Source organism: Bufo gargarizans, chromosome 6 (assembly GCF_014858855.1).
Source record: "Bufo gargarizans isolate SCDJY-AF-19 chromosome 6, ASM1485885v1, whole genome shotgun sequence".
In the NCBI taxonomy this organism is placed as follows: domain Eukaryota; kingdom Metazoa; phylum Chordata; class Amphibia; order Anura; family Bufonidae; genus Bufo; species Bufo gargarizans.
The window spans coordinates 189,963,958-190,036,046 of record NC_058085.1 but is presented as its reverse complement, the minus strand read 5'-3'; the positions used below and the strand labels follow the sequence as shown (position 1 = coordinate 190,036,046).

Here is a 72,089-nt window from a genome sequence, read left to right as displayed (position 1 = left end):
TGTGATAATGCCGGTGTGAAACCCCTCTCTGCACCCATCCAACAAGAAGGTGACAAAGGAACGATCCGGATGGCCCTGCAGGAGAGCAGCCAGTAAATCCAAGTTGAGGTCGGCTAGTCAGGAGTCCCTGGCTGACTTCCTGGGACAGGAAGGGCGAGGGTGGGCCCGAAAACAAAGGGAGCAAATGTGCAGTGCTCGGCAAGCATTGAAGGCGCAGCCCTTGGCATTGAAATTGTTGCATACCTGGCTACTGCCGAGATATACAATTGGCCTGCCCAGTTTGTCTGTTGAAGAGGAAGTCCTGGAGGACCCGGAAGGACCTGGATTGGCCGCTGACTGTGGATCTTGTACCGGATTGGGACACCATTCCGTAGAATGAAAGATGGACTGGCAGATAGCGCACAAAGGAGCCTTCAGACCCGCGAAGTGCCGGCAGAATAACTCCATGTCCAAGTCTGCCCAATTGGACATGAACTGAAACTGATGCAGGGCTGCGGCGGCTTTGGCAGAGAACGAACGATGATAATCGTAAAATGCCGAGCCGCCGTATTTATGCCCTAAATCCGCAATCCGGTACAAGTAGGTATCCAATTCCTCCCTGCGGTTAGGCTGGGCGGAGCACACCACGTCCCTGTAGAGGCTGAAGGCCAGGACGAACTCGGAAACGGACAATTTCCTGTTTAGACGAGCATCCTTGGCCTTCAAAACCACGGAAACCTCTCCGCAATTGATCACCCGGTTTTCGGAAATATCCTGGGAGGCAATCAAAATGGATGCCAAATTGACGTCCTTGCCTGCCAGGATATCCTTCTTAATGTGTTCTGGCACAAAATGGGAAGGAGCAATTTGGGGGGTGGCAGAAGGCCTACCTGCAACGTCCGGGGGAATGGCAGAGATGACTGCCGAACCCGGATATTGCGGTGAAGCCGCTGGCCTGGTTTCTAAAACCGCGACCCTGGATTGAATGTCCGCGACTGAGCTAACGAGTCCGGTGATGGATGACTGGATCTGCGCTAGTGCCAGCCGGATGGAGTCGTTATCGGACTGCTCAGCTGACGAACCCGGAGTAGTCATCAGCAGGCGATATAGTTCAGCCTTGCGGGCAGTTGCGGGATGCCGAATCCCCCTGCGTCTGAGCTCGGCGATCAACTTCGGCACCGTCCAACTCCTTAGAGACGTGCAGCTATTATGCTCCGAAATGGCCGATCCTGGCAAGGAGAGGTTGTCATCCAACTCGGACATATGAGACATGTCGACCTGGGAAACAAAAGCGAACTTATGCCTACCTGAATAACGGAGAGAGACACAGACGATGCGAAGAAGGCGGTCGAGAGAAGGTGTGAGACTGAACGTGTGTGACAGAGGCCAACGTGAGAACCTACCTGACTGGATTAGGACGGATTGGAAACACGGCTCCAAAAAACCCCCGAACGTTTAAATGGAACTGATGAAAAAGAACCGACTTGAGTATTAAACTGACGGTTGACCCCGTCCCAGTGACCGTTTCTGAACCGACTTACCTGATATTGCCTTGAAATTCCTAGATGACACGAAAGACAGGAAGGAAAACAACAACTGCCCCAATCTAAGGGAAGGAACAACTGACATCAGAACATGTGTGACAACTTTTAGAAACAAAGACAGAACCTGGGCGATCCAGGAACACTGACGACCTGGGCGATCCAGGAACACTGACAACCTGGGCGATCCAGGAACACTGACAACCTGGGCGATCCAGGAACACTGACAACCTGGGCGATCCAGGAACACTGACAACCTGGGCGATCCAGGAACACTGACAACCTGGGCGATCCAGGAACACTGACAACCTGGGCGATCCAGGAACACTGACAACCTGGGCGATCCAGGGACACTGACAACCTGGGCGATCCAGGAACACTGACAACCTGGGCGATCCAGGAACACTGACAACCTGGGCGATCCAGGAACATTGACAACCTGGGCGATCCAGGAACACTGACAACCTGGGCGATCCAGGAACACTGACAACCTGGGCGATCCAGGAACACTGACAACCTGGGCGATCCAGGAACACTGACAACCTGGGCGATCCAGGAACACTGACAACCTGGGCGATCCAGGAACATTGACAACCTGGGCGATCCAGGAACATTGACAACCTGGGCGATCCAGGAACATTGACAACCTGGGCGAACCAGGAACACTGGCAACCTGGGTGACCCGGGGGCCCTGAGCCCCCGGGAGGGCCAGGGGACCCTGGCCATACAAAACCCGGAGACAGGAGCAGGACTGAACTAGGACACAAGACCCCTGCTTCCTGAAACAGTAAGGTGTAGACCGCAGATTCTAATTTGACGATGCAAGGCAGATAAAATAAAGAAAACTACGCCCCCTCCTGAAAAAGTGGGGAGGGCTGCCTGCATCCCCAAACCAGAACCCAACTATACCTCAAGGCCCTTGAAATAGCCTTCCCCACAGATGACCCCCAAAAGCGGATGTCATAATGACCAGCGGCAGCAGATTGCTGTCCCATGTATGTAGTGTATCATATAGGGAGACATGGTGACCAACTGCAGCGGATTGTCCTGACACTTGTATACGGTGTATTATATTGTGATGTCATGGTGATCAGCTGCAGCTGATTGTCCTGTCCCCCATATACAGTTTGACCTGAGAATCCTGGCGCTGAAATGCCACCTGTGCGCTGGACACTCATGCAGAGCCGGAATGTAACCGGCAGTTTACTAAACCGGGATGCCGCTCCCCCAGCCCTGACGCCCGCACCCGTGCGAGCGCATCACGCTGGGGGAGAGCGGCAACCAAGACAGCACCACCAGGGGGCGAGAGAACGGTCGGGAGAGAGACGCAGCTAGGACGGAGCCAGCTGCGCCTCCATTACCTGTGCGTTGCGAAGGACGCCGGCGGCACGTGAGCGCGAACCCGGAAGTGCGTATCGGCCGGAAGAGGAGGGAGCTCGAATCGCAAGTAATGCGTGAGGCTCGGGCGCTGGGTTGAGCGGCTGGTAGGGGTTTAAGTACCAGACGCCCCTCCCACAAACGCAGGCTGTTAACAGCCTTACTATTTATATGACATCCATACATGAAGTCATTTTTATTAGTCGGTGGTGACAGCGACATTACTTGCGCTATACCTCCTGTTTAATGTGTGCGCATCCTAAATATCAGTGACATTCATTCAGTGTAATTTTTTATTAAGCGGTGGTGACAGTGACATTACTTGCGCTATACCTCCTGTTTAACTCCTTAAGGACACAGCCTTATTTCACCTTAGGGAGCAGGCCATTTTTTGCAAATCAGACCAGTGTCACTTTAAGTAGTGATAACTATAAAACGCTTTTACTTATCCAGGCCATTCTGAGATTGTTTTTTTGTCACATATTGTACTTCATGACAGTGGTAAAATAAAGTCAACTAAATTCATTTTTATTTATAAAAAAATACCAAATCTACCAAAAATTTAGAAAAAATTGCAATTTTCCAAGTTTCAATTTCTCTACTTCTATAATAGATAGTAATACCTCCAAAAATAGTTATTACTTTACATTCCCCATATGTCTACTTCATGTTTGGATCATTTTGGGATCAGAAATTTTCTAAATTTCAGGTCTGAAGTCACTTTGTGAGGCTTACATAATAGAAACCACCCAATGACCCCATTCTAGAAACTTACACCGCTCAAGGTATTCAAAACTGATTTTACAAACGTTGTTAACCCTTTAGGTGTTGCACAAGAGTTATTGGCAAATGGGGATGAAATTTGTTAATTACATTTTTTGGGCAAATTTTCAATTTTTAGCCATTTTTCACAGTAACAAAGCAAGGGTTAACAGCCAAACAAAATGCTATATTTATTGCCCCGATGCTGTTGTTTGCAGAAACACCCCATATGTGGCCGTAAACTAATTTGAAGCCCCCCTGATGCACTTCTAGAGTAGAAACTCCATAAAAGTGACCCCATCTAAGAAACTACACCCCTCAAGGTATTCAAGGGTTATTGGCAAATGGAGATGGAAAATTTGCCCAAAAAATTTAATTCTCAAATTTCATTTTAATCTATTTTTTCAAGTAACAAAGCAAGGGTTAACAGCCAAACAAAATTCTAACTTTATTGCCCCGATTCTGTAGTTTGCAGAAACACCCCATATGTGGCCATAAACTACGGTACAGGCACACAGTAGGGCGTAGAGGGAAAGGTGCGCCGTGTGGTTTTTGGAAGGCAGATTTTGCTGGACTGGTTTATTTACACCATGTCCCATTTGAAGCCCCGCTGATGCACCCCTAGAGTAGAAACTCCATAAAAGTGACCCCATTTTGGAAACTATGGGATAAGGTGGTAGTTTTTTTGGGACTATTTTTAGGGTACATATGATTTATGGTTTATCTATATTACATTTTTGTGAGGCAAGGTTACCAGAAATAGAAATTCTGAAAATTCATCTCCATTTGCGAATAACTCTTGTGGAACACCTAAAGGGTTAACAATGTTTGTAAAATCAGTTTTGGATACCTTGAGGGGTGTAGTTTCTTATTTTTTTCTCTACGGGTGCATCAGGGAGGCTTCAAATGGGACATGGTGCCCCAAAAAAGGCCTTCAAAATCTGCCTTCCAGAAACCATACGGCGTTCCTTTCCTTCTGCACCCTGCCGTTTAGTCATACAGCAGTTTACGACCACATATGGGGTGTTTCTGTAAACTGCAGTATGAGGGTAATAAATATTCCATTTTGTTTGGCAGTTAACCCTTACTTTGTTATTGTAAAAAAAAGTTGAAATTTGCCCAAAAATAGCTTTTTTTTTACCGTGTTCATCTGAGGGGTTAGGGGGGTATTTTTATAGAGCAGATTCTTATGGACGCAGCAATACCTAATATGTCTACTTTTTAATTATTTATTTATGTTTTACACTATATTATCTTTTTATAAACAAAAAAAAAACATTTTAGTATCTCCATAGCCAATTATCTTAGGTAGGGGCTCATTTTTTGTGGGATGAGAGGACAGTTTTATTGGCATTATTTTGGGGGGCATATGACTTTTTGATCGCTTGCTATTACAATTTATGTGATGTAAGGTGACAAAAAACTACCTTTTTTTTTTGCACCGTTTTATTATTAAAAAAAATTGACCGTGTTCATCTGAGGGGTTGGGGGGGGATATTTCTATAGAGCAGATTATTAAGGACGCGGCGATACCTAATATGTCTACTTTTTAAATTTATTTAATTTTACTAAATAATATAAAAAATATATATATTTTAGTTTTAGTGTCTCAAGTCTGAGAACCAGTTTTTTATCCGATTGTCAGTGGCTAAATTGAGATATAGATTTAGTACTCCATGGAAGTGTGGTACTCCCTGAAGCAACCAATAATGTAGAGGCCAGGATGATCGGGGAACGTCTCACACTAAGTAGTGGTGTCCTTCCGTATCCCCCTCCTGTGACACACTCTGCACCTTTTTGGGGTTCGTCCCTTCTTTCCAGTATGGGGGACCACACCTGGAAAGTGTTGGCAAGGGACAATCCGGGCTCCTACAGTTCCCGAGGTACTCCGGCCTGCTCTTTCCCGGTCAGAAAAGATCAGGGCCTTAAGGACTGCCTCATAGAACGAAAGAAATGTCCCTGTGCTGCCAGCGCTCTGGGACAGCACAAAAGAGTTGTACAAGGCAACCTGTACCAAGTAGACCGCAACTTTTTTGTACCATGCCCGGGTTTTGCGCATGGCGTTTTATGGCTTGAGGACTTGATCAGAGAGATCAACTCCTCCCATATACCGATTATTGTCGACGATACAATCGGGTTTGAGGACCGTTGCCATGGTACCTCGCACAGGGACGGGGTGATGCTGTTACCATGAATTGTGGACAGTACAAGGACATCCCTCTTGTCCTTATATCTGACCAGGAACAGGTTTCCAGTGGTAAGGGCATGGGTATCACCCCTGGGGATAGGTACCTGGAGGGGGTAGGTAGGGAAGCCACGTTGATTTTTCCGCATGGTCCCACAAGCGGATGTGGATCTGGCGGCGAGGAACTGGAACAAGGGGATACTAGTATAAAAATTATCCAAGTACAGGTGGTAACCCTTATCTAGCAGTGGCCCCACACAAGTTTCCTGCTAACACCCAGAGTGTGGGGACATTCTGGGGGTTGAATATGGGAAAGTGTACCCTGAGGTACTCTCACAAAGTTTGTACAGCTTCATGCCATACCTCGCCCGCTTAGAGGGAAGATATTGGCGGAAAAGGAGTCTTCCCTTGAACGCAATGAGAAACTCATTAACCGCGACCTGCCTTCTAGGTACATAGGCCTGTACAAATTTGGCCCCAAAGTGATCGATGACCGGCATAATTTTGTACAGGCGGTCATAGGCAGGATCACCTTGGGGGGGACATGCTGCATTATCTGAAATTATCTGAATAATGCAGGCATTTCCGGATGGCCTCAAACCGGGAGCATGGCCGTGTCATGGCCGTACTGTAAAGTGGGGCCTGGTAGAGGACGTCCCCACTCCAGTAATGCCTGACACTAGGTTTCTTGACTAGGCCCATATGCAGCACGAGGCCCCAAAATGTCCTCATCTCGGTTGCACTGACCGGAGTCCAGCTACCAGGCCTAGCCAAAAAGAAGCCAGTTTGTTGAGCAACAAACTGTTGGGCGTACAGGTTTGTTTGCTCCACCATTAGATTTACAAAGTGGTCACTGAAAAAAAGACTAAAATAGTCATATTCAGTGGAGCCCACTGTGGAAATCTGTATTCCTGATTGGCCTACAAACTCAGGAATCACTGGCTTAAAACGCTATGGGGTATACCAGACAAGTTCACCGGCAGGGAGCTCTGGTGGATTTAACTAGTGGGTCAGAAAACTAGTATGAGCCCCAGAGCTGCTCGGTGGTCCCCTTGCTCCGCCTGACGGTGTCTCTGCCGCCTTGGGGGCTCATCATCATCGCTAAATGATGAGGAGGACGCGGATGACAAAAGGAAAGTGGGGTCATCCTCTTCCTCCTCACGTATGCCTCCTGGGCCGAGAACATCCGGCTGGCCATAGGGGAGTGTGTGTCTGCGTGTGTGTGTGCGTGCGTGTTAAACTTTATTTGGTGTGTGTGGGGGCACGGGTGTTTGCGAACTCACCCTAAACCTAACAGACCAAAAAAAAAAGACTAACTCAAAAAAGGGAATTTTTTTTTACAATTCTAAATCGCTGATCAACCGTCCGAAGTTAATCAGCGATGGGGTGTGCGATGCGCTAACAGTGGCCGGACGCTAAGAGTGACGGCCACAGTCAGCGTACGCACAAAATAAATAAAGAAAAACTGCTTGCGCCCCAAAAAAGTTGTGGGTGGGGGGGCAAGCTGCAGCTGGGGGGTGTAGGGTCACACAGCTGTGCTGTGGACCCCAGACACCTGATTTAGGGTGATGCAATCAGAATTTTTTTTTTTCTTTCTTCCACTAACTTTCCCTAAATAACCGGGGTGGTGCTGGGGGTGCTGGGGCACAGATCCTGGCTGGAGATCGTGCAGCTCTGGATCCGAAGTGCAGCGCCTCTCTCCTCGGCTCCCGGACACAAAAGGAGGAGGAGAGGAGCGCTGCGATATTTTGAATGACCCGCCGCCCAGCCGACCAATGAGAGCGATCCTGAGAGGTGATGTCACATCACCTCTCAGGATCGCAGGATGGTGATTGGTAGTGTATTATCACACCACCGATCACCATTCTGTTCCGGGTTATCGGATCCCCAGAGACCCGAATAACCCGGAAACGCTGCAAACCGCAGGTCTGAATTGACCTGCGGTTTGCTGCGATCGCCTACAAACCATAGGACCCCCCCTACATAGGACCCCCCCCTCGCATTTAGCCAAGGTGCTGAGTGGCGGTGATTGGAAATACATAGGACGTAGTGGTACACCCTGTGTCCTTAAGGATCGGGAAATCAGGGCGTACCGGTACGCTCTATGTCCTGAACAGGTTATTGTGTGCGCATCCTAAATATTAGTGACATTCATTCAGTGTAATTTTTTATTAGGCCATGGTGACAGCTACATTACTTGCGCTATACCTCCTGTTTAACGTATGCGCATCCTAAAAATATCTGTGACATTCTGTGTACTTTATTTGCGCATACACTTACAAAACCTGCGCTGCTGTACGTGTGACATACTTGCGAGCATATATACCATTTAATATGCGCAATGTGGCCCTCGGTGCGGTGAAACTGTGCCTGCTGCCAGAGCACAAGAAACACACTCATCTATTCCGAGCTTCATGTCCTAGTTTGCAGGGCGGCGCAGGACACCACTCTCGAAGTCACACCAGTGCGATCAGGTGGTCGGTTGGATTGCAGCAGATAATGCTTCTAGTCGGTTAAGCACCAACCTGTCTTCCACAAGAGTCCGGTCAACAGAAATCTCACCCGGATACTCCTTCCACCCACCGTGGAGAGTCTTGGCAAACAAGTAATCCCACACTCGGATATTCCGAGGAGCTGCCTCCTCTTCCCCTGTGTAACGTGCTGGCCAATCCCTTGTCCAAGACACAGGCCCGGATGCCTCCCTCCATGCACCTGGACCTTCGCAAGCACGATCAGCTAGCACATCTACTTCGGTGTCCTAGCGCAGCGTACAGATGTCTATACCCCAGGCCTTTGAGCAAAAGCGCAAATACCCAGCCACCCACCCACAGACCATAGCACTAAATGCGCACCTTTCCAAATTGCTGGCCCTGGAAATATTGCCATTTAGGCTTGTGGATACTGAGGCTTACCGTTGCCGGATGGCGGCAGCTTTCCTGCCAATATTTTTCACTGTGTTCAGTCCCAGCCTTATACCAGCATGTGTCCTGACTAACGCAGTTATTGCGGACACTACATTTCCCTGACGGCACACTGGGTGAATGTTGTGGAGGCTTGGAGCAAGTTGTACTGTGGGATGGCACAGGTGCTACCAACGCCAAAGATTGAGGGCCCTACTTCCATCAGGGTTTCCTCCGCCACCTATGTTAGTGGCTGCAACCCCCCTTCTCCTCCTCCATCCTCCACTTCCACCTCTGAAATCTGTGGCTCTCACCACTCAACCTAGCCTAGCCCACATGTTCAACTTAATGGTTCTCAAAACCTACCCTAATTTGCCTGAACTACTGGTGAAGGTGCACCGTGTGTGTACCCATTTCTGCAAGTCATCAACAGCTTCCGACAGTCTGGCAATGCTGCAGCAGCACTTGCAATTGCCAGCTCACCGACTGCTGTGCAATGTGAGCACGCGTTCGACGTTCCACATGTTTGCCAGGCTTTGTGAGCAGCAGAGGGCAGTAGTGGAATACCAGCTGCAACATAGTCATTGCCTTTCCAGTCAGCTTCCGCTCTTCACAAGCGATGAGTGGGCATTGATGTCTGACCTCTGTGAGGTTTTATGCAACTTTGAGTAATCAACAGAGATGGTGAGCGGCGATAACGCTATTATCAGCGCCACCATCCCACTTCTGTGTCTACTTAAACGCTCGCTGCTCACAATAAAGGTGGACGCTTTGCATGTAGAAGAGGTGGAAATGGGAGAAGACAGTACACAGGCTGATAGCCAGACCACCCACAGTTCTTCTTCTCAGCGCAAATTGAATGATGAGGAGGAGCAGGAGACGGTTGCCTCCGATACAGAGGGTAATATCCATAGCAGGTTTATTCCATCTGTTCAGCGTGGATTGGCCGACGAGGAGGAAGAGGATGAGGAGATTTAGAGTCATGCTCCTGATGAGGACAGCAAAGTCTTGTCTGTTGGGACTGTGGCACACATGGCTGACTTTATGTTATGCTGCCTTTCCCATGACCGTTGCGTTATACCCATATTGGCCAACACTGATTACTGGTTGTTCACCATTTTCGACCACTGCTACAAAGAGAACTTCTCATCTCTCATTCTTGTGGTGGAGAGGATGAGCAAAATGGTGCAATACCAGAAGATCCTTGTGGAAAAATTTCCAGCTGACAACGCTGGCTGCAGAGTACGTAGATCCTTGGCCGACTGAGGAAGGGAGACGAGGGTAACACACAGCAGTTCCAAAAGAGGCAGGGCAACACTCTCCAAGGCCTGGGACAGTTTTATGACACCCCGCCAGCACCCCACCCTGATGCGTGGCCTAGTGTCACAAGAAGAGAAAAATTTTGAAAGATGGTGAAGGAGTACGTAGCAGACCGTGTCAGCATCCTCAGTGATCCCTGTGTGCCTTACAAGTATTGGGTGTCCAAGCTGGACACGTGGCACGAACTGGTGCTCTACTCCTTGTGGGTATTGGCCTGCCCTGCCACCAGCGTTTAGTCAGAGCGTGTATTAAGTGCTGCTGGGGGCATAATAACTGATAAGTGCATCCGCCTGTCAACTGAAAATGCTGACCGGTTGACTCTTATAAAAATAAACAAGGCCTGGATTGCCCCTGACTTTTCTACTCCACCAGAGGAAAGCGGCTAAATATAAAGGCACTCTAAATGTGGCTTTTATGGTGTATTGAATACACTGTATTCCCATGCACCCCTTCCACCACTTAAAAGGGTATGTGGTTCAATCTCCCTTTTCTCGTCCTCCTCGTCCTCCATATCAACATGCTTATTAGGCTGCCCTCGCTCCTAATGTTTAAGAGGGTCAGCTCAGCAGTGGGCCCTCACTCATAATGTTTTAGAAGTTCACCAGCAGGCCCTCAACCATAATGTTTTAAAGGGTCAGCTCAGCAGCAGGCCCTCACCCATAATGTTTTTGAGGGTCAGCTCAGCAGCACGCCCTCAACCATAATGTTTTAGAGGGCCAGCCCTGCAGCAGGCCCTTGCCCACAATTTCTTTTAGATGGTCAGCTCGGCAGCAGTCCCTCGCCCATAAAATTGTTTAGATGGTCAGCTCAGCAGCAGGCCCTCGCCCACAAAATGTTTTAGATGGTCAGCTCGGCAGCAGGCCCTTGCCCTCAAATTTTTTTTACATGGTCAGCTCAGCAGCAGGCCCTTGCTCCTAATGTTTTAGAGGGTCACCAGCAGGCCATCAATCCTAATTTTTCAAGGTTGTGTATGATGCCCTCCTTTATGTGTAATAAAGGGTGTATTGGAGTGCCGGTTCCTTGTAATTTTTGGCAGCCCTTTCCCTTAGTGCATAGGCTTTATGAGTGTAGGAGTCCCACTACCTGAACAATTGTACCACAATGTGAATGAGGCCCCCTTTATGTGATATATACAATTATATATACAAGTACATATACAGGAAAGAATGTTTCATAACAAGTTTTCCTCTAAAATCGATTTTATCTTCGGTTTGGTGCGTATTATTGTCAGTCTGTAAAAGTGGCATACTTCTCAGACAACATCGTCCCAGCAGCGACCTGGGAGTCCAAGATGCATCCCGACATCCTCCCCATGCTGTTCCTGAACCATTTCAGTGGCGTTTCCATCAATTTCTGACCTTTTCCTATGAACCAGACACCCTCCCCTTTTCAGACCAGGGTGTGCACCCGAGCATCCCGAGGTGTCCTACTCGAGCACCCGAGCTCTTTGGTGCTTGACCAACACTAATCCTTACCAAAAAAGTCTCATAGTCACATAACTGGTTGCAGATTCCCTTGTGTCTTTCTGGCTATTTGCTTCTCTACGTGTGAAAGGGAATAAGCAGGCTTCTACCGGCCTAGCCTAAAACAAAAATGTTATATGTGTGATTGTGGTTCTACATGTCAATTTTTAAACATTTTTAAACTATCTTATGTTTGGCTTTGGAAATATAGAAAATTTGTTACAAAATACAAACTGTGAATTGGGTACAACAATTCCATTTCTTGAAAAGTTTCTAAAGTGGTTCCTCCATGGCAGGGGGAGAGGTACAATATCTATTAAAAGCCAGATAACTGACTTTCTTTTGTGCTTGTGGTTTTTAAAGATAAAATACATTTATTTAACGTTTCACCTGTAAAAACTGCAACTGCATCAAAAACTGCATCACAGTTTTTTCATTGTGGTTTTAATGTGATTTTAACCATACCTCTGTGAACATACCCCAAGACTGCCCATACACATTCAGGTTTTGCTTAGATTTTGTTCAGGTTTTCCAATGTAGTTTTGAAGCAAGGTGTAGATTCACAAATGAGAAAAGTCTGACTGTTATACTTTCTTTCTCTTAATGATCTCTCTATGATCCAGACCTGGTGTTAGTTTCAAAAACTGCACCAGAAAACCTAATCAAAACCTGAACATGTATGGGTAAGATTCAGATTCCACGGCAAAAATAAACACAGGTCATCTTGTGAAATCCATCAGGTCACAATCTGTTTCCACCACCACCACAAGACCTTTCTGTGTTGTCTATAAACCATGGCCACATGAAAGGTATCGCCACCTCCCATTAAGAACAATGGAAGCAGGATTTCACACATATTTTTTTTTTTTTTGGTGCAGAATCCACACCAAATTTCCATTGTCAATAGATGATGCCAAATCTGTTTCAAGCCTAAACCCCTCAATTCAGCTGTTAATTATCACGAATTCCTCTCTCTTCGTGTCATACGTAGGTCCAAGGAGCTCAGATATGGCTAGCAGATTGTAGAACTGCTTTATCAATCACTGTAGATACAGGACCTCTCACATGGAGTAAAAACTGTGGTCACTCCATGGACCGAGTCATGGTCACTCAGACTAGGGGTGGGGTTTAATTTATGGATTCAAAATATACCACTGCTCCACCTTTAATTTGGTTTACTGCTGAATTAGCTGTTGCATTCTTAAGGATGGGGCCACACTAAGTGGCAGGGACATTGCACATTGCCTCTAAAAATCGTGGACAGTGTCACCACAATTTTTAAATTGATCATTAAAGAGGACTTACTTATTGATGATTTATCCTTAGGATAGGTCATCAATATGAGATTTGTGGGGGTTTGACTCCCTGCACCACTGCTGTTTCTACTTGTTGTGGTGCCTCATGTAACTTCACCATGATTTGGATTTCAGTACTTCAAATATAAGTGCATATCTGCAAATCGTTTGGTGCCACAGATCATTTATCACAAAAATAGTAAAAGACCAAATCAAAACTGTACACAGATGCCCCTTTTTATTGTACCTGCTGTATTTTACTGACACAGGATGTTTGCATTGTGTTAAACAAATTTGGTTTGTTACTTTCACAAGATGCTTGGAAGCACTGCACACTACAGAAGTTAACATTGTCCACGTTTTAAAAAAATCACTTCTTACTGTCCATTACTGTGTGAAACAGGGCAAGATCTCCTTTGTGAATTAATTAGATTTGTTGTCAGTTTCTGCCTTTTCAATTTTTTGTCCTGTGAGAAACTGCCAGATACCTCCTCTGTAATTCTCATTTCCAAGACCATAAACATAGGCATTCACTGAAGGAGACATCTTCGCCAATAGAGCAGGCATCTGTGAAGAGAAGTAGACATGTGCTTATCTTTAAACATACACTCCTTAACATTAAAATTTCAACACAAGAAGGGCAAAGCATAAGGTTATGCATATCAAGGAAGTAGTAGGTGCTGCTAAGATTTTCAAATGATCACATTTTCAAGCACCTACTCCAATTTGTGGCATGCGGGAGGAGCATAAAAGATAGTTTGAAAGCAACGTTTTTTAGCCTCATGAAACCTCAAAAATGTGTGGGATGATTGTGTGATGCCTTCTGTTTGTCAATGTGCCAGTTATTGCCCCTTGTTGCAAACTGAGAGTGACAGAATCCCTGAATTGAGAGGCCTTGGTTTATCAGTCCAGCAGATTGCTACACACAGAGGCCGAGATCTCAGTACTGTTTAACACTGCATGTTCTGGTGGCTGGGAGAACAACAATGAACTGTAATTACAGCAATAAGTGCGCAGAGGTGAACCTCTCCATGAATGGATCATCTGGTTAGAAGAATGGGACATAGCGATCCATTCTGTACTGCAAGTGAAATTGGATGTCACATCCCAAGCCTAGGATGGCAAACAGTGTCTACACAGAACATCAGAAGGTGTTTACATGACTCGGGCTATGAGTTATTTCTAGCTAAAGATGGAACATTGACCTCACACCACCACTCTCAAAGGCTATCAAGGTGCACAGCGAAATAACAATGGAGGCTGAAATGGAGGCTTATCTTCTTCAGCGACAAGTCCTGTTTTTGTCTCAGATACAATGATAGCTGATAATTGGTCTGGTGACTATGTGGGCAACGCCATGAAGAGGCCTTCACAGAGGAACATCACACCAGTCCTATTGCTGAAATTATGATGTGGGGTGGCAAAATGTATGGTAGCCGGACCCCTCTAGACTTCATTTCACGTACACTAACAGCTTGGTGGAACCAACGGTGCAGCCATTTCTTCAAAGTGTCCCAGGAGCAACAGGACAATGCCGGGCCACATGTTGCTTGTGCTCCCATCAAGCACATCTGGGATGTCATTGGTCAGCAGTTGCTAAAGGAGTTACCAGCAGTGGATCTTGATGATTTGCATTGCAATTAGCGTGGCAGATCATTTCTCAGACAACCATTAGTAACTTAATTGATAGCATATATTTGATACTGAATAAATCCAGATGTTTTTAATATTTAGTTTCCATTTTTTTTTTTATATAATTTAAATAATTCCATGACTTTTCTAACTTGGTGTTGCAATTTCAGTGTTGAAGAGTGTATTAACAATAACCATGTAAATCCACCATTAGTTAAATACCATTATCTGAAATTTATCTTCAGAAAAGCATCCTCTGGGAAATGATATTCCTGGCAGTTGTGCCTGGAGTCTGTAGGCTAACTATAGAGAGTTGACGCCAACAAAATAGCACCTAGCTGAAATGTCACTTCTAACCCTTGTGAACATCCTTCACCTCAGGGGACCAAATCTGTAGTTAAGATATTGCAATGTAGATAACTTTAAAATTTGACTTTTTAAAACACCATAGACTCATGCCGTGGTAGTGGTGGGGAACCAAGCTACCTATTCCTCACAATGGGTTATGCCAGCAAAGGTCTGAATCTATCATCTAATTCATATATAATATGTTAAAGCTATCTATTTTAAAGATATTTTACTTACAAATTTTAATTTTACATATGCTATCTATCTATCTATCTATCTATCTCTCTGCCATCTATCAATCTATCCATCCATCCAATAACCCATTTAACTTTCCTTTTAGCTTTTTCAGATGATGGCACATTTTTGGTTACTCAAATCCACAGTGTAATATGTTTAGCTCTTAACTTACCATGCGTAATTTTGGGGATAGGACAGTTGCATCTTGAATGATAGCATAAAAACATAGCAGTGAATAGGGTCCCCAACAGATTATCAGTGATTTTACAGGCAGGCCGGTATTCATCTAAGGAAACAACGGCAATTATTAAATTGGTGTCCTTTTCCAACAATGGTTTGCTATTCTGTCATGAAGCTTAATGACCAGCAGACAATATGCCTAAAAATTGGCCCTGACTATTGTTAAATAGCTTCTTTTTTTTGCCCCTGAATATTTTATGGAAAATGTTCATGTAGAGCAGTTAACAAATGACATAAATACATAGAATGACAGAAGAAAAAGACCACATGGTCCATCTAGTCTTCCCTCATATTATTATTATTTTTATGTTTCTCTTAGGATAGATATACTTTTATCCCAGGCATGGTTACAGTCACTTGCTGTAACCAAATCTGCTGGAAGTTTGTTCCAATTATCTATTACTCTTTCCATAAAATAATATTTTCTGACATTGCTTATGATATTCCCCCACATCTAATTTAAGATTGTGCCTCTATTGTTCTTGTGTTTAGCGTCTTATTAAAAATGGGCACTTTATATAAAGCTTTAACATATTTAAAGATTTCAATCATGTTGCCCCTTCCCCTTCCTTTCTCAAGGCTATACAAAGTAACTCTTTCCTAACCTTTTTCTCAAAACTTAACATTAACAAAATGTCAAAATATTTTCACTCATTAGTGAAACTATTATCATTCTTTTTTTTTTAATCATTACAATTTGCAGTGAGTGTGTGGCTTTTCTGATCTTTCTACTATCCACATTCACATTTCTTTCATGTAGCAAGCGAGTTTGCTGCATTTTGGGCAGACCTCAAAGAAGGCTCATTCAGGGCAGCAGTAGGTATTGAAGCAGCATTCAAAGCAAACTCCAAAAGACCAAAATACATAAATGCTCCAGCTATTACATCAGCATAAATCCAACTGCTAAAAACTTAAATACTAAAACAGCTCATTGTATTCACTAAGCACAGAGCAGGGATAATCCTTTGATTTCCCAACAAGCTTATTATGAGCTGTCCCAAGAAATCAGGGGCTCTGAGCGTGGGAGACCACATTACCTTGACTTGGCCACTTTTCTTTAACTTCTGGTATATGGACTGGTAGGCAGTCATGATTATAAAGAGAGGGATTAGATACTCAAAGAAAGCCAGGGGCAAAAGGAAGGAAATGAAGTTTCTGTCAAAAGAAATGAGTGTACATGTTTAGTTGCAATTTACCAATATACTTTTAAAGTACAGCTACAGGCGTGTAGTATGTCAGCAAGATGCAGAAAAGTCTTATGAAACACAAATATGTGTGACATGTCAGCAAGTTATTGTTGTGCGACTATTTTAGAGCTGAGATTGGCTGTGAAAACACAGCCAAGTCGCAGGTGAGATGCATGTCGTGCAGGACTTACATTAAAGTCAATGGAGTAAAAGTTACGTGCCACTTGCAACCTACCACACAAAATCCATTAGTTCTGGATTTTGGACCATCACATTTCAGTCGCAACAGTCATTATGTGCCTTGTTGCATGACACATGTAGCCGGGCCCTTATGACATATTTACCAATGTGTGACCTATAACGTTTCACCTTTCATGCTCTAACATCTATTATCTTTAGGCAAACTAATCATGTAACTGCTTTCTTTTCCCAAATGGCCTCTCCGGCAATTTATTATGACAGTTTGTTACTATATAACAACTGTTATAAAGACTAGTGGGGTCATTTATCAAACTGGTGTAAAGTAAAACTGTCATAGTTGCCCATAGTAACCAGTCAAATGCCACCTTTAATTTTCCAAAGGAACTGACAAACATGAAAGGTTTTGCTATGGGTAACTAAGCCAGTTCTACTTTACACCCGTTTGATAAATGACCTCATAATGTATTCACAGAGAAAGCATTGTGCAGACAATAAAAACGCAAAGTACACTGGGAGATGTTACAGGTGAAAATAACTCTGATTGCAAGTACTGGGCTATAATAAAAACTTTAACATGGATTCATTGTAAAATAACTTTTTTTTTTTACAAGGCAGTTTTTAGGTGAACCACATCTTGTTTCCTCTTCTTGGGTGGAATCACTTTTTCTAATAGCAAAGTCCTTTAGTGAACCTGTTAGCACTTGTGAAACCCCAAATATTTGAAGACATTGTCTAGTTTAGTCAACTGCTACCTATATGCCCTATTAAGCATATGTATAGTATGTAATACAAGGGAGCCCCACACTTGGCTCAGCCCTCTAAGTCCTGTGCTGTCTGTGCATTATATCTATGAACCAATAATAACAATGGACGCTGTTTGAAATTTCACGTTCCCTATAGCAGAGATCAGCAACCTTTGGCTCTCCAGCTGCTGTGAAACTACAATTCCCAGCATGCAATGTTACTTGGCTGTTTTTGTCACTCCCACAGAAGTAAAAGGAGGATTCTGGGAATTGAAGTTTCAGAACAGCTGGAGTGTCGGAGGTTGCTGATCCCTGCCCTACAGCGACATGATTAATCTCTGGCTGAATCACATATGCTCCAATTGCATAGTTGGTATGTGACAATATGACATCTATCATATTTTTTTCTGAAAAGACTCTAGGACTGGAGAGGGAGAGCCTAGTATGCTACTCTGGGTTCCTGAGTATTATATATACGTTGTCTGAGGGGTACTCTTTCTGCACATGGGAAGGAATAATGCAAGTCACCAGTACATACTAAATGGTAAAACACTTGGTAACACTGACATGGAAAAGGATCTAGAAATTTTAATAAACAGCAAACAAAGCTGCAAAAAACAGTGTCAGGCAGCTGCTACCAAGGCCAATAAGATAATGGGTTGCATCAGAAGGGGCATAGATGCCCGTGATAAGAACATAGTCCTACCACTTTACAAATCGCTAGTCAGTCCACACATGGAGTACTGTGTACAGTTCTGGGCTCCTGTAAACAAGGCAGACATAGCAGAGCTGGAGAAGGTCCAGAGGAGGACAACTAAAGTAATAACTGGAATGGGGCAACTACAGTACCCTGAAATTATCAAAATTAGGGTTATTCACTTTAGAAAAAAGACGACTGAGGCGAGATCTAATTAATATGTATAAATATATCAGGGGTCAGTACAGAGATCTAGCCCATTGTCTATTTATCCCCAGGACTGTGACTGTGATGAGGGGACATCCTCTGCGTCTGGAGGAAAGAAGGTTTGTACACAAACATAGAAGAGGATTCTTTGCGGTAAGAGCAGTGAGACTATGGAAATCTCTGCCTGAGGAGGTGGTGATGGTGAGTACAATAAAGGAATTCAAGAGGGGCCTGGATGTATTTCTGGAGCGTAATAATATTACAGGCTATAGCTACTAGAGAGGGGTCGTTTATCCAGGGAGTTATTCTGATTGCCTAATTGGAGTTGGGAAGGAACTTTTTATTCCCCTAAAGTGGGGAAAATTGGCTTCTACCTCATTGGCTTCTACCTCACAGTTTTTTTTTTGCCTTCCTCTGGATCAACTTGCAGGATAACAGGCTGAACTGGATGGACAAATGTCTTTTTTCGGCCTTATGTACTATGTTACTAATATGGAGAACATCTAGTATGAGTAGTACATGTGTAGAGTTTTGTAGGCCAGGCAACACCCCTCTGTGTTTCTGAGAAAGATATTCAAATTAGCTTTCCTTAGTTTATCTGAGGCGAGCAGATGCAAGATGTGCAAATTGTAATATATTTTTCCCAGAAATTTACAGGAGCATTGACTGGCTTAAATACTAATCAAACATATTCAGTGCTCTCCATAAGGAAAAATAGTCCCTCAATCAAGACCTCTCAGGCAGCCGATTAAACTTTCTTTGCTCAGCTCTGTTAAAGGGTAGTTACCCAGAAAGAGCTGGGTTCTTGGTATGAGACACTCACTTTCCCTTTCCTTTTGGAAAGGAGACTAACTTGCATTTCTCTTTTCCAAAGAAGAATTACAATATGTGGGGACACAAGCATAGCAATAGATAAAAAAAAACTTATTATGAAACCGCAATGATTAAATAGTTTGAAGCTACCACCTAAACCTCAGTGGAAAAAAAGAATAGTGGAAAATTGATCTATGAAGCACCAGGAGATATTTATAAATATGCATATAGAGATGAGCAAATCAATTCTATCATCCTGAATTTTCAAAAAGATTTGGACTCTAACAAACCCAAATGTTTTGTCATTTATTTCATGCAAATCAAGAGAGAGATCCACATGTGATAAATATAAGCAATTCAGATTTCCTTCTGAGAGGATTAAAAGTTAGCTATAGAATAGCCTTCAAGTAATTACCCTTTAGACAGACTTACTAGGTGACTAGCTAACTCTTTCAGCACAAAAACCCTTTATCAGAGCCAAGCAGATAGAATCAATGTTAATAGTTGAGGGTCCTTGGGGGGAACTATGGGTGGGTACTATTTCTATTATGGAGACCAGTTAGCTGGCATCAGAAATAATTACCTTTCTTATCCTTTTTGTCAGAGAAGATCATTTGAATATTTCCCCAAATCCCCAAAATTGGCAAATTAAATCCCCTGTCAAAAAAATTTAGTATTTTTTTTCTGATGCCAGCCAATGTTAGACATACTAATTTGCATATATTTTCTCAGAAACCAAGAGGAGCAGTGTCTAGTCTAAAATAATAATTACATATATTCTAAATTGTCTTCATAATATAAATAATACCCACCCAGAGGTCTGCCAACCTAGAAAAGCCTTGCTCTCATAAAAGGCTTTGGTCCTTGAAAAGATATTATCCTAGCTATGGTAGGAAACCTTTTTAAATGCCTGGGCAGTGAATAAAAGGCTCTGCTGCAGTTTTGAAAGTCTACATTTTTTAAAATCCTTTCCAAAAGAAAGTTGAATTGCTCATGTTTTTCACATGTGGATCTCTCTTTTGATTTGCTAGAAATAAATGACAAAGTATTTGGGTTTGCTAGATTCCACTTTTTTTTCCTGAAAATTCAGATTGAATTACAAATTCATAGAATTGATTTGCTCCTCTCTAGTATGTATATTTATACATATCTCCTTGTGCTTTCATAAATCAATTTTTCACATGTTTTTTCCTCTGAATTTTTGGTGGTAGCCTCAAACTTTTCAATCCATGTTTTTTCTTAAAAATATTTTTTGTATATTGTTGTGCTTGTGTCCCCACATAATGCTCCTCTAGAAAAGAGACATGCAAGCTCGTTTCCTCTTCAAAAGAAAACTGAGAGTCTCATACCAGGAATCTGTCTGTTTCTGGGTAACTATCCTTTAACAGAGCTGAGCAAAGAAAGTTTTATTAGCAGTCTTAGAGGTCTTGGTTGGGGTTCTATTTCCCCTATGGAGGGCACTGAGTATGCATGAGGAGTATCTAAGCAAGTAAATTAATTTGTTTCTGGGAACAATATATGAAAATGAGTACATCTTACATCTGCTGTCATCAGATAGCCTTAGGAAAGATAAATTAAATATTTATGTGCTATACATAGTAGGCACTCTCCATAATGAGTAATGCTCTAAGGTTAAAATTACCCCCAAACAACGCAGATATTGCTTAGAAACTCAGGGTAGCATTCTAGGGTCTCTCTTAAATTGGGGTTCATTAAAATCCAAACTTTTTGGGAAATTCTAAACATAAAATATGTTTGCTTATCCTTATTCTACAGCAACACAAGTATGTTTACTGCTAAAAAAGAATATTACCTGTCAGCTTTAGAGTAGTCTAGTGTGCAACATGTTCTTAATGGTTCATAATCATATTCACCCCATCCAAAGAGTGGCATCATAGACCAGAAAGAAGCAAAGCCCCAGGAAAACAACACCACGGATATTGATGTGGTCCAATGTAGCTTGCTACCTGCAAAGTTTATACTTGGTTATATGCTAAGACTTGGTTTTAAACATATCATCATATAGCATTTTATGTGAAAAGAGATATGTGTGATAATACATATGTGGCAAATGTATTAATTGTAAGTATGTGAATAGCTATTAGTCTTCAAACGTACGAGTGCAGTAATGGTGATAACGATCCCATGCTATTGCAGCACAGGAGCTGATACTTGACAAAGCAGCAACAAAACCCTGGAATCCATGAACTTGACAACCTTCTGACCCATAGGGCCAATACCTGCAAGGTTAAAACAAGGGTTACTTTATCAGATACCATGCAAATCCCAAAGAAAAACATGTCTAAGATCTATCAAATGATATATGAATGAGGTATTCCAAGCATTATGAAGAGCTCTGCACATATGGCACACATGGTAAAGCAGCACACAGAGACAATAAACCTTGGTACTAGGGAGTCTTATGGCCTCTGTGTCCAGGTTCTGTGCATATAGCTCAGTAAACATATTGTATGTTTTAGTTACAGTCTCCTTAGTAAAAACAGATTGGATAATTCATGTATTCGCAATAGGGAGAGTGAATAAGCAGCTGACACCTCTGGTGGCAGCTTATCTTCTATGTGGACGAAGGATTATGTATTGATTGGACTTTCACCCAACATAATCTGTCACGAGCCCATACAATTGTGAGTGTGATCCTGCACAGTCTGGCACGCAGAAATAATAAGGAAATGGCACAACATAGAGTCATATGGATAGATGCTCCAAAATACATGGGGAATCCAAGGACACGTAGTTACTAAAACAAAGATGGTAGAAGAGGTTACAGGTCTTCAATAATGAGTGGATTTGTGGGGAAGAACAGGGATGTGTCTCATGCACTGAATGGCTCAAATCCCCCCATTGCTACTATTAGTAGGACCGACACCTGGGACTCCCACCGATAAGCGGTGCTCGCTATAGTGACGTGGCTTTCTGGCTTTCTCCAGACTTTCCTAGGCTGTGTGATGAGATGTTCATTGGTCACATGGCCTAGGAGCAGCTCAGCCCCATAGAAGTAAATCAAGCTGACCTGTGATATCAAGCCCAGCGCCTATACAATGTACAGCGCTGTGCTCGGTAAGCAGGGAGAAGGCCACGGTACAGAAGTCTTCTCAAACAGCTGATCAGCAGGGATCCTGGGTGTTGGACCCCCACTGACCAGATACTGATGACCTATCCAGAAGGTAGGTCATCCATATTAAAGTCTTGGAAAACCCCTTTAAGCATATGAAAGCAATATGACATTGAATGGGTTTTCAACAATTGATAAAGAGGACCTGTTTTTTTGTAAGAAAACAGAGCCACACTTGTCCATGGGCTGCAATACCAGACACAGCTTTTGGACCAGTATAGCGCTAGTGTTAGAAAGGACAACAGCTTAACTTGTAACTAATTTGCTTTGCAAAAGCAGCTGAACCAACTCTCATAGGGATCATTCACAGAGCCACATAGTTAAATAATTACTTAGGTTAAAAAAAAAAAGTCACATATATTGTATGTCACGAACTATGGATCCGACCGCTCCGGATCCCACAGCTCTGACGTAGTGGTCTGTGACGGAGTCTGCGCACACACAGAGACCTCACGTGACCGGGGTATTACCACTCGGCTAACACCCCCCACTACACTTCGGTAACTGCCACCACGTGGGTTCCCGGTCCACGAGCCGACTATCCGGGTCATTCACTATCACACAGATCAGTGGATGAACCGGATATCACTTACTGACCAACCGCAGTCAATCACCCCCAGCTACAATTCCTAAATGCAATTTAACTAACTACCTGGTAACGTCTCTTCAAAGGCAAGGTACGTTGTTCAGCAGCTTAGAATATGGAAGACTTGGCTATTTAGATTTTATAATCTTTAATAAGCGGTAAAAAGCAGTGCAGACAAATCTAATGAAAATGACTATAAAACTACAGAATAATAATAACAATATAAATAATCACGACAGTTCAAATGAAAGGGAAAAAGATGAAAGAATACTTAGTTTCTCTGCAGGGTTTCAGATGGTCGTTCATATGTCCTTTTTGAATCCTTGCAAACCCCTTTTCAGTATGTATCAGGGGAGACCCTCAAAGTTCTTCTGATACAGGGATATGCCGTCAATGTCCAATTAAGTGTCTGGTGATGTTCCATGGGTCTCTCTCCTCTGTCCTTGTGCATGGATTTTTATGAACTCTGCCATGGGCAGGAGACTTACTCCTGTCAGCCAATGGCAGCAGAGTGACTGTCAATCCTAGGGATTGCCCCCAAGTGTTTTATGACCCCATCAAAGTTCAGTTCCTACAATGAGGATTATACTTAAGCCCGTATCTCCTTGATACATCGGCATATTGTTATACAGAATACATATTTGCGATCCTTATTTATTTACCTACAGAATGAGACCACACACGGTAATGCTGGGACCTGTAGTTCTTCTACCACCCATAGGTCAGCTAAGGAATCACATCCTCTAGTCATATTTGATACCCAATTAACCACAATACTCTGTAGAGCCTGGATCTGGTGTCAGAAAGGGCATAAGTTGATTCATAAATGAAATATGAAAGTGGACTGGTTTTATGCCCAGAGCTAATTAAGGGCTATTAGCTCTCCTCAAACCAGACCTGGAAATTAATGACGTCACGCTCCAGCCAGGCTTGACAGCGAGCTGATCTTGGACAGGATGAGCTGGGCCTGGTGTAGCTTTTATGACCTTTTATTGCTGGCCTTACAGAGTAGTGGTAATAAAAGTGTCCATCTATATCATAGGCGACCCAGGCTTCAGAAAGATGAGAGTTCACAGCTTTTTACATGGGCCAGAAGCATATAAGATGGCTACCCAAAGGAATTATGTATGTATGCCGGCACACCTCCCTCTTTTAAAAGGTTGCCTGGGGAAATGGCCACAAGCCTATTCCACAGCAACCCAGCCATCTCCGGTCGATTCTCCCTGCCGCGACAACCCGTCGGCATTTCCATGTAAACTACCTTTTCTGTGCTGCACGGTGAAGTTGTACTGCTGCAAAATCAGGCTCCATCTCAGCAGTTTCGCATTGTCTCCTGCGAGACGTGCCAACCAGCTGAGGGGATTGTGATCAGTGATCACTGTGAAATTGCGTCCATACAGGTAGTGTTGTAGCTTTTGCAGGGACCACACAATAGCTAAACACTCCTTCTCTATTGTGGAGTAGCTGGTCTCCCTGGCCAGTAACTTACGGCTCAGGTATAGTACAGGATGCTCCTCCCCGGCCTGGTTCACCTGACTCAGGACTGCACCCAGACCAAAGGCGGAAGCATCCGTGTGGACCACAAACTTCCGAGTGAAATCTGGGGCCTGAAGCACAGGAGCACTGGCTAGTGCATCCTTCAGGGCCTGGAAGCCTTGCTCGCATTCCGGCGTCCATGACACCATCCTGGGCAGCTTCTTCTTGGTCAAGTCTGTCAGAGGCTTGGCCAGGGCGCTATAGTTCGGGATGAACTTCCTATAGTACCCGGCCGTTCCCAAGAAAGACATGACCTGCTTCTTGGTGAGAGGTGTTGGCCATCTCGTAATGGCTTTCACCTTCTCTATTTCAGGCCTCAGTGTGCCTCCTCCTACTCTGTGGCCTAAGTAAGTGACCTCATTCATGCCCAGCTGGCACTTGCTAGGCTTAACAGTTAGTCCAGCCGCAGCAAGTTTGTCCAGTACTTGCGACAGGTGCACCAGATGCTCCTTCCACGTGGGGCTATACACGGCAATGTCGTCTAAATAGGCGACAGCACATTCTTCTAGTCCTTCCAGCAAGTCATTCACAAGCCTTTGAAAGGTGGCTGGCGCATTCTTCATCCCAAACGGCATTACAGTAAATTCGTATAAGCCGAAAGGGGTGATGAAGGCCGACTTCTCCTGAGCCTCCGAGGTCAGGGGAATCTGCCAATACCCCCTGCTCAGGTCCATGATTGTCAGGTAGCTGGCTCCTGCCAACTTATCTAACAGTTCATCAATCCTGGGCATGGGGTAAGCATCCGAGGTTGTGATGGCATTCAGTTTCCGATAATCCACACAGAACCTGGTTGTCTGATCTTTCTTCGGGACCAGAACCACCGGTGAGGCCCAAGCGCTGTGGGATTTCTGAATGACCCCGAGCTGCTTCATCTCCTCGATCTCCCTCCTGAGGTCTGCCTGGACCTCCAGTGAGACACGGTAGGCGGACTGCTTGGTGGGAGCATGTGTACCTGTGTCCACATGATGGACTGCAAGGTGTGTTCTCCCGGGTTTCCCTGTAAAAGTGTCACGGTGAGCCGTCAACACTTCTAAGAGCTGAGATCTCTGCTGGGACGAGAGTTGAGGGTTGAGGGTTAAGTCCACCTCCAACTCTCGAGTGTCAGCTAGCAGATCTAGTAGGGGGTCGGCCTCCTCCCTTTCGGGCAGGCTGCAAACCGGCATAACATGTGGCGTTCTCTCGTGATGCTCCTTGAGCATGTTGACGTGAAACGTCTTCTGTCTCCTACCTCCCTCTCCAAGGCCCACCACATAATTTACCTTACTCAGACATTTGACAATGGGGTACGGCCCTTCCCATGCAGCTTGCAGTTTGTTTTGCCGCATTGGCAGCAGGACATAGACCTTCTGCCCCTCCTGGTAGATTCTCTCTCGGGCAGTGCGGTTATACCACTGCTTCTGTTTGCTTTGGGCCTGCACCATATTCTCCTGTACCAGACCTACCAGCGACTCCATTTTGTCTCGGAACCTGAGGACATAGTCTACTACAGAGACTTCAGTTCCGGCAACCCTGCCTTCCCAAGACTCTCTGATTAGGTCTAGGGGACCTCTTACTCGTCGACCATACAGGAGTTCGAAGGGCGAAAACCCGGTTGACTCCTGGGGAACCTCTCTGTAGGCAAATAGCAGGTGAGGTAGATATCGTTCCCAGTCCTTCCCTTGCGCCTCCACAAACGTCTTCAGCATCTGCTTCAACGTCCCGTTGAAGCGCTCACAGAGGCCGTTTGTTTGTGGGTGGTAAGGGCTGGCTACGATATGGTTCACCTGTATTTTCCTACAGAGCCCCTGCATTAGTTCAGACATGAACTGAGGTCCTTGGTCGCTGAGAAGCTCAGCTGGGAACCCCACTCTCGTGAAGATCCCCAGCAGGGCGTCTGCAACCTTGTCCGCCCTAATGGAGGATAACGCCACTGCTTCCGGGTAGCGCGTCGCGTAATCCACCAGGGTTAATATGAACCGTTTACCCGAACTGCTGGGGATGGCCAGGGGACCAATGATATCCACGGCCACCCTCCTGAAGGGTTCATCAATTATTGGTAAGGGATTCAATGGAGCTCGGTGACGGTCTCCTGCTTTGCCAACTCGCTGACAGGTGTCGCAGGACCTGCAGTACTTGGCGACATCTGCCCCGAGGCCAGGCCAGAAAAAATTCTGCATCACCCGGGACTTTGTTTTGGTTATTCCCAGGTGACCAGCTAAGGGGATCTCATGAGCCACTTGCAGTAATTGTTCCCTGAACTGCACAGGTACAATGAGCTGCCTCTTGAGTGGCCCCACCCTACTGTCACTGTGGGAGATGTCCTCCTTATACAGTTTCCCATTGTCCCAACACACTCGGTATTTGTCTCCCTCAGTGGGAGGGCTGGCAGCTAACCCTCTTAGCTGCTCCAAGGTAGGGTCATCTCGCAGGGCCTGCTCAAAGGCGGCACTACAAGTCCCAGCCAGCTGTCCTGTGGCGAACAGGGACAGTGGCTGAGGCTCTGACGCGGTTAAGTCCACGGGGTCCGAACCGGTGGAAGGGGACACTTCCACTTGCTCTTCCCCAATGGCGCGTTCCGCTGCGGCTTTTGCAGCCCTGCGAGTGACGGGCAACACAGGCACAATAATGTCATCACATTTAACATTTGCACAACTTGAATCAGTTAAACACAGGTTTGCTACCTGTGTACATACACCCGCCATCCCCTCTACATCTCCTGTCATAGGAGAACTGCTCCCACACACCCCACCTCCCACCTCCCGAGGTCCATCCCCGAGGTTATCTGATGTTATGCAAACATCCTTGCACAGTACCTCGGTATGTCCAGGGACCTCCATAGGGACGGGTGAGTCCTGTGTGCTTCCAGGGGGCACGTAGCACGAGACCAATCGTCCTAGGTCAGTGCCTAATAAAACATTTGTGGGGATCTCCGCAGAGACTCCCACCTCCCTTACTCCACTCCCAGCCCCCCAATCAAGGAAAACACGAGCTAGGGGAACATTAGGGCTCACCCCCCCAACTCCCGTGATGGTGAGGCTTTTGCCGGGAATAAGGTCTGCGTCATCCACTAGTTCAGGCCGAACTAGTGTGACTTCGGCTCCTGTATCGCGGAAGCCTGTGGTGCATCGGTTGCCCACAGTAACCGACTGTAGGTTGTCTGCGGTGTGTCTTGCAGCTCCATTCACTAACAGCACAGATGATGGGTTGCGGGCAAGCTTGCCAGGGGGTGCTGTCTTCTTCTCCGGGCACGAGTGGCTGAGGTGTCCTGGCTTGCCGCACGCATAGCACTTGCGCACGTCTGTCGGTGCTGGCTTGACTCCTTCAGGTCTTTGTGCAGGCCTGTGAAAGGGTCGCTGGACAGGAACCGACAAAGCTGGCCGGGAGGAAGAAGCAGATGAAGAGGTTCCTCCCAGACGGGACAGAGTGTCTTTGAATGCCCGAGTGCTGGGCATGGCGACGTATTCATCGGCTAGCTCAGCCGCCTCTCGCGCACTCTTCGGCTTGTGCTCACATACATATTTTTGCACATCTGTGGGGCAATTGGAGACAAACTGTTCTCGGACCATCAGATCCGCCAGGGACTGCTTGGTGTCCTCTGTGAGGGGATCAGACCACTGTTGGAAGGTGGTCTGCAACTTGCCCAGATGGTCCATAAAAGTATCTCCGGGCCCTCTCCGCAGGGACCGGAACCGTAAACGGTAAGTCTCTGGAGTCAGCTGGTACTTGACCAGAATAGCCTTTTTGATGACCGCGTAACTGGTACGCTCTGCTAATGGTAGTCCGACCAGGGCCTCCATAGCTTTGCCCTTCAGTGCGGACATTAGATGTCCCGCCCACTGTGGCTCTGGTACCTGGTACTGCTGGCATGAGGTTTCAAAAGCATGCAGGAAAAGATCAATGTCACAGTTCTCAGACTCCATCACAGGCAGTTTTGGCTTGACCATCAGGGATGGGCCTGTGGCTGTGGCATGCCGGTCGGACCCCTGAAGCTGTACTCGGGCCAGGTCCAGTTCATGCCTGCGGACAGCTTCCCGTTCTGCAGCCTCGCGCTCAGCCTTGCGCTCTGCAGCCTCGAGCTCAGCCTTGCGTTCTGCAGCCTCGAGCTCAGCCTTGCGCTCTGCACGACGTGCCTCCAGCAGCCGAAAATATAAGTCCGGGTTACTGAGCATTAGTTGGTCCAGCCCATTTTGGGATGGCATAGAGACAGAGTTATGTCCAGCTAGAGGACTGCAAGCCCCAGCAGGCTGTCCTCCTCCCAGTTCATCATCCTCATTCTGGAAGGGGTCACCTGGCTCAGGGGCCCCTGAGTCTCCTCCATTCTCTGAATCCTGCAGGGATGACTCTTGACTCCTACGTGCACATAACTCCTGGATGAGGACAGTCTTATTTTTCCCATATACTTGGATGCCTTTGTGCTCACACAGAGCTGTGATATCAGCCACGCTCAGGGCGTCATAATTCACGGATTCGGACATTATTGCCAAATAAAAGATAGGACAGAAAACAAGAGAGAGGGGAGGGTACTGTCGTGAATTATTATTCTATCAAAACGAATGCACTGTGCTTCGTCTTCCAGAATTTTTCAATCCTTTAGTACAGAGTTATGGACATAACTTCATGCACTAATATTCTAAGCATACAGAATCCCGTAAGCTGCCACCATAAAAATGTCACGAACTATGGATCCGACCGCTCCGGATCCCACAGCTCTGACGTAGTGGTCTGTGACGGAGTCTGCGCACACACAGAGACCTCACGTGACCGGGGTATTACCACTCGGCTAACACCCCCCACTACACTTCGGTAACTGCCACCACGTGGGTTCCCGGTCCACGAGCCGACTATCCGGGTCATTCACTATCACACAGATCAGTGGATGAACCGGATATCACTTACTGACCAACCGCAGTCAATCACCCCCAGCTACAATTCCTAAATGCAATTTAACTAACTACCTGGTAACGTCTCTTCAAAGGCAAGGTACGTTGTTCAGCAGCTTAGAATATGGAAGACTTGGCTATTTAGATTTTATAATCTTTAATAAGCGGTAAAAAGCAGTGCAGACAAATCTAATGAAAATGACTATAAAACTACAGAATAATAATAACAATATAAATAATCACGACAGTTCAAATGAAAGGGAAAAAGATGAAAGAATACTTAGTTTCTCTGCAGGGTTTCAGATGGTCGTTCATATGTCCTTTTTGAATCCTTGCAAACCCCTTTTCAGTATGTATCAGGGGAGACCCTCAAAGTTCTTCTGATACAGGGATATGCCGTCAATGTCCAATTAAGTGTCTGGTGATGTTCCATGGGTCTCTCTCCTCTGTCCTTGTGCATGGATTTTTATGAACTCTGCCATGGGCAGGAGACTTACTCCTGTCAGCCAATGGCAGCAGAGTGACTGTCAATCCTAGGGATTGCCCCCAAGTGTTTTATGACCCCATCAAAGTTCAGTTCCTACAATGAGGATTATACTTAAGCCCGTATCTCCTTGATACATCGGCATATTGTTATACAGAATACATATTTGCGATCCTTATTTATTTACCTACAGAATGAGACCACACACGGTAATGCTGGGACCTGTAGTTCTTCTACCACCCATAGGTCAGCTAAGGAATCACATCCTCTAGTCATATTTGATACCCAATTAACCACAATACTCTGTAGAGCCTGGATCTGGTGTCAGAAAGGGCATAAGTTGATTCATAAATGAAATATGAAAGTGGACTGGTTTTATGCCCAGAGCTAATTAAGGGCTATTAGCTCTCCTCAAACCAGACCTGGAAATTAATGACGTCACGCTCCAGCCAGGCTTGACAGCGAGCTGATCTTGGACAGGATGAGCTGGGCCTGGTGTAGCTTTTATGACCTTTTATTGCTGGCCTTACAGAGTAGTGGTAATAAAAGTGTCCATCTATATCATAGGCGACCCAGGCTTCAGAAAGATGAGAGTTCACAGCTTTTTACATGGGCCAGAAGCATATAAGATGGCTACCCAAAGGAATTATGTATGTATGCCGGCACATTGTACATCAAGTGCAACCTTTCGCAGATCAATTATACATCATTTAATGATAAATTATTTATTCAGACCCTGTCACCACAAAATGCAGTGTAATATTCAGGCAGCATGCTATAGAGCAGCAGGAGCTGAGCAGATTGATATATATATATATATATATATATATATCGTTTTGTGGGAAAAGATTCAGCAAAACGTGTCATTTATATATTTAAATCTCTGCCATTTCTATACTGAGGACTGCCCCACGTATGGCTATTAATGACGGACAGCTATCTCTGCATGCACACTTACACGGGGAATGCTATCAGTCTCTGATAAATGGCCCCTGTGTACAACTGAAGTCAGTTTTATAGAATCTTTTCCCACAAAACTATATATCGGTCTGCTCAGCTCCTCCTGCTCTATAACATGCTGCCAGCAAAATACTCTGCAATTTGTGGTGATAGGTCTTCCCTAAATGTAAAGAATACAGGATCCATAATATGACTCACATAGAACTATATTAACCTATACCTTACCTATTTATGCCTTCTATTGCTTGCCATAATTAGGTGTATTGTTCCCTTCAAGCAATTATGCAGTCCCACAGGGATACCAAGTGCCCTTGTACAGGCTCTGTCTGTACCCATGGGGTTGACATATCTGTAAAGAATAAATCAAGGCAACTGGACGTACTGTAGATTTCTTGAAAACTTTTCACTCGTTCTTCCAACGAGCTTTCTCAATTCTGAGTGATTGTACAAAAAATTCTTGAATTCTGAATTTTTTGTACAATCACTCAGAAATGAGAAAGCTCGTTGGAAGAATGAGTGAAACGTTTTTAAGAAATCTACAGTACGTCCAGTTGCCTTGATTTATTCTTTACAGATATATACCATGACCTGGATAAATGAGAACCTTCACAGACACATGGGGTTGACATATCCTTATATTGTGATATAGTATCTTAAGGGTCCTAAAGGGTTGTCTCATTTCAGCAAATGGCACATATCACATAGCAAAAGTTAATATAAGGCACTTACTAATGCATTGTGATTAGTATTGAGTGAATTAAAGTATCTGAAGTGGACTTCGATCCAAATTATAGGAAAAATTTGATTTGCCACAATGCAGAATTTCCTCACGCTTCGTGGTAACGAATCAATTCTTCCTAAAATGGAGGCTGAAAATAAAAAAAAAGTATACTTCCCTCATCCACTTCCTCTCAGAGAGGACATCGGCCCCTGTGTTGATTGAGGAAAACCTCCCAAAGGAACTGCCGTGAGCATAATGACCTCACCACGTGATCACGCACACACAGTGGCGCACAAATGGTTGAGGTGAGTATAATTATTTTTTATTTTGTTAACCCCTGATTAATCTCTAAACTCTTAATGTGAGTCACAGATTTCGCAGTGTTGAACACGGCGTCTGAGGGGTTAAATAAAGGGGGGCGGCGCAATCACCGTTCCCCGTCATTGCTTGCGCTATATACGATGGAAGGTGATTCGTGAAGAAGTACTTAGTAATGAATCAAATTTCTTGTTGAACTCCCACGAAGCAGCCAAATCGGATTTTCAAAAACTTCTAATTGGGATTGTCCATATTGCCTCCTATGCTGGCTTGATTTATTTTTCCATCACTTTATACACTGCTCGATTCCAGTGGTTACGACCACCCTGCAATCCAGCAGCAGTGGATGTGCTTGCACACCATAGGAAAAAGTGCCGTTCACTCTGGTGGCAGGAACAATGGGAATGCTTATAGGCCAGTTTTTTTTTCCTTTAGTGTGCAAGCATGACCACTGCTGCTGGATTGCAGGGTGGTCGTTACCCCTGGATAAAAGCAGTGTATAATGAGATGGAAAAATAAAGGAAGCCAGCAATGGAGACAACATGGACAATCACAATACATTAGTAAGTGCCTTGTATTAACTTTCTCTACATTATAAATGCCATTTGCTGAAGTGAGACAACCCCTTTAAGCCTTTTATTTGATATATCATATTTCTCATCATATTTGGGATTATCCAAGAACATTGTGAATAGACCTTGTCGCTTCCACTGGCTGACTGTAGTTTAGCATGGCAACAAGCAAAGAGCCATGGATTTCAATGGTTTGATAGCTAAGATTATCTTCTCATGCTGAAACTCTGCGAATCGAGTGGCAAAGACTAACACCTTTCTCATCAGTTTCTATTTAGTAGTAAGTTTGCTGTAAAGAAACATGGCTAATAGATATTAACGAACAGTTACTTGTTTCCTTCATATGCCAGGCATAAAATATATGCATGGATCCCACTACTGGTGAATATATTACCTTAAGAAGCTGGAAAAGGCAGCTACGAAGGCATTAAGACAAAGTCCAGTGTCTGCCACTGCCAGGCTTATTATAAGCAGGTTGCTAGGGGTCCTCAGCTCTCTGATTTTGTAGAAAGAAAGGATTGTCAGACCATTTAAAAGGAACCCAAGCAGAGCTGCAAGAAACAAATCAACCATCATCATCAAAGGTAACAATGAAGTAATAATCAAACCATAAGTGGAAATCAGGCTTTACCAGATGTCACATTGTTATTCATAGTCAAAGAGTTCAATTGCTGCTTTTTGGGCCCCTACCACCCCTGCCTAACCAGGAATTTAATGATCAATACTTATCCCAGCTCTTCCAATTATTATCACTTCTAAGGTCCTCCCTGTGGGTTTCTGCTGAATAATTATAAGAACTCTAGTAGCACAAAGCAAAGGTGCAGTAAATGCTAAAAAGGTTCAAATGAAGTAGTTAGGGAATTATACTATCTGGCAGTGTTGATCGAATTAATATGAAGTTCAGGGAAAATTTGATTTGCCGCAAACCCGAATTTCCTTGTGATTCCTGGTAGAGAATCAATTTTCCCTGGCGGTAACAAAAAAAACGACATCATTTCCTCATCCATTTGTGTGCGAAGAGCCGGCCACCGCCACCTTGATTCAAGATCCTGTGCACGGTGACGTATGACGGTAACGCACAAGATTTTGCGCTGGATCTTCAAACAAGATGGCGGCTGGCTCGTTGCGATGAAATGGATGAGATAAGTATGATTATTTATTTATTTTACACTTTAATATAAATGTCAGATGCCGCGATCAGCGATGAACGCGACTGTCAGGGATGGTCGGAAGCTCCCCATGCACATTAGTGTGTAGCCCGAAACCAACATTCTTGGCGGGTTCGGCCGACAAAAGTATAATGTCTATGGCCAGCTTTAGGCCTCCTGCACACAACCGTATTATTTTTCCGTTTCCGTTCAGTTTTTTTGTATTCCGTTTGCGTTCCGTATGTAGAACCATTTACTTCAATGGGTCCGCAAAAACAAAGGTACTCCATATGCATTCCGTTTTCGTATTTCTGTTCAAAGATAGAACATATCCTATTATTGCCCGCAAATCACGTTCCATGGCTCATTAAAGTCAATGAGTAAAAAAAACAGAATCTATTAAAAATTGTATGCCCAGCCCAATTTTTTTATGTACTTACTGTTTAAACATTAATGTATGCTTCCATTTCCGTTTGCGATCCGCAAATAAAGGATCACAAACGGAAACCAAATGAAAACACGGAAAGGCAAAATGGAACGGAAACATTACTGAAACAAAAACGGATCAGTTTAAAAGGGACCTCAAATCCATACGGTCGGGTACAGGAGGCCTTAGGGTCCAATTCCTATCTTATGCACCATGTCTACTAAATACTCCTGCAGCATCAATAATGGGAAGTAAAATATTAACAGTAGGTACACTGATTATTATGCCAGCGTCAAAAAATTTTGTTACTCAATTAGAATCATTTATTTTTCATTCAAGTACTTGATTCTTAAAGGACATCTGTCAGCAGCTTTGTACCTATGAAACTGTCTGACCTGTTATTTGGCAGCTGAAGACGTCTGTGTTGATCCCATGTTCATATTTACTCGTATTACTGAGAAAAATGAAGTTTTAATATGTGCACATGATCCTCTAGGAGCAACAAGGGCATTGCCATTGCTCCTAGAGGTTCTGCTTTCTCTGCATCTGCTGCGCCTCTGCACTTTGATTGACAGGTCTAGTCTGTGTCAATGTAATCACACCTGGTCCTGACCTTCAAAAGTCAATGAAAGTGCAGGGGATGGGGCAGTTGGAAAGAGAGCAGAGTCTCCAGGAGTAACGACAACGCCCCCGTTGCCCCTAGAGTCTCATTATCATATATTAAAACTTCTCAGCAATGTGGGCACATATGAACATGGGACAAACACAGACGTCTTCAGCTGCCAAGAGCGCATACAACAGGTCAGCCAGTGTCATAGATACAAGTCTGCTAACAGATGCCCTTTAAAGGGAATCCATCACTGTGAAATGCATTGCACTCTGCAGACAGCATGTTATAGAGCAGGAGTTTTGGGGAAAAAGATTCAGTAAAACTTGTAATTTATACAGTAAAATCTCAGCTCTTTCTGAGCTCAGTAGCTATGTGGCCAGACTTATCAGTGACTGATAGCATTCTCTGTATCAGTGTGTATACAGTAAAACTGCCCTCGTGACTACTAAGCTCAGAAAAAGGAGATATTTAAATGTATTAAAAGTTTTACTTAATCTTTTACCACAAAACTATATATCAGTCTGCTCAGCTCCTCCTGCTCTATAACATGGTGCCTGCAGATTACACTGCATTTCATGGTAACAGGTACCCTATAAGAAGAGCACCTATAGCTTGTGTGATTTTATTATAGCATACATTTGTTTTTATGTGATGATTTACAGAATCTATAATGGGTATTGCTCTACATTTAGTCTAGCTGCAATGTCAGGTCACCTGTTGACAGGTTGGTGAAAAACAATGGTTCTATCAATGGAGACAAAACTATAGATCAATCTGCTCAGCTCCTCCTGCTCTATAACATGGTGCCTGCAGATTACACTGCATTTCATGGTAACAGGTACCCTATAAGAAGAGCACCTATAGCTTATGCCAATTTCACATGTGTAATTTGTTTTATAACATACATTTGTTTTTATGTGATAATTTATATAATCTATAAAGGGTATTGCTCTACATTTAGTCTAGCTGCATTGTCAGGTCACCTGTTGATAGGTTGGTGAAAAACAATGGTTCTATGAATGGAGACAAAACTATATGTGCTTATTCCTATCAGTGATGTGATATCATGCGTAATAAAATAAACTAATATGTGTATATTAACTTAGCATTTTGCATTTATACATTCGCTGCCTTGCTCTACCCCCTGAATGTCTAGACAACTGGGAAATAATCATAGAAATCTGACTCTTATGTGGCTGATTTTAATTCGTCTGACAGCACTGAAAATAAAAATCGAGTCAACTACAGAATGAAGATCTTACCTTCAACCAGAAGAACTGTACCAATGCCAAATACTTCAATCTCAGAGAAGCCTTCAGGAAGCGGGTAAGACGTTACCATGTTTTCAAAATTGTGCTACCACCCTGCTGATCTGTCTGCTGCTTTCCCTTCACAAAGGGCGCACGCTAAAAAGACTTCCTTTTAAAGGATCTCTTAGTCATAAAGCATCATGCAAGTCATTATGTAAGATGTTTTTTTTTTTTTCTCTGAAACATCCCAATCCCCAGAAGAATTCTCTAATGATGCAAACGAAAGCTGGATCTCGCACTTTGCAGGCCCCCCCTTTCCATTCCACCTTTCCTAAATCGCATTTGCATACCATGGTAAAAAGACTGCATTCATAGCACAGAGAACAAGGGGTTTGTGAATGCGTGATTATGAAAACTGCCTTGTGAACCACAACAGAATTATCAGAACATGAAGCGAAAAACAGAATCTTTTGTGTGGTGTCCATTTGGCAGAGATGCGGTGTAGTAATTAGTGGAGCGAATGTCATTCAGAAACACTCAATATTTTCCCTGCCGGAGATTAGTGACCTGGTGAACCATAGTGTAAGTCTACTACACAATTAGAAAAGCAAAATTAGATCCCTATATGCCTTTCTTCAACTTATTATACTAGTAACAACGTATTTGTAGCTAATCGACATTGCTTTATGCCCCACAACAGACTTTTTTTTATAAAGCATTTGCCTTGTTTAGGTTTTTATATGCTAAAATGTGGTTTAAATTTAAAATTGGGTATAATGGCTCTTTTCTTCCAATCTTATTCACAGCATTGCAGTTATATACTAGATGTAGCCATACTGCTAGTGCCTGATTTGCTTAGAATATACATATTAGGGGGTTAAAGAACTGAGTTTGAGGAGAATAAATTCTTATTAGATTTGTTTGAAGTGTTTGCGAGAGGTTGAGACAAAGTTATATCAAAACCCTCAACCTGTAAAATTCCAAATATCTTTATAGAAACTGTCTCAAAATATGCACGCCAGTTACATCTTCTCTGGTTTTATAGTAGTATAGTATTGGTAGTATAGTAGTATAGTATTGACTGTAGCATTTAGAACATATGTGCCTAAGGCCTCTTGCACACTAACGTGTGCACCCCGTGGCCGTGCATGAACACCCACCGTGGGGCAGCCACAGCGGATCGCGGACCCATTCACTTTAATGGGCAATCTGGCCGTTCCGCAAAAAGAAAGGACATGTTCTATCATTTTGCTGAACGGAAGTACGGGACGAAACCCCACGGAAGCACTCCGTATGGAAGCGCTCATGAATAATAGTGCACAGATGGCAACCCTCCGCACAGCCCACACAGAGCCGCGTGCCCACAGAGAGGGCTCTGAGTGCCGGCTGTGGCACGTGTGCCATAGGTTCACCACCACTGGGCTAGTATATTGACCAGAAGAACATAAAAAGGGTCACAAATGATTGCTTCACTCAGTATATTAGTTAGAGTTAGGCCACATTCACACATACGTGGATTTTCATGGACCACGGTATGTGAAAACCCGTTCTGCTGTCCTGCTGAGTGCACTCAGCAGGATGGGTTTTCACAGACCGTGGTCCATGAAAATCCACGTATGTGTAAATGCGGCTTTAAACATTTCCAGAATGTATTTACTAGAAATGGATTGGTGTTCGACTGTTAGCATCCACAAAATACCAGGAGCAAAATGTATTAACCCCTTTAATCCCAGAGGATTTTTATTTTTTTTATTTTAGTCTTTTACCTGCCTTCCCGGAGCCATAACCTTTTTATTTTCCCGTTTACCTAGCCATATGAGGGCTTGTTCTAATGGCTCAATTTACTGTTGCATGTAATGTAGTGAGAAGCTGGGGAATAAAATCCAAATGAGGTTGAATTGGAAGAAATGCAGTTTTACAGGTTTGGTTTTTACAGTGTTCCCTGTCCAGTAAAACTGACCTGTTCCGTTCATTCACCAGGTCAGAACGATTACAGTGATATCACATATGTATAGTTTTTTTGTGGTAGGAGCTAACCGAGGAACAGAATAGGCATGCCTATGTGCTGCCCTGACCTGACTGGCTGGAGTGTGCCCGGCGCCAGTGACGAGGTAAGGCCTTTAGAAGTGGGCAAAAAGAGAACTAACCCGGTGTAGGGTACAAAGTATTTATTGGAGCATCATTATACCTATAAAGCCAATGAACGAAGGGCTCTGGAGAGCTCAACTCGCGGGTTGGGAATGTACCTTGCGTAGCAGGATGACCGCCAGTGACCCATCTTGCGGATGACGTGTGCTGGAACCTGATGACTGGACACTGCGGACGCGGCCCCTATGCGAAAAGAGTGCCCGGATATCGTGCTAGGGTTATACCCCAGTCCTGCCGCCAGGGTGCGGATATTGGAGACAAACTGGGCCGAAGATAGGGGCCTACCATTAACTGGGAGCAACGGTTCGTCTAACGCGGGAGACTGGAGGGAGGCCAGAAGCTCCTGTAGCACCTTAACGGGACACCAACAGTTGGCCGTAGGGAAGAACTCTACCTCGGTGGGAGGACCTGCCTGGTTGGTCTTGGTGGATGGGATGGACAGTATTAAGTGGTCCGAGTGCCAGGTGAGATGTCGCCTGAGCAGGGTCGCTCGGTTGACCGTGCCGCAGGTGAACTCCCCGGGTCTAAGGAACCCATAGAACCTTAGGTACATGGCTGCCATGGTGATGATGCTCGCCAATTGCCCAAAAGGGAGACCGTCTAGGGCTACGGACAATCTGCGGAAGAACTCACCTGACACTGGTTGCCTGAGCACCTGGACCGCCCTGCTAGCTTTCTGAATGCCCCTGAGGGTGGCTTTGATGGCCTGATTGGAAAAAATGGATTTGGCAGAGGGGTCGCCGAGCATCTGATGGTGCTGAATGCCGGCCAAATACAGCCTGATGGTGTTAACTGACAGGTAGCGGTGCGTGTGGCAATAGGCTATGAAAGCCATAATGAACGTGACCTCGTCCACCTCCCCCCGGGGATGGGTGTCACTGAACTCCCTGAAAACTCTGAACCCGGCATCATAGTTCCTGGCGGTGTTGGTGGCTAGCGAGTAGAGTTGAGCGAACACCTGGATGTTCGGGTTCGAGAAGTTCGGCCGAACTTCCCGAAAATGTTCGGGTTCGGGATCCGAACCCGATCCGAACTTCGTCCCGAACCCGAACCCCATTGAAGTCAATGGGGACCCAAACTTTTCGGCACTAAAACGGCTGTAAAACAGCCCAGGAAAGGGCTAGAGGGCTGCAAAAGGCAGCAACATGTAGGTAAATCCCCTGCAAACAAATGTGGATAGGGAAATGAATTAAAATAAAAATGTAATAAATAAAAATTAACCAAAATCAATTGGAGAGAGGTCCCATAGCAGAGAATCTGGCTTCCCGTCACCCACCACTGGAACAGTCCATTCTCAGATATTTAGGCCCCGGCACCCAGGCAGAGGAGAGAGGTCCCGTAACAGAGAATCTGGCTTCATGTCAGCAGAGAATCAGTCTTCATATCATAGCAGAGAATCAGGCTTCACGTCACCCACCACTGCAACAGTCCATTTTCATAAATTTAGGCCCAGCACCCAGGCAGAGGAGAGAAGTCCCGTAACAGACAATCTGGCTTCATGTCAGCAGAGAATCAGTCTTCATGTCATAGCAGAGAATCAGGCTTCACGTCACCCACCACTGCAACAGTCCATTTTCATAAATTTAGGCCCAGCACCCAGGCAGAGGAGAGAGGTCCCGTAACAGACAATCTGGCTTCATGTCAGCAGAGAATCAGTCTTCATGTCATAGCAGAGAATCAGGCTTCACGTCACCCACCACTGTAAGAGTCCATTTTCATAAATTTAGGCCCAGCACCCAGGCAGAGGAGAGAGGTCCCGTAACAGACAATCTGGCTTCATGTCAGCAGAGAATTAGTCTGCATGTCATAGCAGAGAATCAGGCTTCACGTCAGCCACCAATGCAACAGTCCATTGTCAGATATTTAGGCCCAGCACCCAGGCAGAGGAGAGAGGTCCCGTAACAGAGGATCTGGCTTCATGTCAGCAGAGAATCAGTCTTCATATCATAGCAGAGAATCAGGCTTCACGTCACCCACCACTGCAACAGTCCATTTTCATAAATTTAGGCCCAGCACCCAGGCAGAGGAGAGAGGTCCCGTAACAGACAATCTGGCTTCATGTCAGCAGAGAATCAGTCTTCATGTCATAGCAGAGAATCAGGCTTCACGTCACCCACCACTGTAAGAGTCCATTTTCATAAATTTAGGCCCAGCACCCAGGCAGAGGAGAGAGGTCCCGTAACAGACAATCTGGCTTCATGTCAGCAGAGAATTAGTCTGCATGTCATAGCAGAGAATCAGGCTTCACGTCAGCCACCAATGCAACAGTCCATTGTCAGATATTTAGGCCCAGCACCCAGGCAGAGGAGAGAGGTCCCGTAACAGAGGATCTGGCTTCATGTCAGCAGAGAATCAGTCTTCATATCATAGCAGAGAATCAGGCTTCACGTCACCCACCACTGCAACAGTCCATTTTCATAAATTTAGGCCCAGCACCCAGGCAGAGGAGAGAGGTCCCGTAACAGACAATCTGGCTTCATGTCAGCAGAGAATCAGTCTTCATGTCATAGCAGAGAATCAGGCTTCACGTCACCCACCACTGTAAGAGTCCATTTTCAAAAATTTAGGCCCAGCACCCAGGCAGAGGAGAGAGGTCCCGTAACAGACAATCTGGCTTCATGTCAGCAGAGAATCAGTCTGCATGTCATAGCAGAAAATCAGGCTTCACGTCAGCCACCACTGCAACAGTCCATTGTCAGATATTTAGGCCCAGCACCCAGGCAGAGGAGAGAGGTCCCGTAACAGACAATCTGGCTTCATGTCAGCAGAGAATTAGTCTGCATGTCATAGCAGAGAATGAGGCTTCACGTCAGCCACCACTGCAACAGTCCATTGGCATATATTTAGGCCCAGCACCCAGGCAGAGGAGAGAGGTCCCGTAACAGAGGATCTGGCTTCATGTCAGCAGAGAATCAGTCTGCATGTCATAGCAGAGAATCAGGCTTCACGTCACCCAACATTGGAACAGTCCATTGGCATATATTTAGGCCCTGGCACCCAGAGAGAGGAGAGGTTCATTCAACTTTGGGTAGCCTCGCAATACAATGGTAAAATGAAAATAAAAATAGGATTGAATGAGGAAGTGCCCTGGAGTCCAATAATATATGGTTAAGGGGAGGTAGTTAATGTCTAATCTGGACAAGGGACGGACAGGTCCTGTGGGATCCATGCCTGGTTCATTTTTATGAACGTCAGCTTGTCCACATTGGCTGTAGACAGGCGGCTGCGTTTGTCTGTAATGATGCCCCCTTCCGTGCTGAATACACGTTCAGACAAAACGCTGGCCGCCGGGCAGGCCAGCACCTCCAAGGCATAAAAGGCTAGCTCTGGCCACGTGGACAATTTAGAGACCCAGAAGTTGAATGGGGCCGAACCATCAGTCAGTACGTGGAGGGGTGTGCACACGTACTGTTCCACCATGTTAGTGAAATGTTGCCTCCTGCTAACACGTTGCGTATCAGGTGGTGGTGCAGTTAGCTGTGGCGTGTTGACAAAAGTTTTCCACATCTTTGCCATGCTAACCCTGCCCTCAGAGGAGCTGGCCGTGACACAGCTGCCTTGGCGACCTCTTGCTCCTCCTCTGCCTTGGCCTTGGGCTTCCACTTGTTCCCCTGTGACATTTGGAAATGCTCTCAGTAGCGCGTCTACCAACGTGCGCTTGTACTCGCGCATCTTCCTATCACGCTCCAGTGCAGGAAGTAAGGTGGGCACATTGTCTTTGTAGCGTGGATCCAGCAGGGTGGCAACCCAGTAGTCCGCACAGGTTAAAATGTGGGCAACTCTGCTGTCGCTGCGCAGGCACTGCAGCATGTAGTCGCTCATGTGTGCCAGGCTGCCCAGGGGTAAGGACAAGCTGTCCTCTGTGGGAGGCGTATCGTCATCGTCCTGCCTTTCCCCCCAGCCACGCACCAGTGATGGACCCGAGCTGCGTTGGGTGCCACCCCGCTGTGACCATGCTTCATCCTCATCCTCCTCCACCTCCTCCTCATCCTCGTCCTCCTCGTCCTCCAGTAGTGGGCCCTGGCTGGCCACATTTGTACCTGGCCTCTGCTGTTGCCAAAAACCTCCCTCTGAGTCACTTCAAAGAGACTGGCCTGAAAGTGCTAAAAATGACCCCTCTTCCTCCTCCTCCTCCTCCTCCTCCTGGGCCACCTCCTCTTCCATCATCGCCCTAAGTGTTTTCTCAAGGAGACATAGAAGTGGTATTGTAACGCTGATAACGGTGTCATCGCCACTGGCCATGTTGGTGGAGTACTCGAAACAGCGCAACAGGGCACACAGGTCTCGCATGGAGGCCCAGTCATTGGTGGTGAAGTGGTGCTGTTCTGTAGTGCGACTGACCCGTGCGTGCTGCAGCTGAAACTCCACTATGGCCTGCTGCTGCTCGCACAGTCTGTCCAGCATGTGCAAGGTGGAGTTCCACCTGGTGGGCACGTCGCATATGAGGCGGTGAGCGGGAAGGCCGAAGTTATGCTGTAGCGCAGACAGGCGAGCAGCAGCAGGATGTGAACGCCGGAAGCGCGAACAGACGGCCCGCACTTTATGCAGCAGCTCTGACATGTCGGGGTAGTTGTGAATGAACTTCTGCACCACCAAATTCAGCACATGCGCCAAGCAAGGGATGTGCGTCAAATTGGCTAGTCCCAGAGCTGCAACGAGATTTCGCCCATTATCACACACCACCAGGCCGGGCTTGAGGCTCACCGGCAGCAACCACTCGTCGGTCTGTTGTTCTATACCCCGCCACAACTCCTGTGCGGTGTGGGGCCTGTCCCCCAAACATATGAGTTTCAGAATGGCCTGCTGACGTTTACCCCGGGCTGTGCTGAAGTTGGTGGTGAAGGTGTGTGGCTGACTGGATGAGCAGGTGGAAGAAGAGGAGGAGGAAGCCGAGAAGGAGGAGGTGGCAACAGGAGGCAAAGAATGTTGCCCTGCGATCCTTGGCGGCGGAAGGACGTGCGCCAAACAGCTCTCCGCCTGGGGCCCAGCTGCCACTACATTTACCCAGTGTGCAGTTAGGGAGATATAGCGTCCCTGGCCGTGCTTACTGGTCCACGTATCTGTGGTTAGGTTGACCTTGCTACCAGGGGCGTAACGATCGCGGTCGCAGAGAGTGCGACTGCGACCGGGCCCGGCGGGAGGGAGGGCCCGCTGCAGGCCGCAAGTGCTTGCGGCGGCGGCGGGTGGCCGGGCCCTGTGACTGTGTTAAGTAACTAATCTGTTGATCACCGACACCTGCTGCTGTTCGCAGGTGACAAATCATCGCATCCGCATCGCAAGTCTGAGAGAGAGAGGGAGGGACCCCACTTAGCTGCTGCCGCTCCTCTGCCGGGCCCTCCCTCAAGCTACACACACGCCCACAAATACGCCTCTCGCCTCACCACATGATCAGGCACTCAGGCAGGTAGCTAGGACACGCACGCCGCGGCCCTCTCTCCTCATACGTACCGCTGGTCTGGAACTTGAAGCGGACTCGTCAGGTGACCCGACCCTCCCTGCGCCCCCGCGATATGAGTCTGCTCTCTGACGTCACCACGAGAGTAGACTCTAGGCGCGCAAGAGCCCGCCACATCTGAGACTTGAAAGCGCGGCAAGCGCCCCACGGCCCCAGTGTCAGCCAGCGCGCACTCACCTGAGAGTCTGAGACTGAATGAGAGAGAGACCGGCCGGCCGGCTGACCAACCGACCAAGTAGTCACCCTCACCACTCCAGACTGTCCAGACACGAACCATCAAGGCCAGGGAGAGCGCTGGGCGTTGCAGCAGTCAGAAGTACCATCTGCCTGGACTGGTCTGGTCTATAGACTGGTAGGTGGTACTACTAGGTAGTATTAGTAACTAATGTAAATGATTCATCCATCCATCCATCTGCCCCAGGCCCCCACCCACACCCTGATTTCAGACATCATTATCGACGGTCCACTGATCATCCATCTATCCGCCCCACCCCCTGAATTCAGACATTATTATTGTCTGAAAATCAGGGCCGGGGTGGATGGATGGATAGTGGACGGATGGTAATAATAATGTCTGAAATTAGGGCCTGGGTGGGGCGGATGGATGGATCATCAGTGGATGGTAATAAATTATTGCTGTGACAGGTCCATCCATCCATCTGCCCCACCCGCACCCTGATTTCAGACATTATTATTACCAGACCGAACGACCGACCAAGTCACCAGACACGAACCATCAAGGGCGAGCGCCGGTCATTGCAGCAGAAGTACTCCAGCAGGACCATCTTCCTGGACTGGTCTATAGACTGGTAGGTAGTATTAGTAATGTAATGATTCATCCATCCTACTGCCCCACCCACACCCTGACTTCAGACATCATTACCGTCCACTGATCATCCATCCATCCGCCCTACCCCCTGAATTCAGACATTATTATGGTCTGAAATCAGGGCCGGGGCGGATGGATGGATGGATAGTGGACGGGCGGAGTCGTGGGGTGGGCGGAGTCTTGGGGTGGGGGGCCCCGATTCAAAGTTTGCCCTGGGGCCCATAGAACTCTAGTTACGCCACTGCTTGCTACAGATGGCGTTGCGCAGTGCACACTTGATTTTATCGGATACTTGGTTGTGCAGGGAAGGCACGGCTCTCTTGGAGAAGTAGTGGCGGCTGGGAACAACATACTGTGGGACAGCAAGCGACATGAGCTGTTTGAAGCTGTCTGTGTCCACCAGCCTAAATGACAGCATTTCATAGGCCAGTAGTTTAGAAATGCTGGCATTCAGGGCCAGGGATCGAGGGTGGCTAGGTGGGAATTTACGCTTTCTCTCAAATGTTTGTGAGATGGAGAGCTGAACGCTGGCGTGTGACATGGTTGAGACGCTTGGTGACGGAGGTGGTGGTGGTGTTGATGGTACATCCCCTGTTTGCTGGGCGGCAGGTGCCAACGTTCCTCCAGAGGCGGAGGAAGAGGCCGAGGCGGCAGCAGCAGAAGAGGCCGAGGCGGCAGCAGCAGAAGAGGTAGCAGGGGGAGCCTGAGTGACTTCCTTGGTTTTAAGGTGTTTACTCCACTGCAGTTCATGCTTTGCATGCAGGTGCCTGGTCATGCAGGTTGTGCTCAGGTTCAGAACGTTAATGCCTCGCTTCAGGCTCTGATGGCACAGCGTGCAAACCACTCGGGTCTTGTCGTCAGCACATTGTTTGAAGAAGTGCCATGACAGGGAACTCCTTGAAGCAGCCTTTGGGGTGCTCGGTCCCAGATGGCGGCGGTCAGTAGCAGGCGGAGTCTCTTGGCGGCGGGTGTTCTGCTTTTGCCCACTGCTCCCTCTTTTGCTACGCTGTTGGCTCGGTCTCACCACTGCCTCTTCCTCCGAACTGTGAAAGTCAGTGGCACGACCTTCATTCCATGTGGGGTCTAGGACCTCATCGTCCCCTGCATCGTCTTCCACCCAGTCTTGATCCCTGACCTCCTGTTCAGTCTGCACACTGCAGAAAGACGCAGCAGTTGGCACCTGTGTTTCGTCATCATCAGAGACATGCTAAGGTGGTATTCCCATGTCCTCATCATCAGGAAACATAAGTGGTTGTGCGTCAGTGCAGTCTATGTCTTCCACCGCTGGGGAAGGGCTAGGTGGATGCCCTTGGGAAACCCTGCCAGCAGAGTCTTCAAACAGCATAAGAGACTGCTGCATAACTTGAGGCTCAGACAGTTTCCCTGATATGCATGGGGGTGATGTGACAGACTGATGGGGTTGGTTTTCAGGCGCCATCTGTGCGCTTTCTGCAGAAGACTGGGTGGGAGATAATGTGAACGTGCTGGATCCACTGTCGGCCACCCAATTGACTAATGCCTGTACCTGCTCAGGCCTTACCATCCTTAGAACGGCATTGGGCCCCACCATATATCGCTGTAAATTCTGGCGGCTACTGGGACCTGAGGTAGTTGGTACACTAGGACGTGTGGATGTGGCAGAACGGCCACGTCCTCTCCCAGCACCAGAGGGTCCACTAACACCACCACGACCATGTCCACGTCCGCGTCCCTTACTTGATGTTTTCCTCATTGTTATAGTTCACCACAACAACAAAAATATTATTTGGCCCAATGTATTGTATTCAAATTCAGCTGAATATAAATTTGAGGCCTAGTATTTAGGCGCTGGGTGACACTAAATAACTTGCCCATCCACAACAGGACAGTGGTAACGACAGATTTAGCGGGATATAAATTTGAGGCCTAGTATTTAGGCGCTGTGTGACCGGTATGGATTTACTAACAGAATTAGACTTGGAAATGCACAGTAGCGTGTGTGTGAAGTTATTCTGAATGACCCTATGTGCACCTTGAATATTATATACCCTTTTAGGGATAGATTTCAAATAGCTCTGATATAGCAGAAACCACTAAATTATGAAATTGCTAAATTGGGAATTGTATTTCAACCCAGAACAAAAAATGTGCTTTGACGGACACTAAATAACTTGCCCATCCACAACAGGACAGCGGTAACGACAGATTTAGCGGGATATAAATTTGAGGCCTAGTATTTAGGCGCTGGGTGACCGGTATGGATTTAGTGACAGAATTAGACTTGGAAATGCACAGTAGCGTGTGTGTGAAGTTATTCTGAATGACCCTATGTGCACCTTGAATATTATATACCCTTTTAGGGATAGATTTCAAATAGCTCTGATATAGCAGAAACCACAAAATTATGAAATTTCTAAATTGGGAATTGTATTTCAACCCTGAACAAAAAATGTGCTTTGATGGACACTAAATAACTTGCCCAGCCACAACAGTACAGCGGTAACGACAGATTTAGCGGGATATAAATTTGAGGCCTAGTATTTAGGCGCTGGGTGACCGGTATGGATTTAGTGACAGAATTAGACTGGGATATGGCCAAAAAATAACCACACTATTGCTGGTTAAATGCACTTGGTGTGACAGCTTGACCAACCACACTACTGAGGGTTAAATGCACTTGGTGACGGGCGCAGCTTGCCCCTGATGTAGTATATGGCCAAAAAATGAACAGACTATTGCTGGTTAAATGCACTTGGTGTGACAGCTTGACCAACCACACTACTGAGGGTTAAATGCACTTGGTGACGGGCGCAGCTTGCCCCTGATTTAGTATATGGCCAAAAAATTAACAGACTATTGCTGGTTAAATGCACTTGGTGTGACAGCTTCACCCTGATGTAGGCTTTAGCCAAAAAACAACCACACCATTGAGGGTTAAATGCACTTGGTGACAGGCGCAGCTTGCCCCTGATGTAGTATATGGCCAAAAAATTAACAGACTATTGCTGGTTAAATGCACTTGGTGTGACAGCTTCACCCTGATGTAGGCTTTAGCCAAAAAACAACCACACCATTGAGGGTTAAATGCACTTGGTCGCAGCTTGGATGCACTTGGTCGCAGCACCGCACAAGACACAAAATGGCCGCCGATCACCCCAGAAAAAAGTGACTGACAAACAGTCTGGGCAGCCTAAAAACAGTGAGCAATTGAATTTCAGCAGCTCAATGATGCACAGCTGCAGATCGATCGATTAATCAAGTCCTTTGGAGGAGTTAATCTGCCTAATCTCGCCCTACTGTCGCAGCCGCAACCTCTCCCTACGCTAATCAGAGCAGAGTGACGGGCGGCGCTATGTGACTCCAGCTTAACCTCCTCACGACCGCCGTACGCAGGATTGCGTCTTCGCGGCGGTCGTGCTGTTCTGGCTGGACGCGCCGGTGCGTCCTCTCGCGAGACGCGAGATTTCCGGGTATGCCGGCCCGCGCATGCGCATCGCGGGCCGGCAAAATTCAAAGAAGAACTTCGTCATCAACCTGCCGGCCACGATCATTGGCTGGCAGGTTGATGATTTTCAAAAAAACAAATCAGCAGCCAGATAACCCATCATATTAGTAAATATGATGGGGTTATATGGCTGCTGTGCTCCTCTGCTCCTTCTTTTGGTCGGTTGGTTCCAGGAGAGGAGCAGAGGAGCACATCATTACTGTGAGTACCCACTACACTACACTTAGCCCCCAGATCACCTCCCAGCACCCAATTAACCCTTTGATCACCCCTTCTTGCCCCTGTCAATCACTAGTGAAAAGGAAAAAAAGTGATCAGTGCAAACTGTCACTTTTTTTTTTTCACTGGTATTGACTGTTAGGTTTTAGGTATAGTTTAGGTCCCTTGGTTAGGTAGTTAGCGATCAGTTAGCGCCCAGCCCACCGCACCGCAGTCCGTTATTCGCTGATTAGCGTATCGCTAATCAGCATTTGTACTTTTATAGTATCTGAAAGTGATCAAAACTGATCACGGTCAGATCTATAATAGTACTAGTGTCACTTTAGTTCGCCCTCCACCCAAAACGCAGTGTTTGCCCGATCAGGCCTGATCGGTCGCCCACATGTGCGTTTGCCCACGCCCGCCCCACCGCAGTGACAAAAAATTATTTTTTTTTTGATCACTGCACATTCACTTTACACGCACTGCGGCGATAAAAAAATCAGTTTTGATATTTTTTATCAACCGCAGCGGCCTCCGGTACTTCGCTAGGCTCCCCTTTGTAAGACAGGCTTGCTTTTTTTTTCTTGGGTAGTCTCAGGGAATACCCCGAAATTTAGTTGCCCACATGTCTAACAGGGGGTATTCTTCTGAAGAGGCCTACAGGCTTCTGACCCAGTCGGATGAGGAGTGGGAACCCTCATCTGATGAATCCAGAGGGTCAGAATACGAACCTGTAGAAAGCAGTGGCTCTCTGACCCAAAGTTCGGACGAGGAGGCTGAGGTCCCTGATAGCAGCAGGCGTACCCGGCCCCGTGTCGCTAGACCGCAGGTTGCGCAGGATCCGCTTCAAGAGCAGCAGAGTGGGGCTGGTGCTGTCGGATTACGTGGTGAGGCATACACCAGCAGCCCAGCCCTTCCTGGACCTAGTACCAGCACTGCCGTACAACCTGGTGAAGTAGCGAGCACCAGAAGGGCAGTTGAAGCTGGTACGGTGGCATGTGCAGTAGTGACCCCGTCGCAGCCACCGCAAAGACGTGCCCGTAGAGCCCCTAGAATCCCAGAGGTGCTGGCAAACCCTGATTGGCAGTCCCCAACTTCCGCCGCACCCGTAGTTTTCCCTTTCACTGCCCAGTCTGGAGTTCGGGTTGAGACAGCTCAGATCGGTTCGGCCCTGGGATTTTTTGAGCTGTTCTTGACTGCGGAGTTTTTAGACTTAGTTGTGGCCGAAACAAACAGATATGCCACACAATTTATAACCGCTAACCCGGGAAGCTCTTATGCCCAGTCTTTCCGGTGGAAACCAGTCCAAGTTTCCGAAATTAAAACTTTTCTGGGCCTCCTCCTCAACATGGGCCTGACAAAAAAGCATGAATTGCGGTCATATTGGTCCACGAACCCAATTCATCACATGCCCATGTTCTCTGCTGCTATGTCCAGGACACGATTTGAGACCATCCTGCGTTTCCTGCACTTTAGTGATAACAGCACCTCCCGTCCCAGAGGCCACCCTGCTTTTGACCGGCTCCACAAAATTCGGCCCCTCATAGACCATTTCAACCTGAAATTTGCAGATATTTATACCCCAGAGCAAAACATCTGCATAGACGAGTCCCTAATACATTTTACCGGGCGCCTTGGCTTCAAACAATACATCCCAAGCAAGCGCGCCCGGTATGGGGTCAAATTGTATAAGCTCTGTGAAAGGGCCACAGGCTATACCCACAAATCTTGGGTCTATGAGGGAAAAGATCAGACCCTGGAGCCGGTCGGTTGCCCTGACTACCTGGGGAGCAGTGGGAAGACAGTTTGGGACTTGGTGTCACCCTTATTCGGCAAGGGGTACCATCTTTATGTGGACAATTTTTACACAAGTGTGGCCCTCTTTAGGCATTTGTTTCTAGAACGGATTGGCGCCTGTGGTACCGCGCGAACTAGTCGCGCGGGCTTCCCCCAACGGCTCGTTACCACCCGTCTTGCAAGGGGGCAGAGGGCCGCACTGTGTAACGAAGAACTGCTCGCGGTAAAATGGAGAGACAAGCGTGACGTTTACATGCTCTCCTCCATTCACGCAGACACGACAATCCAAATTGAGCGAGCAACCCGTGTCATTGAAAAGCCCCTCTCAGTCCACGACTATAACCTCCACATGGGAGGGGTCGACTTCAATGACCAGATGTTGGCTCCGTATTTAGTTTCCCGACGCACCAGACGCTGGTATAAGAAGGTGTCTGTATATTTAATTCAATTGGCTCTGTACAATAGTTTTGTTCTCTACAGTAAGGCTGGGACTTCCTCAAATTTCAGGAAGAGATCATCGCGAACCTCCTGTATCCAGGAGGTTCCGTGGCCCCATCCACCAGTGTAGTTAGCCGTCTAAACGAGCGACACTTCCCCAGTGTCGTTGCTGGTACCTCAAACCGACCGCCACCCCGAAAAAAATGTCGTGTCTGTAGCAGGAGTGGAATAAGGCGTGACACCCGCTATTTCTGTCCTGACTGTCCGGACCACCCTGCCCTATGCTTTGGAGAGTGTTTCCGGAAGTACCACTCACAGGTACACTATTAGCATAGGGATCATCTCACCAGGATAGGCACACAGGGCTATTAGGGCCCATTCACTCACAGCTGCTGCAAACGTCTCCTTTCACATGGGACAAAGTGCATAACGCACTTCGCCACATCTTTGGGCGATTTGCGCTTTGCACATTGACCCATGGGGAAGGAGAGGTTTGTTCTATAAAGGTAAAAAAAAAAAAAAAAAAAAAACAGGTAAGCAAACAGGTTAATGTTTAGTTCCAAAAGTTAAAGTTACATGTTCTGTTCCAAAGTTAATAAAATTATTGCGTTGTGGCCTGGTTTTTTCTTTTTTTTTTTTTTTTGTCTTTTTACCTTCCAGGTGGACCAACCGATCTACTAGCTGCAGCACCGATGTGCATTCTGACAGAAGCATTGCGCTGCTGTCAGATTACACGCAAGTCGGTGTATGCGGCGCTGCAAGACGGGATTTTCTCCTCTGCAGTGACAGATATGTTTGCCGAGGCATACGAGCTGAGGAGGAGGCGGCGTTCCTATGCTTTGGCAAGCACTTTGTATGTATATATATATATATATAAAAAAAAAAAATCCCGGCAATGATTTATTCATCCACATCGATTGATGCGAATGGAGAAATCTGGTTTGCCAGGGCATACGAGCTAAGTGGGTATGGATGTAGGGCGGAGCTCCTATGTCCTGGCAGACGCCTTTCCCCTCCATTTTTTTTTTTTGGCAGAGATTTTTTCATCCACATTGATCGATGCGAATGAAGAAATCTGTGCCGTTCATTTTTTTCTTTCAGCCCAGAGGCTGAACGGAAAAAAAAAACTCCTAATGCTGGCCATACATGTAATGATTGCGGAGACCCTCAAATGCCAGGGCAGTACAAACACCCCACAACTGACCCCATTTTGGAAAGAAGACACCCCAAGGTATTTGCTGAGGGGCATATTGAGTCCATGAAAGATTGAAATTTTTGTCCTAAGTTAGCGGAAAGTGAGACTTTGTGAGGAAAAAAAAAAAAAAATCAATTTCCGCTAACTTATGCGAAAAAAAAAAAAATTCTATGAACTTGCCAGGCCCCTCATTGGATACCTTGGGGTGTCTTCTTTCCAAAGTGGGGTCACATGTGGGGTATTTATACTGCCCTGGCTTTTTAGGGGCCCTAAAGCGTGAGAAGAAGTCTGGGATCCAAATGTCTAAAAATGCCCTCCTAAAAGGAATTTGGGCACCTTTGCGCATCTAGGCTGCAAAAAAGTGTGACACATCTGGTATCGCCGTACTCAGAAGAAGTTGGGGAATGTGTTTTGGGGTGTCATTTTACATATACCCATACTGGGTGAGATAAATATCTTGGTCAAATGCCAACTTTGTATAAAAAAATGGGAAAAGTTGTCTTTTGCCAACATATTTCTCTCACCCAGCATGGGTATATGTAAAATGGCACCCCAAAACACATTCCCCAACTTCTCCTGAGTACGGCGATACCAGATGTGTGACACTTTTTTGATGCCAAGGTGGGCAAAGGGGCACATATTCCAAAGTGCACCTTTCGAGTTTTGCAGGCCATTTTTTACACATTTTGATTGCAAAGTACTTCTCACACATATGGGCCCCTAAATTGCCAGGGCAGTATAACTACCCCACAAGTGACCCCATTTTGGAAAGAAGACACCCCAAGGTATTCTGTGAGGGGCATGGTGAGTTCCTAGAATTTTTTATTTTTTGTCGCAAGTTAGTGGAATATGAGACTTTGTAAGAAAAAAAAAAAACATCATCATTTTCCGCTAACTTGTGACAAAAAAAAAAAAATTCTAGGAACTCGCAGTGCCCCTCACGGAATACCTTGGGGTGTCTTCTTTCCAAAATGGGGTCACTTGTGGCGTAGTTATACTGCCCTGGCAATTTAGGGGCCCATATGTGTGAGAAGTACTTTGCAATCAAAATGTGTAAAAAATGGCCTGCAAAATCCGAAAGGTGCACTTTGGAATATGTGCCCCTTTGCCCACCTTGGCAGCAAAAAAGTGTGACACATCTGGTATCGCCGTACTCAGGAGAAGTTGGGGAATGTGTTTTGGGGTGTCATTTTACATATACCCATGCTGGGTGAGAAAAATATCTTGGTCAAATGCCAACTTTGTATAAAAAAATGGGAAAAGTTGTTGTTTGCCAAGATATTTCTCTCACCCAGCATGGGTATATGTAAAATGACACCCCAAAACACATTCCCCAACTTCTCCTGAGTACGGCGATACCAGATGTGTGACACTTTTTTGATGCCAAGGTGGGCAAAGGGGCGCATATTCCAAAGTGCACCTTTCGGATTTCACCGGTCATTTTTTACAGATTTTGATTGCAAAGTACTTCTCACACATATGGGCCCCTAAATTGCCAGGGCAGTATAACTACGCCACAAGTGACCCCATTTTGGAAAGAAGACACCCCAAGGTATTCCGTGAGGGGCATGGCGAGTTCCTAGAATTTTTTATTTTTTGTCGCAAGTTAGTGGAATATGAGACTTTGTAAGGAAAAAAGAGAAAAAAAAAAAAATCATCATTTTCCGCTAACTTGTGACAAAAAATAAAAAATTCTAGGAACTCGCAGTGCCCCTCACGGAATACCTTGGGATGTCTTCTTTCCAAAATGGGGTCACTTGTGGCGTAGTTATACTGCCCTGGCAATTTAGGGGCCCATATGTGTGAGAAGTACTTTGCAATCAAAATGTGTAAAAAATGGCCTGCAAAATCCGAAAGGTGCACTTTGGAATATGTGCCCCTTTGCCCACCTTGGCAGCAAAAAAGTGTGACACATCTGGTATCGCCGTACTCAGGAGAAGTTGGGGAATGTGTTTTGGGGTGTCATTTTACATATACCCATGCTGGGTGAGAAAAATATCTTGGTCAAATGCCAACTTTGTATAAAAAAATGGGAAAAGTTGTTGTTTGCCAAGATATTTCTCTCACCCAGCATGGGTATATGTAAAATGACACGCCAAAACACATTCCCCAACTTCTCCTGAGTACGGCGATACCACATGTGTGACACTTTTTTGCTGCCAAGGTGGGCAAAGGGGCGCATATTCCAAAAGGCACCTTTCGGATTTCACCGGTCATTTCTTACACATTTTGATTGCAAAGTTCTTCTCACACATATGGGCCCCTAAATTGCCAGGGCAGTATAACTACCCCACAAGTGACCCCATTTTGGAAAGAAGACACCCCAAGGTATTCTGTGAGGGGCATGGTGAGTTCCTAGAATTTTTTATTTTTTGTCGCAAGTTAGTGCAATATGAGACTTTGTAAGAAAAAAAAAAAAAAAAAATCATCATCATTTTCCGCTAACTTGTGACAAAAAATAAAAAGTTCTATGAACTCACTATGCCCATCAGCGAATACCTTAGGGTGTCTACTTTCCGAAATGGGGTCATTTGTGGGGGTTTTCTACTGTCTGGGCATTGTAGAACCTCAGGAAACATGACAGGTGCTCAGAAAATCAGAGCCGTTTCAAAAAGCGGAAATTCACATTTTTGTACCATAGTTTGTAAATGCTATAACTTTTACCCAAACCATTTTTTTTTTTGCCCAAACATTTTTTTTTTATCAAAGACATGTAGAACTATAAATTTAGCGAAAAATTTATATATGGATGTCGTTTTTTTTTGCAAAATTTCACAGCTGAAAGTGAAAAATGTCATTTTTTTGCAAAAAAATCGTTACATTTTGATTAATAACAAAAAAAGTAAAAATGTCAGCAGCAATAAAATACCACCAAATGAAAGCTCTATTAGTGAGAAGAAAAGGAGGTAAAATTCATTTGGGTGGTAAGTTGCATGACCGAGCAATAAACGGTGAAAGGAGTGTAGTGCCGAAGTGTAAAAAGTGGTCTGGTCATGAAGGGGGTTTCACCTAGCGGGGCTGAAGTGGTTAAATAGAGGCTGGGTCACATGGTGCTCTGGCCAATCACAGCCATGCCAATAGTAGGCATGGCTGTGACGGCCTCTTGGGGCAAGTAGTATGACGCTTGTTGATTGGCTGCTTTGCAGCCTTTCAAAAAGCGCCAAGAAAGCGTCACAAAAGCGCCAAGAAAGCGACGAACACCGAACCCGAACCCGGACTTTTACGAAAATGTCCGGGTCCGTGTCACGGACACCCCAAAATTCGGTACGAACCCGAACTATACAGTTCGAGTTCGCTCATCCCTACTAGCGAGCGCTGGACCAATGACCGTGCAGACGCTATAAGGGGCTCTAGTCCAACAGGAGGGAGCTGAACGGCTGAGCTGGAACACCGACAGGGTCTGCCTCTGGGAGCTCCTGAAAGAAGACATCATAATTAAAACGAGACATGGTGTCTGCTGCTACGTTCTGTGCCCCCTGAATATGGGCCGTGACGATATGGAAATTAAATGTTAAGGACAGCCACACAAGTCTACGCAGTAGGGACATGATCCTGAGAGACTTGGCCCTCCCTTTGGATATGATCTCTACCAGGACCTGACTGTCTGTCCTGAAGATAACCGACTTGTTTGCCCAGAGTGGACCCCACACATGGGCAGCCGCCACAATTGGGTATAATTCTAACAGCGGGGAGGATTTCATGGCCTCAGTCTCGGATATGAGTTCCACCGGCCAACCGCCGACCAACCACTGCGGATGGAAGATGGCAGCGAACCCGCGGGAGGCCGTGGCATCGGTGAAGACCGTGGGGGACTCTGAATCCGGGGATGGTACAAACAAGGAGATACCATTCCACCCGGCCAGGAAAGCCTGCCACATCTGGAGATCTGCCATGGCGTGTCCGTCTAGTTGGATGGTGTAGTCCTGATCCGGGGCTGTCGGGATGAGACAGAAGAGCCGGGAAGTGAAGGCCCTGCCCTGGGGCATGATCTTGAATGCACAGTTGAGGGATCCAAGCAGGGACTGGACCTCTAGCTTGGACAAGACCCTGGAAGAGGCCACGGAGGAGACGGCGGACTGGATCTTGGCCAGCTTGGCTGCGGGGAGGCTGGCCTCCATGCGGACCGAATCCAGGCTGATGCCCAAGAAGGTGACCCTGGTGCCCGGACCCTCTGTCTTAGCCGACGCCACGGGGACCTCGAGACTGGCGAATAGCTGAAGCAAGCTTGCCAACCCCGAGGGGGAACCCTGGGGCCTCTCGACGATCAGGAAGTCATCCAAATAATGGATGACCATGTCCAGACCCCCGTGGTGGACAAGGATCCAGTGCAGCGCACAGGCGAACCTGTCAAACAGCCACAGGCTGCTTTTGGACCCAAAGGTGAGCCAGTTGGCAAAATAGTACCCGTCCGCCCAACGCAACCCATAATATTGCCACAACTGGGGAAGGATGGGCAGTAGTTTAAAGGTGTCCGCAATGTCGTCCTTGGCCAACCAAGCCCCTTCCCTGGCCAGCAGGACGTACTGGATGGCCTCATCGATGGATGCGTACGACATGGAGAACTCCTCCTGACGGCATCAGGGAGTTGAGGCTGGGAACAGGCGACATGTGTGGAGCCGACAAGTCGTAAATCAAACGCCTTTTATTAGATGACTGCTTGGATACTAAACCAATGGGGTTTATCCTCCAAGTGGCGAAGGGGATGGCCTTGAACGGGCTCAGCAAAAAACCCTCCCGGACCTCGTCCTGCAAGAGGGTGGCTACTGCCGCCGGATCTTGACAAGCCGACTGCAGGTTCCTTCCCTCCCAGGAAACTTGGGGGAGGGCAATGAGGCCCGTATGAAAACCCCTTTCGAATCCGGTGAGAAGGAACTGGACGGCTTGGTGGTCGGGGTGGTTTTGCAACAGGATGCCCAGGAGCTCGATGTTAACGTCGGTCAGTCATAAGTTCTTGCGCTGTCTCTTCGGGCAGCTGGGGCGGGGATGGGCCCTGAAACAGAGGGAGCAGATGTGCAATGCTTGACAGCTATTGAAACTGCAACCCCCCGCCTTGAAGTAATTGCACACCTGACTCTGCCCCAGATATGTGATGGGCCTACCCAGCTTATCGGTAGAACCCTGGAACTGCTGGGCGCCAGAGGGGCCTGGCAAGGAACCCTCCCGGGCCGGGGTGGGGAGGTTGGGACACCAGTCGGCGGTATGCTGAATTGATTGGCATGCCGCGCATGTTGGAGCCTGTAACCCCGCGAAATGGCGACAAAACAGCTCCCAGTCCGTGCGGAATTGAAATTGGGCGAGGGCCGCGGCTGCCTTGGCTGAGAATGACCAGTGGTAGTCGTAGAAGTTGGTCCCGCCGTACTTGTACCCCAAGTCGGTGACCTGGTACAAGTACGAGTCCATTTCTTCACGCCTATGTGGCTGGACGCCGCATATGGTGTCCCTATAGAGGCTAAATGCCAGGACAAACTCCGGAATCGATAGTTTTCGGTTCAGTTGGGCGTCCTTGGCCCTAAGAACTACCAAGACCTCCCCGCAACTGATCACCTTATTTTCTGACACGTCCTGGGACGCGATGAGAATGGACGCCAGGTTGATGTCCTTCCCTGTCAGAATGTCCCTTTTCAGATTTTCGGGGATGAAGTGCGAGGGGGCAATCTGGGGGCTGGCACGGACCGTACCTGGAGCCGCGTCCTGGGAAGTAGAAGGCAAGGCAGGAGGGGCTGGGGAAGGTGGTGCCGCCGGAGGCCGGGACTCCAATTCCCCCATCCTGGTCTGTATGTCTGCTACCGAACCTGCCAGGCTGCCAATGGTAGCCTGCAACTGCAGTATGGACAGCTGTATGGATGATAGAGAGGGCTTGTTGTTGGGGCCCTCCGGTTCTGTCATCAGGAGGCGGTACAGCTCCGCCTTCCTCGCGTAAGCGGGATGACTGATTCCCCTCCTGTTGAGCTCTGCGACGAGCTTCGGGATGGTCCAGCTTCGCAGAGAGGGGTTGCTGGTGCGCCCTGACACGGAGATCCCGGGTAAAGACAGGCTATCGTCAGATTCTAGAGCCTGAGACATCTTTACACTGCCTGGAAAAGGTATGACAACAACAGATTAATAAAAATCCCCCCCCCCTTCCCGGACAACAAGGAGACGATACCCGCCAGAGGACGGGTTGGTACAGAAATGAGTTTTAATTGATACTTACCCGAATGAATCATGCTACTATTTTCAGAGGTGAGCAGAAAACCTGTGAACTGAAGCTCGTGAGGAAGCAAACTTGACGCCGGGACAGGGTGCAACAGCAGCCTCTGGCTGAACCTACCTGCACAAGGAGGAGCCTGGCGACACGATAGAGGCTTGCTTGAAGCTCTGGAGGCCTGAGGCCCTGTTTACGTGGAGAAATAAGCTGTGTTGGAACGAGACCTGGGATGAGTGTGAATGACCGGCCCCTATGGCGCGATGGGAAACCGCGAGACTCAGACTAACTATCTCGGGGAAGACAACCTATTGATTTTTAGGAAAGACGGCATCTGAGCGATCCAGGGGCATGAATCCTGAGTGAAACGGGGAATACAAGCTACCCGAGTGGATCGAGGAACACGCGGCCCTGAGCGAATCGGGGAGCCCATGACCCCCGAGTGAATTGGGGAGCACATGACCCCCGAGTGAATCGGGGAGCACATGACCCCCGAGCGAAACAGGAAACACCTGAAATCCGAGCGAACCAGAGAGCACATGGTACCCGAGTGAATCAGGAACAGATGTCGCCTGCATGATTCAGGGAACACACCATACCTGAGTGATTCAGGGAACACACCACACCTGAGCGAATCAGGGAACACACCACACCTGAGCGATTCAGGGAACACACCACACCTGAGCGATTCAGGGAACACACCAGACCTGAGCGATTCAGGGAACACACCAGACCTGAGCGATTCAGGGAACACACCAAACCTGAGCGATTCAGGGAACACACCAGACCTGAGCGATTCAGGGAACACACAAGACCTGAGCGATCCAGGGAACACACAAGACCTGAGCGATCCAGGGAACACACAAGACCTGAGCGATCCAGGGAACACACAAGACCTGAGAGATTCAGGGAACATTACCCCTAAGTGACTAAGGGGAGGCGTAACACCAGAGCGATTCAGGGAACCTGACCCCTGAGTCACTTAGGGAAGACATGACACATGCGATTTTTGGGAACATGACACCTGTGAATTGGAGAAAACATAACCCTGAGCGATTCAGGGAAGACATGACACATGCAATTCTTGGGTACATGACACCTGCGATTTGGAGAAAACATAACCCTGAGCGATTCAGGGAAGACATGACACATGCGATTTTTGGGAACATGACACCTGCGATTTGGAGAAAAACACGACGCCTGAGCGAATCAGGGAAGACAAAACCTGAGTGATTCAGGGAAGACATGACACCTGCGATTCCGGGAACATGACACCTGCGATTTGGGGAAAAACATGACACCTGCGATTCCGGGAACATGACACCTGCGATTTTAGGAAAAACATGACACCTGAGCGATTCAGGGAAACAAAACCTGAGTGATTCTGGGAAGACATGACCTGCGATTCCGGGAACATGACACCTGTGATTCGGGGAAAAACATGACACCTGAGCGAAACAGGGAACAAAACCTGAGCGATTCAGGGAAGCCAGAGCACAGGCTGAGCGATTCAGGGAACATATGACCCCTGACTGATTCCAGGAATTCACATATTGAAACAACCCTGGAATAAAAACATAAAAATGTGTACATTTGCGAGATTTGGCGAACCCAAGTGCCTTAGTGATACCGGGAGTACTTGACCCATGGGTAACTGGCACCTGGCTGAACAGGGGGTGGCCGCCGTATGTGGCAGACTCCAGCCTCCCCTGGTGAGGAAACAGGTATATATTAATGTTTCCTTTTTTTTTGCCTGGGTTAAGGGCCGCAGCAGGCCGGCAGAACCCACCCCCTGACCTGCAGGGGACAGGGGAGCGACGCCCGCCGCAGGGCTGGCTGCCAGAGGACTGTGGCCGGCCGGGCAGCCTGCTAGCCACCCCAGGCTCCCAAGGAGCCCAGATCCACATGGGAAACCCGTCCCCCACCTGAGGACCGCAGCGCTGGATGTTGCCCCAGTGCTGCCGTACCGACCCCCACCGCGTCAGTGGTGCCCAGCGCCCGATGGTGGGGGAAAGATGACTGGAGACGCCGCGCGGGCCCCACGTCCGGAACTGCTGTGCAAGGGCCGGGAGCCTGCCTTGGCTGCAGGGGGCGCGTCCGGCCTGGAGGAAGCAAAGCGGGGGAAGAAGCGTCCGCACCGCCGATAGGCCCAAGCACCAACTTACCGGAGGCGCCGCGGTCTGGGATCCACGAAGACGCGAAACCGGAAGTGGCGTCACGGAAGGTAGCGAAACCGGAAGTGGCGTCACAGACTGCATGCAGCCTTAACTATATGTTTTAACACCTAACAAATAAAAAAAATATATATAAAAACGTGTTTTCCTTTATTTAATTTTTTATTCTAACCCCAATAACGTTTATATTTTAAAAAAGAATAAAACAACTTATTTTCCAGAGTCCACTGTTTTTAGATGCTGCAGGATCTATAGAAATAGGCCACCTTCACCACAAACAAGTTCAGATATTTAGATCCCCGCTGCCAATATCCTTGAAGCAGAAATCCAAAGCATCTGGGAAGACCAAGTTGCTCCTCTTCTCACGGGCACACATACAATCACTGCAAGCTGGCCACATTGCCTCTCTTTGCCTTGGTTTCCTCCTTCTGTAATTCCTCTCAGAGACAAACCAGAGAAGATCCAAGATAGTGAACAACTGCAACACTAGGTTCAGCCAAGGATAGTTATTATACTTACTGGATATTATGTAAAACACGCAAACCCGACCCAGGTTTCGCCATGCTTTTTCAAGGCCCTGAGAGGGATTACCGAAGGAGGAAACCAGGAGAGAGAGAGGCAATGTGGTCAGCTTGCAGTGATTGTCTGTGTGCTCATAGAAACATAGAATGTGTCGGCAGATAAGAACCATTTGGCCCATCTAGTCTGCCCAATATAATAAATACTATGGATAGCCCCTGGCCCTATCTTATATGAAGGATGGCTTTATGCCTATCCCATGCATGCTTAAACTCCTCCACTGTATTTGCAGCTACCACTTCTGCAGGAAGGCTATTCCATGCATCCACTACTCTCTCAGTAAAGTAATACTTCCTGATATTACTTTTGAACCTTTGCCCCTCTAATTTAAAACCATGTCCTCTTGTGGTCATGTGGTCTTCCCAGCAGCTTTGGATTTCTGGTTCAGGATATCTGCAGCGTGGTTCATATTTTAACGTCTATGGAACTGTGTCATTTTTATCGGGGTGATCTGTACTTTTTAATGATACCATTTTGGGGTTTGTGTGAATTTTTGATCACTTTTTATGATAAGATAAATACTTATATATTTTAATTAGTGCAGATCTTTTTTTTTTGGACATAGCAATGCCTATGATGTTTATAATTTTATACTGTTTATTTTTATTTTCATTTTGGGGAAAGCAGGTGATTTTTTATTTTTATATTTTCAAACCTTTTTTTACTTTTTTTTTTAAGCCACCCTAGTTGACTATAACATGCAATCATTAGATTACCATTTGTATTCTCTAATGGATTTTTATCCATTGCAGAATGCAGAATTCAGTATATTCCAATGCAGTGCTGGCATCTGGAATATGCCAATAGAAGGCCTTTTACAGGATCAGGCCTATTATTACTATTGAACCCTTTCCTTGATCTCTACCAGGGGAAGCCGTCCCAGCCGGGAAGCGAGCACTCCCAGTTTTATCTCTTTATCTATAGACGTTAGGTTAGGTTAACTGTCTGCAACTGGTGTTACTGCCGATCTCAGACATTAGCCCCTGGTGTCTTCTGTGTAAATCTTTAAATCTAGCACTTCTGTCGAACATGTATGGCGCTGGGAGGAAGGGGGTTAAATCAAGGGAGTAACTATCAGGGTTGCAGAGGTTACAATTACAGTATCTATTGCCCGGTGATCGGACTAGAAACCCCTCTAATATAAGAAGCCATCAATTATATATATATATTTACTGTGCAACATTTGGAAGGCATTGGTACAGATTTGGCATTTGAGCCAAGGAACTTCTACATAAAGGGGATATCCCACTTATCCACCTCTGGGACCCCCATCAATACCAAGAATGGGGGTCCTGATATTCTGTTTGAATAGAGCAAGTCAGGCTTGTGCATCATTGTTCCATTCATTCTCTGTGGGACTGATGGAGATGGCCGAGTAGATTGTTGCATTGCTTGATGTTCATATTGCATCCAGCATATCTAGTAGAGTGATGCCTTTTAAATAAATAATATTTCCTTTCCGCTTGCATGCAGTTTATGATTTGTCTTTAAAGGTTTGTGTCATAAAGAAATGCATTTTCCATTTCCACAATTATCAAAATGTATGATTCTCTGAAATATATCTAATAGAACAGGTACTATACCACATATACTTCTGGTTTACAATAGCAGAGCCGTGCATGTAAAATGTAATACATGAGATTTTAGCTGCTCTAAATGTAATATGCACATTTTCTGAAATCATAGAACTCACCAGAAGCCGAAGTTTGAACAGTAATTCTGTATTTTGAGGAATACATGTAACATTTAAAAATAATAGTAATCGATCACTCTATCTGATGAGTCATCCTGTGCTTGTGAAAAAGACCACACACACAATAAAATAGGTTCAATGTAACTGTTGGCTTGGCATGAGGAAATGAATAAGCATTGACTTGTGCAGTTTCCTCCTATTCCACATGCAACTATATGGCCAAGAAGTTTTTCGGGGCGGAGCTAGCCACGAGCCGAGGTGGACGTCTGATCTCAGAGCTCCTCACAGACGCTGCTGCCTCGGTATAGCGGGTGTTATATCCCCCTAAGATGGTGAAGACTAATAAAGAAAGGAGCGACACTGCACAGGGCACTCAAAAATCGTGCCATACGCAATCAGAGATGTATCGCTTTCTGAAAAAACTGAGTTATTCGCCGGCACACAGATCCAAGATGGCGCCGGAGGGTGCCAGAGCCGCCGCGCCGCCAGGTGATTCTGATGGAGAGAGCTCCTGCGAAATGTCTGAAGGAACTGAGCCTGCGGACCTACCTCTGTCCAGGGCCTTCTTCAAGAAGACACTCTACAAAGCGCTGCAGCCCCTGCACAAGGACATATCTGACATAAAGACGGAGGTAAAACAGATTGGGGGCCGCGTTATGGCGCTGGAGGAGACGCAAGCGGCTATAACTAGCCATGGGGAGGCCGTGAGAAAGGTCCTGCAGGACCATAATGCATATCTTACCTCAGCACTTCTCCACCTGGAAGACCAGGAAAACAGGAGTAGGCGTAAGAATGTCCGCATAAGAGGGGTCCCAGAGGATGTTCCTCCTGGTGAAATCGCAACCACGGTAACCGCCATATTTGCATCACGAATAGGGGAAGAGAAGGCCACACAGATTGTGATTGAGAGGGCCCACAGAGCCCTGAGGCCTAAGCCACTTGAGAACGGCCCCCCTAGAGACATTATATGTGGCCTGTTGAACTTTCTAGACACTGTCTCCATTTTAAGAGCTGCTAGAGAGGCCATGAACATTCAATTCTTTCAGGACCTAGGGTCCAGCACTCTGGCAAAACGCAGAGCTCTGAAGCCAGTTACAGATGCACTTAGGTCTCATAAGCTGCCAGTAAGATGGTTGTTTCCATTTGGCCTTGCAACTTCTAAAGCAGGGCAGCAGATCATCATCAGAACACTGCAGGACTTAGCAACCGCCTGGGATAAACTTGGTATTGCCCCTGTGGAGGTACAGTCATGGATGCCTGTGCCAGAAGGCCTGGGTATACCTGATCTGCCTGAGATTCCAACGTGGCAGGTAGTCAAGAAGCCAAAATCGCCAAAGAACAGGAAGATCACCTGAAAATAGCTGAGAACTGTCTATATATATCTACTTATCTTCCTCATTAGTTCTTTACATTCGCCCTTGTATACCATCAGTGAGGGTGTATGTTTGTTGGAAGTCGTCAGATGATCCGCATTGATATCTTCCAAGGTTATATGTTCATGTTGTTATGTTAACACTAACCAACCACTGTATAGTGGAGAAGAACCTAAAATATATATATATGTTTTAGTTTTCATGTCACTTCTGACCGAAGAAGTCTAGAGCAGTTGATATTGCTTTCTCACCACCTTAGGTTCATATTTTATTTTATTTAACTCGCTATTTGTCTTCACCCGTTACACAATACGGTGTAAACCATACTGTTTATGAAAAGGCAGCAAGTCTTGATGTCAAAGGCTTCCCTCCCTTCCAAGCAGAGGTGGGGTGTTGCACTGGGCCTGGACCGCCCTCCCTACCCACGAGGTGGGGTTGGCGGGGTTGGTCTGGGTGGAACGCTTCCACCTCCATTATTGATTATATCAATAACCGTTAGCTACTTCATGTTCATTATTATGGTTCACTGTAAAAATTGGTTTTCCCCAGTTCTTTACCTTTGAAAGGCTCTTCATGGTTCAAAACCCTTACTTCCACTCATAGGTTATGGCTAATCTAAACGTATTGTCACATATTGTGAATGGACTTAATATCCCTCAAAAGAGACAACAGATCTTTAATCTGTTGCTTAAACAGAAAGCTGACATTGTCCTATGGCAGGAGACCCACTTTCGTCATGGTCGCATCCCTTCACTGTCCACATCAAAGTATTCACAGTGGTTCCATGCAACACACTCCTCATCTGCCTCCAGAGGCGTATCTATTGCTATCAGTTCTTCTATCCCATTTAGATTGGTTAAATCCTTTATTGACCCAGAAGGGCGCTTACTTATCATTAAAGGCACTATTTTGAATTACAAGATTATCATAGCTAACATATATGCCCCGAATGCTGGTCAGATTCCCTGGCTGACTAAGGCACTTAGGAAAATTAAGGAATTCTCGGAGGGTATGCTAGTTGTGTATGTGTGTGTGTGTGTGTGTGGGGGGGGGGGATCTTAATGTTTCACTTGACATTACCACCCCAAGATCTCATAATATCACTAAGAAACAAATGGGGAAATTGATGGTGGCATTGGCAGAAGTGCTTCTGGTAGATGTATGGAGGACCATTCATCCATCAGAGACAGATTCCACATATTTTTCCCATGTTCATAACTCATACAGTCGGATAGACTATCTTTTCCTGCCAGATACATATTCTACATGTGTGAAGGGGGCGGAGATAGGGAACATAGTGATTTCAGATCATGCTCCTGTTACAATGTCGCTTTCTCTCCAATGTCTGGTTGTGGAGGTTAAATATCACATTTCTGGAAACACAATCTTATGTGGACACACTGGCAGACAAATTAGACAACTATTTTAAAAACAAATGCTACATCAGACACCTCCACCCCAATGCTTTGGGAAGCCCATAAGGCCTACATAAGGGGAGAGTTGATAGCACTGGGCTCTCATGTCAAAAATAAATCCACAAAGGAATTGATGTCTCTACTCTCCCAGATTCAAACCCAAGAAAAATTGCATAAGCTAACACATTCTGAAACCCACAAAGATGCCTTAGTTACGCTTAGACGTAAAGTTAAAGACCTTCTTAATATCAAAGGGGCTAGGTCCTTACTGTATCTGAAAAGTAGAACATATGAGCATGGGGATAAGGGGAATAAAATGATGTCCTACTTAATTAAAAAAAGAAGGGAAAAAAACTTTGTCTCCTCGATAAAGTCTGGCCTTACCCTAAGAGTAACTTCGACCTCTCTCATAGCTAAAGCCTTCCAGTCATTCTACTCACAACTTTACAATCTCCCAGTTCCAAATATAGATTCAGAATCAGGCGAAAAAACAAATATCTCCCTAATTGAGGTGTTTTTAGCTTCAATTAAAGCCCCCTCGCTATCAGAAGAGGAGAGTGGACGTCTCCTTAGACCCTTCTCCATAACAGAAGTAGAGAAAGTTCTTAACTCCATCCCCACAGGGAAGAGCCCGGGCCCTGGTGGGTTTCCTATTATTTATTTTAATTTTTTTTAAAGGTTCTGCTTCCTTAGGCCTTATTTGCACAGTCAGTGTTTGGTCAGTGATTTTCATCAGTGATTTTGAGCCAAAACCAATTGCGGGTCCAAAACACAGAACAGGTGCAGATCTTTCCCTTCTACCTTATGTCTGTGTAGGATCCACTCCTGGTTTTGGCTCACAATCACTGATGGAAATCACTGACCAAACACTGACTGTGTGAATGAAGCCTTACTTTACAGATCTCTGCAACTCACTGCTGGGAGGGATGTCTTTGGCTCCCCAGGCCTTGAGGGCGCATATCACTATCCTACACAAAGAAGGGAAGGATCCAGAGGACTGCGGGAGCTACAGACCCATATCCCTTCTCAACTGTGACTTGAAGTGGTGGTCCAAACTGTTGGCGTACAGGATCTCCCCCATGCTGAACAGACTCATAGACCCTGAACAGGTAGGGTTTGTCCCTGGTAGAGAGGGGAAACACAATATTTGGAGACTGATCCACTTGATCCATAATGCCCATGTCACGAACGCACCTTTGCTGCTACTGGGAACTTATGCAGAAAAGGCATTCGACAGGGGGAACTGGGACTTCATGAGAGCTACTTTGTTGAAATTTGGTTTCCCTCCTGTATTTGTCTCGGCCATTTTCTCATTATATTCCTGTCCTATGGCTCAGGTTTTGGTAAATGGTGCCCTGTCGGATGCCTTCCCCATCAGAAATGGGACTAGGCAAGGCTGCCCTCTCTCACCCACCCTTTTTATTTTATGTTTGGAGATGTTCCTTCTAAGAATTAGACAATCAAACATAATTCAAGGTGTTTCCCTCAATACCATCATAGGACTGCAGCCTTTGCAGATGACCTGTTAATCATAATCTCTAATCCTGAAGAAGCCCTTCCCACCATTATGTCTTTATTTGACCAATACAGCGTAGTCTCTAATTTTAAGATTAATTTCTCCAAATCGGAAGCCCTACAGGTTAGCATCCCAAATAAGGTCCTAGACTCACTCAAACGCTCATCCCCGTTTAAATGGCCAACAACAGCAATCAAGTTTCTGGGTGTCAATGTCCCGGCGGACTTGAATATGTTGTTCAGAATCCACTACACCCCGTTGCTTACTAAGACCAGATCCTTTGTTTCCTCATTAAAGGTGCCATACATGTCCTGGTTTGGTAGGAAAAATCTGTTGGCTACGTTTGTCTTGCCCCAACTTTTGTATTTATTTCAAGCCCTCCCTATACATATACCTACATCCTTTCTAACGCAAATGGTTCTAGACTCAGTGGGTATCTGAATTGTTCTGACAGGTGACTCTCAATAGCCGTCACTGACTCACTTGCAAATGTAGGTCACGCTTGGAGTGGGATATGAGGTACCTCCACACCAGTTCTGGACTGGGTCTGAGAGTTCTTGACGCAACCATGACTTATGTTAAAAATTTGGTTCATTCTTTGTTGACAACATCATATGAACCTTTTTTACGTTATTTTATACATTGCCTATACAGGGATATTAAATCTCATGCCATTAGAGAGCCTATCAGTTTATATATCTCTTTATTATTTCATCCCGACCTTTTAGTATTATTTTGCATTTTCCCCTCCCTTCTTTCCCCTTATTGTTAAATATATGTAATGACTGTGTATTTTGACAAAAATATGCTTATAAGTATACTCATCTGCGCATTGTAATTTGCAACAATGTACACACATCTTATGTTTACAGTATAGGAAATGATGCAATTTGAAACAATAAAAATAGATTTACAAAAAAAAAAGATGATTTTCATAGTTTTTTTTATTTAAATCCCATTGCAGATTACATAATGTCCCCCAGAGTGGATCCCAGGAGTAATAATACCTCCCCAGAATACCCCCCAGCAGTGATAATGTCCCCCATAGTAGTCCCAGCAGGAAAAATCTCCCCCAGAGCGACCCCCAGCATTAATAATGTGCAGCATTTTTTTATGACAAAAAAATAAATTTACTTATCCATTTGCACGCACATAAATTTACTTATCCATTTGCAAGTACAGTCATTCTTCACTTGATGCAGAAGAACATGCGCTCCCAGCATAATGACGTCACCATGTGCTCTCTGTGATCATGCTTGGAGTTCATGGTGATGTCATCACACGGAGTGAAGGTCGTTCTGCATCAAGAGAGGAGTAACTGTCTCTGCGCATGCTGGTGGACCTTTAAACTTTTTAAATTTTGAACCCTAAGGGGTCATTTTTTTTTTTTACTAATGCACCCATTTTTAATGTTCAAGGATGCAATGACAATATCTTTCCATATTCAACTATATCGCCATCCTCAGATAAATGCGCGGGGGGGGGGGGCACTGAAGCAAAGTCTCCCTGCCCCGCCGTCCACCTGATGAGGCTACAGGCACTAAGCCTGAGGTCTATCAGAGGCCAGTGCAGGTGGCACGATGATTGCTCTGCCTGACCTAGGCAGCATACAGCTCAGGACACAGCCTGGAAGAGGCCTGTGTCTGCACTGCTTATCGCAGCAGTTGAAGAAGGTTCACATGGTGATATACAGCCAGGGCCGTTTCTAGAGCCGGGCGAGGGGTGCCACCACACGGGGCACATCACATCAACAAGAAAAAGGGGGCGCTGGTCACTGGTGTTTACAGCTGATCAGCAGCAGGGCCAGGACACAACTAATGAGCGCTTCCATTGTGGAAGCGCTCAGTAGTAATGGAGGCTGACGGAACAGTGAGTATAGAGCTCCCAGCACTAGCTGTACTTACCGCTGGCCCTCTTCTCTATGGATGCAGAGAGACATGTGGACACATGCCATCACTAAGCTTAGCGCAGCGCATACTGACACAGCTCCCTACAGCGGCAGTGGTTTGATAAAGGCCTTCTGGGCCGAAGCGTCACTTTGAAGCCGCACGTCAAAATAAACAGAATATCAAGTGACACAAATAAAACTGGAGTTTTTCTATTTTATTACTATACGGGGTGGGAACCCGACTCCAAGTTATTACTTCCAGAGTGCCAGGAGGTTATATCTTCGCTCAGTGTATGAGGGGAGATGCTGGGGGGGTGCTCAGTACATGAGGGGAGATGCTGGGGGGGTGCTCAGTACATGAGGGGAGATGCTGGGGGGGTGCTCAGTACATGAGGGGAGATGCTGGGGGGGTGCTCAGTACATGAGGGGAGATGCTGGGGGGGTGCTCAGTACATGAGGGGAGATGCTGGGGGGGGTGCTCAGTACATGAGGGGAGAAGCTGGGGGGGGGGTGCTCAGTACATGAGGGGAGATGCTGGGGGGGGGGTGCTCAGTACATGAGGGGAGATGCTGGGGGGTGCTCAGTACATGAGGGGAGATGCTGGGGGGAGGTGCTCAGTACATGAGGGGAGATGCTGGGGGCTGCTCAGTACATGAGAGGAGATGCTGGGGGGCTGCTCAGTACATGAGGGGAGATGCTGGGGGGTGCTCAGTACATGAGGGGAGATGCTGGGGGGGAGCGCAGTACATGAGGGGAGATGCTGGGGGGGGTGCTCAGTACATGAGGGGAGATGCTGGGGGGAGGTGCTCAGTACATGAGGGGAGATGCTGGGGGGTGCTCAGTACATGAGGGGAGGTGCTCAGTACATGAGGGGAGATGCTGGGGGGTGCTCAGTACATGAGGGGAGATGCTGGGGGGGGTGCTCAGTACATGAGGGGAGATGCTGGGGGGAGGTGCTCAGTACATGAGGGGAGATGCTGGGGGGTGCTCAGTACATGAGGGGAGATGCTGGGGGGAGGTGCTCAGTACATGAGGGGAGATGCTGGGGGGTGCTCAGTACATGAGGGGAGATGCTGGGGGGAGGTGCTCAGTACATGAGGGGAGATGCTGGGGGCTGCTCAGTACATGAGAGGAGATGCTGGGGGGCTGCTCAGTACATGAGGGGAGATGCTGGGGAGTGCTCAGTACATGAGGGGAGATGCTGGGGGGTGCGCAGTACATGAGGGGAGATGCTGGGGGGGTGCTCAGTACATGAGGGGAGATGCTGGGGGGGGTGCTCAGTACATGAGGGGAGATGCTGGGGGGAGGTGCTCAGTACATGAGGGGATATGCTGGGGGCTGCTCACTACATGAGGGGAGATGCTGGGGGGCTGCTCAGTACATGAGGGGAGATGCTGGGGGTGCTCAGTACATGAGGGGAGATGCTGGGGGGGTGCTCAGTACATGAGGGGAGATGCTGGGGGGGTGCTCAGTACATGAGGGGAGATGCTGGGGGAGGTGCTTAGTACATGAGGGGAGATGCGGGGGGTGCTCAGTACATGAGGGGAGATGCTGGGGGTGCTCTTAAATGAGGGGAAATGCAGGGGGAGGTGCTTAGTACATGAGGGGAGATGCGGGGGCTGCTCACTACATGAGGGGAGATGCGGGGGGGTTCTCACTACATGAATGGAAATGCTGGGGTGTTCTCAGTACATAAGGGGAGATGCTGTGGAGGATGGGGGTGTTCAGTGTATGAGGGTAGATGCTGTGGAGGATGGGGGCATTTAGTGTATGAGGGGAGATTTTGTGGAGGATGGGGGTGCTCAGTGTATGAGGGGAGATACTGTGGAGGATTGTGGTGTTCAGTGTATGAGGGGGGGCGGGTGCTGTGGAGGGTGGGGGTGCTCAGTGTATGAGGGGAGATACTGTGGAGGATTGTGGTGTTCAGTGTATGAGGGGGGGGTGCTGTGGAGGATGGGGGTGCTCAGTGTATGAGGATAGATGCTGTGGAGGATAGGGGTGCTCAGTGTATGAGGGGAGATACTGTGGTGGCACTAGTGCTGCACTATGTCTTGGCAGCGCACAGCTCCAGGACGTATTGCACATAGGAGCACACTATGACCTGGCGCTGTGTGATGTCAGGACATAGTGCAGCACTGGCGCCAGGACACAGCGCTAAACCAAGAGCGATGGTGTCTGGAGGAGAAGCAGGGAGGGGAGTATACACCATATATATATATATAAGCAAAAAAAGAAGGCAGCACTCCAAATAGTGAAAAGAAGTGGACGGTTTATTCACCAAACCAGCAGCAACGTTTCAGCTCTTTCTATGGAGCCTTTCACACTTTTTTGTTATGTATATAATTCCACATGTGTTAATTCATAGTTTTGATGCCTTCAGTGTGAATCTACAATTTTTATAGTCATGAAAATAAAGAAAACTCTTTGAATGAGAAGGTGTGTCCAAACTTTTGGTCTGTACTGTATATCCTCTTCACCATCACTATCCCTGCAAGACACTGAGATGGCTCTCTTGTGTCTATAATTGTTATTGGTGTCTGTCAGAGACATGGCAGACACATCGTCTCATATCAGTGGCTGACTGCACAATGCCATCTGTGCTTCATAGCTAGCAGAGTGACTAATAGACCAGACAGTATCCTTCCTCCTGATTGGCTGTCACAAGCTGCCTGCAAAGCATTATGGGCAAGCTCTGTTTCCCTCTCTAGTGTACTGAATTTTGAAAGTAAAATAGCAGGCACCATTCGTCTATAGTGAAGCGTCACGTTGTTGGATTTGTTTGAAAATTATTTTTGTGAAATTTGAGATTAATCTGATTAGCTTTTTAGAATTGATTCACTCATCTGTACTTCTGATACAATCTAAAGCTTCACTGAAGTCTAAGGCCCCTTTCACACGGGTGTTGTGGATTGGGGCCGGATGCGTTCAGGGAAAATGGTACGATTTTGACACTAAACCATGTTATAGGATAAAATAATAATAATCGGGTCCCCATCCCGCTCGTCTCCTAGCAACCATGCGTGAAAATCGCACTGCATCCGCACTTGCTTGCGGATGCTTGCAATTTTCACGCAGCCCCATTTACTTCTATGGGGCCTGCGTTGCGTGATAAACGCAGAATATAGAACATGCTGCGATTTTCACGCTCGTGTGCACAGCCCCATTGAAATTAATGGGTCCGGATTCAGTGCGGGTGCAATGTGTTCACGTCACGCATTGCACCCACGCGGAAAACTCGCTCGTGTGAAAGGGGCCTGAGGGTATCGCTACATGTTCAGGTTCTTTGATGCAGTTTTTGAAGCCAAAACCAGGAGTGTATTAAAAAATAAAATAATTAAACCATCTGATTCTGTTCTCCTTTTATGATTCACACCTGATTTTGGCTTTCAAAACTGCATCAGGGAACCTGACCATGTGTCCATACCCTTACAGTATGCAACATGCATACAACATACAGCATGACAACATAATTCATTGTTATTCATAATTAAAGGTGTTGTCACATTTAAAAAATCAGCCCTCTGGGCGCTCACTTGATTGCCGCAGGTCTCGCTCCATGGCACCCCAACAAACAGCTGATTTTGCCAGAGGAAACCGTGGCCAGCTAGGCAAAAGCATTAGCCTGGGTTCAGACCTGAGCGTTTTACAGCGTGTTCCTACGCGCTGTAAAACACTCAACAGGCAAGAACCAATGATTCCCTATGGGAATGGTTCTCACCTGAGCGTTTTACAGCGCGTACGATCGCGCTGTAAAACGCCCGACGCCCCAAGAAGTACAGGAGCTTTTTTGGGGCGTCTTGTCGCGCGTTCCCGTACATAGACTTCAGCAGAAACGCGCGACAATGGGCGTTCGCTTGTCTCTGTATGCGCGATTGCAAACGCCCGTACAATCGCGCATACAGAGCGTACGTTCAAGTACGCTCAGGTCTGAACCCAGCGTAATAGAATGTATGGATAGGGGTTGTCTTCAATGAAGAACCCCCTTGAAG

The 72,089-nt window shown here is 46.5% G+C and overlaps 1 protein-coding gene across 1 annotated transcript; it reads right to left on the bottom strand.

Moving 5' to 3' along the window:
* Positions 1 to 13,036: 13,036 nt before the first annotated feature.
* RGR (retinal G protein coupled receptor) lies at positions 13,037 to 35,880 on the bottom strand. The gene is made up of 7 exons (XM_044299290.1): positions 35,744 to 35,880; positions 32,691 to 32,847; positions 21,246 to 21,367; positions 20,941 to 21,094; positions 16,317 to 16,434; positions 15,212 to 15,325; positions 13,037 to 13,389 (listed from the first exon to the last, which is right to left on the bottom strand). The coding sequence occupies exons 1-7, from the start codon at positions 35,820 to 35,822 to the stop codon at positions 13,246 to 13,248; spliced, it is 888 nt and encodes a 295-aa protein (XP_044155225.1). The 5' UTR covers positions 35,823 to 35,880; the 3' UTR covers positions 13,037 to 13,245.
* Positions 35,881 to 72,089: the final 36,209 nt, after the last annotated feature.

What these genes read in the sequence shown, in the direction of transcription:
- RGR (XM_044299290.1), bottom strand. Translation starts at nt 35,822, where the DNA reads ATGGTAACGTCTTACCCGCTTCCTGAAGGCTTCTCTGAGATTGAAGTA. An exon ending in TACAGTTCTTCTGGTTGAAG is followed by an intron (nt 32,848 to 35,743) that starts GTAAGATCTTCA and finishes TGTTTCTTGCAG; the next exon opens with CTCTGCTTGGGTTCCTTTTA. An exon ending in TATCCCCAAAATTACGCATG is followed by an intron (nt 13,390 to 15,211) that starts GTAAGTTAAGAG and finishes TTCTCTTCACAG; the next exon opens with ATGCCTGCTCTATTGGCGAA.